At 38.0% G+C, this 72,089-nt stretch overlaps 4 protein-coding genes across 8 annotated transcripts; 3 read left to right on the forward strand and 1 right to left on the reverse strand.

Annotated features, from left to right (window-relative positions):
• Positions 1–974: 974 nt before the first annotated feature.
• On the forward strand, positions 975–6,336 carry LOC310935142 (uncharacterized protein; the record flags this gene model as incomplete). Its single annotated transcript, XM_083898985.1, is given in 8 exon segments — positions 975–1,133; positions 2,096–2,311; positions 4,224–4,343; positions 4,431–4,607; positions 4,610–4,799; positions 5,515–5,731; positions 5,821–6,016; positions 6,190–6,336. Coding segments are annotated over 8 exon segments (1,422 nt in total).
• Positions 6,337–8,151: 1,815 nt separating this feature from the next.
• On the reverse strand, positions 8,152–22,625 carry snx9b (sorting nexin 9b). 5 transcript variants are annotated; one of them, XM_083898935.1, is made up of 21 exons: positions 22,328–22,625; positions 21,032–21,118; positions 19,152–19,226; positions 18,355–18,486; positions 17,803–17,880; positions 16,432–16,594; positions 15,318–15,353; positions 13,161–13,299; positions 12,739–12,823; positions 12,416–12,541; positions 12,200–12,317; positions 11,977–12,107; positions 11,775–11,878; positions 11,559–11,662; positions 11,345–11,422; positions 11,053–11,129; positions 10,154–10,243; positions 9,779–9,893; positions 9,587–9,678; positions 9,351–9,422; positions 8,152–9,213 (listed from the first exon to the last, which is right to left on the reverse strand). In XM_083898935.1, the coding sequence occupies exons 1-20, from the start codon at positions 22,337–22,339 to the stop codon at positions 9,375–9,377; spliced, it is 1,890 nt and encodes a 629-aa protein (XP_083755061.1). In that variant the 5' UTR covers positions 22,340–22,625; the 3' UTR covers positions 8,152–9,213; positions 9,351–9,374. The 5 variants fall into 5 exon arrangements, with proteins under 5 accessions (XP_083755061.1, XP_083755060.1, XP_083755063.1 ...); XM_083898934.1 differs by having other exon boundaries at positions 8,152–9,422; XM_083898937.1 differs by lacking the exon at positions 17,803–17,880 and having other exon boundaries at positions 8,152–9,422.
• A 2,630-nt stretch (positions 22,626–25,255) lies between these two features.
• moxd1l (monooxygenase, DBH-like 1, like) lies at positions 25,256–29,482 on the forward strand (the record flags this gene model as incomplete). Its single annotated transcript, XM_083898554.1, has 11 exons — positions 25,256–25,525; positions 25,612–25,758; positions 26,329–26,481; positions 27,307–27,390; positions 27,485–27,640; positions 27,773–27,872; positions 28,334–28,506; positions 28,595–28,683; positions 28,970–29,066; positions 29,211–29,270; positions 29,360–29,482. The coding sequence occupies 11 exons, from the start codon at positions 25,256–25,258 to the stop codon at positions 29,480–29,482; spliced, it is 1,452 nt and encodes a 483-aa protein (XP_083754680.1).
• A 1,085-nt stretch (positions 29,483–30,567) lies between these two features.
• Positions 30,568–53,101, forward strand: rps6kc1 (ribosomal protein S6 kinase polypeptide 1). Its single transcript, XM_083898847.1, has 16 exons — positions 30,568–30,713; positions 31,694–31,729; positions 32,503–32,623; positions 32,879–32,994; positions 33,082–33,175; positions 33,283–33,336; positions 33,467–33,889; positions 34,615–34,739; positions 34,853–34,951; positions 36,816–36,863; positions 37,381–37,513; positions 38,524–40,137; positions 40,888–40,977; positions 47,310–47,392; positions 50,285–50,380; positions 51,783–53,101. The coding sequence occupies exons 1-16, from the start codon at positions 30,612–30,614 to the stop codon at positions 51,882–51,884; spliced, it is 3,336 nt and encodes a 1,111-aa protein (XP_083754973.1). The 5' UTR covers positions 30,568–30,611; the 3' UTR covers positions 51,885–53,101.
• Positions 53,102–72,089: the final 18,988 nt, after the last annotated feature.

Below are 72,089 nucleotides of genomic sequence, written 5' to 3' on the forward strand. Positions count from 1 at the left end.
GAAGAATATAATTACATCTTATTATGACAGGCAAAATAGAATGATGATTTAATAGTTTTAAACAAATCAGGAATTGTGCCATTAGATTAAAACCTTCTCACTTTTACAGGTGGGTTTATTTTTTTCTGTCTGCCTCTCTCCATCCGCCAGTCGCCGTGAATCCTCTTAGAGGTGGATTATAGGACTAAGATACCGAGACACAGAGAGAGAGAGAGAAGAGATGGACAGAAGATGAGCGTGAGGCACACAGAGTGAGAGAGACGCCGATTCAGGAGGAGAGAAGAAGAAAAGTGGGGGGAAATGAGGAAAACTCCTCGGCCTGAAACGGGCCGGGAAAGGAGTTGGAGATGTTGTGTGACTGGGGTGAGTGCCAAACCGTTTCTGTTTTCTAAAGTTAACCTCATTCAAGAAAGATTCTTTGTAAAGTCAGACAACCACGAACAACTATCTCCTGCACGCCATTTAATCTGAGCTGAAGTCAGAGCCTCAGTTTGGCTGCATGAGTCACTGACGTATATAATGGATAATTTCCTGATTTTCAAAAAATCATTCAAATTATTCTTTAAGAGGTTTGCAAAGATTTTCAACGGATCCTTGTTCAGGGCGATGGCGACTATTATGATGGTAAATTCCAAGTCATTCCGAGAAACTTTTTGTTTTTGAGACTAAAGTCAGCTCACTGACAAAGTGCATCAGGGGAAAATGGATAATTTCCTGAATTTCAAAAATTCATGAAAATGATTCCTTAAGAAGTGTGCAAATATGAAGTCACTCAGTATATGTGTGTCCACTGAGTGACTTCGGGACAGACTGCAGTAATGTGATCACCCGTCTTTAATCTCACTTTCCTGTTATAATAATAAATAGTAATTGAGTTGATTTCCATTCATTCTGTTGACTGTAGGAAGAGCCAGCAGAGCACTGGAGTCCCAGCCTCGCTCTCACACACAAAGCGTGGACAGACTAAGGGGACGATGCCTCTCCTGTCCTCTTGTCTCACACAGCCTGGCTGGAGCGTGTGCTCCGCTCTCTGCATCCTCATCGTGCTGCTGCCAGAGGCCAAAGCAGACGACGTCAACAACACCCACAACGGTGGTGGTGGTGGTTCTCAGTGTGGGGAGTACAATAACCAGGTAACCCTGGCTGGATCATCTCACTGTGCGCTCTCCTACTAACAAAACGTCTCAAAACTTACTTTCAACTCCTTTTAAGCTGTGGATAGGGAGATGCAGCTGACCAGACACCAGAGCAGGGTTGTTTTTGTCTATTCATTTATTCTTTTTTCTGAAATTCTGTCAGGAAACATACAGTTTTTAAGTTGTAACTCATGCAATGGAAGAGAGATCTAGTTGTCCTGTATTTCATATTAACAAAGTTGAATTTGTGGAAATTTGCTCACACATTCAGACTTAAAATGAATGACGTTCTTTGACATACGTGTATATTTAACTGCTGCCTGTTTGATTTCATTTAACAAAACCACAAAAAGTTCTTCCTCACAATGACTTCCACCCCGTCTCTGTACAAACACGACGCTGCGGCGTACATGCTGCAGCTCACGTACAGAAGACAAAGAAATCACATTTTCCATTTACTATAAGCGCACTGGAAACATCATCCACAGCAGTGATGATTTCCAATCAGGCGGCCGCAGCAGAAATCAATCACTGTATACTGTGAGAGACGAGTCAGTTCTAGCAGGAATCAAAATAACGTTTTTCATTTCCCCAGACTATTTTACAGAGTGAAAAGCAACTATAACAAAAAAAATCGTGCTCTGGCAGACAAATTGCGTTTAAGCGTCAAGTGGAGGAGGAAGCTCTCAGATCCTTTATTTAAGTAAAAAAGAATGGAAGATTCTGGAAGTAAAGAGATTTATCTTTTATAAACGATGAAGTTAGGTTCCTTTTAAAGGGTTCATGCAGCAAAAACAAACAAATCTTGTTGTGTTCTATATTTCTTTCTCTATAAATGGATCATTAAAAAGCTTGATTGGAGAGTTCTCTGGAGAGTTTTTATGCAGTTTGCCAGATTCATGTGGACCTTAATTGTATATTTTCCCCCTTAAATGCTGAATAAATAACGCATGAAACAGGTGATGGGGAATGGGATGTGTCGTCTGGTTGCCACGCTGCCTCAGCTGGACGAGCAGAGATGCCCGGATATGTTCCGCTGCACCGATGAAGTTTCCTACTGGCTGCACCAGAACGAGGAGAGGAAACAGCAGATGGTGGCGCTGAAGGAGATGATCTCTGTGCTGCAGGAGGAGCTGAGGAACCACCGTCATCGCATCAAGGTTCTTGAGCTGCAGGTGACATCTCCAATATTGACTTAGCAGGCCTTAGGTCAGCTATCACTATCAATCCTTTTAACTGCTTTAAAGTTCTTGAACTTGTCAACCCCGGGGAGTCTGCTTTTTGTTAAACCAACAACAGAACTCATTTAAAACTTCTTCAAACTAAAACAATAATTTCACAGCCAGACTTTTAAATATTGAACTCATGTTTTATTCCCTCTGCTCGGGAACTTTTCAGACTCGACACGTGTTTGATCAAACAATCCTTGAACGTGGGTTTCATTTGAACTTTAAATGAATTGTTTGCTATAAGGAGAGGAAACACATTTACACTCATTCTTCACTGTATCCTGGTGCCTGGCCGTCAAACTGGCTTTTCCCACCAACACGTCCTTGACCTTAGTCGCTAACGAGATTAGCCTCCTGCTCTTCCACGTGTTGCCTCGCGCGTCGGGCGGCACCGGCTGCAGATCGCTCATGTGAGGTTCATTAGAAAAGGGCAGAGGAGGAAGAGGCTCTGTGTGTGAGACCTGTGGTAATAGCAGTTAGTGTTTATCCTCCATGTCCACGCTAGGAATAGACTGACAAATACTGAGGTGACTTGTGGCCTATTTCGGCTCATAACAACAGGAAGCAACATTTTTAACTCACGAGGTGATGTTTGTGGGTCTCTTTAGTCCGTCTGTTCTGTTCTGTTTCTGAGCAACATGACTTTAACAGTAAATGGTGAATTCTGATGTCATTTTCTGGAGATGTAGGATATAGATACGGGATTTTAAAAAACAAAGAGAGATTGAGGAGGGTATTGACACTAGGGATGTGAATCTATGGGTGGCTCACGATTCGATTCCGATTCTTAGGTTCACGATTCGATTCAAAATCGATTCTCGATTCAAAATCGATTCTCGATTCAACGATTCTTGATTCAAAAATTGATACAATGCGTGTGTTAAGGCAAATGATGGCATCAAAACAATACAGTTTGTATAAGATAATGTGATAATGTGATCACACAGAGGCAAACTTAAGACAAAAGTTAACATTTATTCATTAAAAATTACCCAATTAATGACTTACTGTACAAAAAAATAACTTGCATAAATAAAAGCTTAGGCTAGCTGCCCTTTTTCTCCCAGAAGTTACAAAAATAAACTGTACACAAATAACACAAACTGCTGTTTTTCAAAATAGAAACAAAAAAAACAAAAAAAAACTTCTTCTTTTTTTTTAAAAAATCGACTTATGAAGTTTATGAATCGATTCACAATCGTGGATGATTAGAATCGCAATTCCTATGTTAACCTATTTTTTTTTCTACAAACCTAATTGACACTATGGGAAAAATTGAACTTCAGTTTAAAAGTCACGCTGTTATAGATTTATAGATCTGTGCTCTATAAGGACAACAACTTAAATAACGTAAATACTATTACATTAGACAAACAATAAAGTATTCGCCTTGGCTCAGGGGTGCTACACTCTTAGAAATTAGAGTTCCAAAAGTGTTCATCTACAAGGGCTGAGGTTCTACCTGGAATCATTCGTTTTTCAAGGGTTCTTGGTGACACTAATGGTTCCAGTAAGAACTAGGTTGATCCAGAGAACCCTTTAAAACCCCTTTCCTGATTAAAGGGTTTTAAAAGGGTTCCAGGTGGAAAGTTTATAAAAGATTCTACCTGGAACCAAAAAGGGTTTTATTTAATATATAAGAGTGTACATCACTTATTGTGTCGTCTTAAATAATGATTTTTGATTTGAAGAACCTGGTTTGTTACATGTTATATTACAGTTTCCTTCCTGTCAAGATGGTAGAAAAACACCTACAAGATAGAGGTTTCACATGTAAAAACTGCAGTGCATCACAAAGACCAATTGCATGTACATCGTCCTCAGTTATGTGTCTTTGTGTGGATTTATATGATGTCAGAGTGAGGAGAGGAACCATTTGAACATCTCCCTGGAGCAGCGTTTTCATGAGCTGGAGGTGCACTACGCCGAGTCCACCACCCTGCTGCACCTCCAGGGCACCCTGATCTTGGACCTACAGGTACACTCTTTATCTGGTCTTACTTCTCGAGTGTGTCATGAGTGGTTCTTGATAGTTGATGGACTGTTTGTTTGTCTCTCCACTTAGAACCAAGTCCACAATCTGACACTTTTGGCGAATAAGGTAAAAAGAAACCCGGGTTGTTCCATCAACATTGTTCGTCCCAACCCTCTCATGAGCGCTCAAGAAGCCCTGCACCCAGGTACGCCTGCAGAAAGCTCACATACTTTGATCGACCAGCAGATGGCGCCTAAATCCACTTGTTGATTCACTCATCCTCCTCCTTCTCTATTGCCCTGTGTCCCACTCTTCCTTCAGAGCATCAGCATGTGAGGAACTGTCCCATAGACTGTGCTTCTATCTACTACAATGGAGTGAGGAGGTCAGGCCTGTACACAGTGATGCCGTCACTGGCCGGCATGGCTGTCGAGGTTTACTGTGATATGGACACAGACGGTGAGTTCTACACACGTATTTAGATGGAAAACAACAAAGGCGTAAAAGTGGCTCATTTTTTACTCCACTTGTGAAACAGAGTAATGTGGAGTGGAGCTAAGTGGCTTATAAATAATGTTTAATTTTAGATTATATGAGATATAAAAATGAAAAGCTATTTCTCTGAGCTCATGAATAATTTGTTTTTAAGAGTTTTCACTTCTCACAGTGCAGCACTGTAATACACTAATACTAAAATAAGTAAGAGCTAAGTCTGTATTCTAGCTGTTTATGGTCTATATGACATAGTTAAAATAGGATTGTTATATTTAGTTTTAGATCAAAGTTGGTGTATTTCTTTCGCTTCTTAATAGTTGAAATTCTGCTGTAACACAAACTGCTGTTTATTGAGTTTCTTACTCAATTTTATGTCAATTTTAATGAATGTATTTGGGCTTTTTTTTATTTTTTAATCAGGACAGAAGAGCGTGAAAGGGGTAAAAACACAAGGCAAATGACCACGGGTGTAATAATAACTTCTTATTAACTATCTGCAGTGCAATGAGATAATATGTTGTGATTTGGGGTTATACAACTAAAATTGAATTGAATTGAAGTAAACCTAGATCACTGCAAATGAGCCCTTTCGCCAGATTCCATGTATTTAAATGAATATTTAAAAATCACAGAAACCACATCAGGGTATGACAATATCTTGGGTTTTTTTTTGCCACAGGTGGAGGCTGGACTGTGATCCAGCGGCGAGTCGATGGCTCCGTGAGCTTTGACCGCAGCTGGGCTGAATACAGGGACGGCTTCGGCGATCTGCACTCCGAGTTCTGGCTGGGCAATGACCACATCCATGACCTGAGCACACAGGGAGATTACACCCTCCGCATTAACCTGGAGGACTGGAGCAACAAGCACAAGCACGCCCTCTACAGGAGCTTCAGGTCAGGCCCCTGAGAGAGAGCAAGTCGATGAGAAACACATGTGGAATTTCTCTCCCATTCCTCTGTAAATGTGTTGTGTGTTTGTGTAGTGTGGAGGATGAGGAGCATCAGTACCGCCTCCATGTGGCAGGCTTCAGCGGCACAGCTCACGACTCCTTCAGCTGGTACCATGACAAACAGGACTTCAGTACGCCAGACAGTGGGAACATCTGTGCTGAGATCTCCCACGGCGGTTGGTGGTATAACCAGTGTTTCTACGCCAACCTCAACGGCGTCTACTACAGGGTAAGCACACAAAGACAGAGCCTCACTTTAAAGAGGCCCCTGTGGTTCTCAAACGGCTCTAACCCTAATAACCCAACCCCGTACCATTGGTGGCACACGTACCACAGGTTCGAGAACCATTGGCTTTAAACTGTTCCGCTCATGAAAGCTCTGACTTCTTCCCGATCCCACAGGGAGGCCATTATGCCCCGAAAAGCCGGGGGCCCCTGGGTCCTGACGGGATCGTTTGGCACTCCTGGAAAGACTCTGATTATTACTCTCTACGCAAAGTCACCATGATGATCCGACCAAACAGCTTCCGAACCCGACTGTCACCGTGAACTGCTGTTACCTTGGCAACGGTTCACATGCAGCAACAGACACTTTGGCAATGAAACTGCACACCGATGGACACCACACCAGTAATTGACAGCAATGGCAGCAGATTTGATTTTCTGCTGCATATTTTGCTGATTTTTTTGGGACATTTTTCATTGAAAGTGAGACGATTCTTATTTTGTATCTATTTTTTTTTTTACCTTAGTTTGATACAATACATACTGTATATACAGTTCATAACACAAAGGCAGATTTTGTATAATTTGTATGACAGTGTTATGATGTGTTAGCACTGAGGTGAATTGTGTACAGTTGTGCACACGTACGTGTTACATTATCTACATTATAATGTTGTATTTTCATTTTCAGCCAACTTTGAACTGAACGAAATGTACACACTTAATTTAAACAAGTGTTATTGCAGTTAATTGTATTCTATTAAACAAAACAGTATGTGGTGTACAATAAACAATATGAAAACACAACAAAGGACTTGAATTATGTGATTTTAAAGGTGCCATATGTAAGAATGTGGCCAAAAACAGTTACTACATTCAAATTAAAAATACCGAGGTCTTTTAGGTTTCGTTTTTTGACGCAACTGTCAAACTGACTGCAATGGTTGGTAGACGGCGGTAGGTGGCGCCACATGCCAAAACATGATTTGAAAACATAAACATTATTTACAGTCTGCAAGATTTTTTTTAATGCAAATATTTTGTCTGTACTGTTGTTGTTGGTGAGTTCAGTTTGTTAAATGAACATTATTCCTGAGTCTTTGTGACATATTAGGAGGATTTTATGGCCAGTTGATTTAGAATTCTTACATAATGCACCTTTAAAGATGCTACAAGTAGCATAACAAAGCATGTATACACAATACTATTTGTGGCATATGTGTTAATTGTTTCCAAATGACATCACACTGTGTGTCAATAGAGCAGGCATGTGTCAAGCAGAGGTCAAACCTGTAGGTCAACACAAAATTAAGCAGTTTGTTGTGAGTGGCTCAATTTTTTTAAAATCTATTTACCAATCAAAACGACCAGTTATCCAGTATTTTGAAGATTGGATATATATAGTAGTAATCGAGCTACTGTAATTTTAGATAAATGCAATATACATATATAATAGTCCCATGTTCATTCTTTGTTTATACTGTAAATAACACATATATATTATGGAAATTGTCTATAATGCACATTGTCATATTGTCAATATCTATATTTACTTTCTTGTAAATGCATGTTTAATATTTATCTTTATCTTTACTGTCTTTGCTTCTGTGACAATGTCAATTTCCTGACAGCAGGACTAATAAAGGACCATCTTATCTCATATAGTTATCATTTTAACAATTTATACAGCACTTATCTTGAAAATGCTGCCAAGTGCTAAAGAGTTAACATTTATTAAGGTAAATAAAAAGTGCTTCACAAGAAGTCGTAAGACAAATCCTTTAAAATCCTTAAAAGTAAAATAATAAGAGAATGCATATGCAGTCTGGTGTTCACTATCTCTTGCATAGAGACGTTTGTGTAACGCACACATGCAGCTGCACCTGATGGTGGTCAGAGCCCAGAGTGGGGTAAAAGGGCTCTTTCACTTCCTCCTCTGCAGAGCAGCACAAACACACTCTTTGACCCTCCGCACAGGCTGCCGACTCATTCTCATTCCTGTCCATCGCTGCGCAAGAATCTGCTGGTGCGAATAAGGACTTTACTGTGAGACACTCAGAGGATGTAGATGACGCTGAGAACAAGATGAGGTCTCTTTTCAAACACAAACACACACAGAACAACCGACCCGAGTCCAAATGAATACAAATCATTGTTTAATAAATCAAACACAATCTTTGCTCCTCTCTGAGTTGCACTGTATTGAAAACACTTCTATACATAAAATAGTATCTCAGTGACAAGAAGCACCGTATAGGTCCAGCAGAATATATTTACTATATATATATATTTATGTATTACGTGATAAGGAAACAATACGTGAATAAGATTAGTGACTGATTGAAAGCTGGGCTGTGAAACCAAAGAAAGAAATAAAGAACAACAAAAATGCATACTTGACACAGTCCATGTATAAAACACCACAATCTGGTCAAAAAGAAGACAAATACTCTTCAAACTGCGAGAAAAGGATCATGTCTGACGTGTGGCTTGAATGTATGTTGCTAAAAAAGAATGAACCCCACCTGAGCATCATGTGCCCCACGTTTTTGTTTTCCTGTTCTGAAATGTAAACTTCTGTATCGTCATGGAGATGTGGGGGGGTATATTCAAAAAACTTTTTTTGTGTCCGAGTCATTGGGGTCAAGTCACGTGGACAAGACAGGAAGGAGGTGGAGCTTCCTGTTAGCTTTTGGGGAAGTGCAGGAAGAGAATTTGTCACAACAAGCAGTCGACATACAGGAGACACTCTTGCCTTTGACGGCACCACCGAGTCAGTTGGATTTTTTTGATATTAACTCAACATTGTCTGACAAACATGCAGTAAAGCTCTGATATGCTGCCCAGCCTGCCTTTAAGCTTTGGTTTTTACTGTGGGTGCATAAGTACACAACAGATAACAATTCTTGTTACACGTGTAGATCAAATAAACATGAAACAAAGAGTGGAAAACTGCCGTTAGTTTAGCTTTAAAACAAAGCGAGAAGGAGAATAAAACAATTCCGAATGTGTAGCTTCCTGCATGTCAAAAACTGAGTGGACCTTACACAGAGGAAAGGATGTGTGTAAATATTGTGTCTCTCGCTGCTGATCCACACAAAAACACAACCGCCACAGCCTCTTCAGCTGCTGCGCGTGCGCTCATTAACGGTTTGGAAACGTCTGAGCACAGCGGACAAAATGTAACAACGCGAGCCGCATCTGTTGGCATGAGAAATAACGAAAGAGATGAGGGAAAGGCAACAGAACAGAGAGTGAATTGAAGTTTAAATTAAAGGGAGGGAATTTAATGCAGTAAAAGCATTGTGAGCGTTTTGGGCGACGAGCTGGTGTTTTACTCTTTTCTTGTAGTGCGAGACTTTTCACATTGTGGTGAACTGACTGTGTGCTTGTTTCAGTTTGGCAGCAATCTGAGGAGTCAAAAAGAGGAGAGAAGCAGCATGAATACACACACAGAGGGCGATCAGGAGGGTTTAGCATTGTGCAGCTGCACAGGTGTCAAGGCAACTAAGACGACACAGTGATATCGAATCTAATTCATGCTGATAAATAGTCAGTATAAAAAAGCCTTTACCGTCTCGTAAAACTTGACTTGCTCCTCCAGGTACAACTGCATGACCCTGTTGTAGTCATAGATACGGTTGCTATGGAAGTGGTTCATCTCAGCTGAGAGGGACAAACGGAAAAATGACAGCGATCAACAACAACACTTCACGGTGGACAGCAGCGGAGCAACTTCATTGTCTGTGTTCCGAGAGTCCGGTACCTTGCAAAGAGTAAGACATGGTGCTGACGCGCTTCGACATGGTGACTTTTTCCTGAGGGCTTATTTTACTGGCGGCCACCAACTTGTCGCCCTCCTTTACCTTTTCTATGGCCGCCTGCAAGGATTGAAAAGAAGCAAATGAGAAGGGAAGAAAGGAGACTTGTATCTAGAGCACCAGCACTTCATTATTTGTTTTTATTTTAATCATATGTAGATCAGATGCATCAACTGGCAAGTTAACAGTGTAAATATCCCTGAGTAGTAGTACTGTTTGTGCTGGAGAACCAACTATCTTATTAGGAAAACTAAAAGGAAAATGCACTTAAAAACAATTTTCCTAATCAAACTGTATTTGTATTTATTTCCCTGAAGTACCTTGTGGACTCCAATGGTGTCTGGGAAACATCCAAGAAGACCCTTGTATTCATTGTTGGTCTCCATGAGGAAATGCAGATCCTTCTTTGGCTGGAAAGAGAACAAACAAAAACGAAAACAGGCATTAAATTTAGATTAAAAAAATTATCATGAAGAACACGGGAAACATTAAGTCTCTCTAGTTTAAGTAGCTCCTGTGAAACTAGCACACAATCTACAAATTCAGCTAAAAACCAAGTGATATCCAACTACTTACACACAGGTAAAACTCAACATTCATCTCGCGTCTGTGGATAAAACAACAGCTAAGGAAAAGCAGCCTTTGGGCTCCTGAGATGAATAATGTGTTCAAATAAAGGCTTTCCTAAGATCCTCTAAACTGTATCACAGCCATTTCTAGTGCTAATGCTAAACTCTGCAGGAGCACTGACAAAGCAAAAGCTTACCGGATAAATTCCTTCCTCTCTTGCTGATGGGACATACAAAATAAAGCCCAGGGTTTACAAAATACCACACTGATCTGACTCGAAGAAAACTAGATTAAAACGTGGACGTTTAAGGAAATTCTACAGTCGTTATTCCTTCCTTTAGTGATATACATGTCATGAACAGGACGCCGAGGTAAAGGGGTCATGAAAAGGACGTCGCTGTGACGTAAACACCGACTAAAATAAGGACATGTTTACAGCGTGTGTGAATGGTTGTGAACATTGATAATAAACACAACAATGTGGTTGATAAAAAACTCCTGAAATAAGCTTCAGGATGTTCTCGTTTCAGAGAGGGGGAAACATCCCTATATATCAAACACGCATAATAGGGTGGACATTACAGTAATGGCTGTTTGGGTGAGATTATCACAGCAACACAAAAGGAAACACCAAAGAGTCAAAATGTACCTGCTCTGCAACCATCTGTGCTATGTCCTCGTACGTCTTCCCCGCTGCTGTCATGGCGTCAGTCAGGGTTGACTCACCTGACGGATTAACAAAAAAAGTGTCATCACTCTGTTTCTCAAGAGAACTTGTTTGTCAGTTGGATTAAAAGGAGATTTCTAAATCCTTGCCGAGTAAACTACACCCGCTGTTACACTGTGATTTTTAACAAGCGCCGATTACAGCAAAGACAGCAACAAATGCCTGTATTTTGGGAAAATGACGGAAGATTCTAAGATGATATTTGCATTATCACCTTGGTATCCACTGCTGGTGAAGACAGAGGAAAGGTTTTGGAAGGCTTTCCCGATTCTCTGGTACTCTTTTGGCAAAGCTGTGGACACAAAGACACAAAACACAGTGTAAATACAGTGTTTTAAGTTGACAAAATACTCAAACTAATGATTATTCCTTTAATGTAAACAGTAATTATGGCACAAAGTGCTTTTTTTTGTGCAGCGTATACATACGGCCTGTGCATCTCTTCCAGTGCTCGTGTCCCACAGTGAGGATTTCCTTCACGCCGTCGTCCATGGCTTTAGTGAACCTGCTGAACTGCTCGCACTTCTGTTCCCTGCAGAAGAAGAGCGCACACAGTACATGCATTACTATTTAACACATACAGAAGCCCACAGAGGTCAATTCAATGTGCATTTTGAGACATGGTTTGCAACGTTTAAACTCACACTTCCAAGAGCTCCAAGTCTGAAGCTTCCGGCTCTATTGTGGAGAAGATCATCACTCCCACCGTCTCGTCCTTCTCTGCTTTTCTCTTCCCCGTCTTCCAGTCCTGAATAAAATCAAATTTTTTTTTAATACACAGTAAAATAAAACAGCAACAATGTCAAAGAAAATATCTTTGATCCATAAAGAAAATCATTCTGATACCTTCTCATCCTTGTAGGTCAGGAAAAGCTGGAAAACATCACTGCAGGAGACAATGGGGTGCCTGCACATCCTGGTCATCCATCCCTGCAACCGCTCCATACGCATCTTAATAAACTCCTCCTCAAAACGCCCTGGGAATGCAGCGAGTCAGAGAGTCAACAGATTTGATTTACGGCGACGAACAAATATTATGCACCTTTTCTTTACAGTAACGCCTTCTTACCTGTCACCTGCTTGTCCGGTAAGGAGGGGATGGGGATGGCTGAGCCAAATTTGTCGAGGAGCCGCTCATACAGCCAATCGAAGTGTTTGTATCTGTGGTTGACTGGACGGTTTGTGGTCTGCAAATCAGTAAAAGGGAGTTTAAGTCATGCAAGACTCCAGAGGCAATTATTTCTCTCTGTGGAAAGAACAAGATACAGATTTTCTATATACTTACATTGGCCGTGACTTGATACTCAATGTAGCTCTTGAGGCCGTACAACTTTGTGCCTTTTTTGGGATCTGCCACCACACAATCTAACTGAGTCTCTGGGTAAAACCACACAGGACCGACTTCTCCCATCTAAACATGAAACAATAGGTTTAGAAAAGTGTTACTGACTATTTTGTAGCACCAAAACACAGATCAAATGATGTCGTAACACCATGGAATACAATGAAGGAAACTGAGCATCTTTCATTTCAATTATCCAATCCATTTTATATTACTGTGAGGTTATCCGATGATGCTTTTGGCACAAGTTTTTGGAGAGAACTTACATAAATCGTGAGCTTCTCTTTGCCCTTGACAAGCTGCTTGCTCAGGAGGTAGAGCTCTGGGCCAGATTTGGAGAACCCAGGGAACCTGAGGGAAAAGGTTGACGTTTTGAAAAGTGGAAGCAGTCTGAGGAGTGTTTATGTTGCTCAGGGAGGATGTATGTTCCATATTTATGTCAGACGTTCCTAATTACTACCACTGTTAATAGCAGACACTAGGGCTGAACGATTTTGAACAAATATCTACAATCACTTATATATCAAGTGTTCAGCCCATGCAGACACTTACATAATTTGGACCTTTGTCATTGTGGCCCCTATTTTCAAAGTGATTCAGACATTTATGGAGGCAGGGAACTCAGAAAGGCTCAGTACTTGAGAGTAATTGCTCATTCTGCACAGCCTCATGTTTTATTAAGTCTTACTTGTTGAGGGAGATTTTCATGGAGGGTGCATGAGCTCCACCTCTCTGCATCGCTCCACCGTCTCCAGCTTCTGAATCGGCGTAACCCCCCGTGGACTTCACGTCATCCCATTCATCATCCCACTCGTCATCCTCTGCTCCTGAGTTCACACACACACACACACACACGCACACAGAAGTCTTTTTGAAAATGCTGACACAGGAATGCAACTTCCTCTCGTGCTTTATAATACAACAATGCACTGTACTGTGGGGTAAAGAGCTTTGTCAACAAGCTGACTTTAACTCACTGTGTGATAATATATGAATTATTTATGTTTATCAAAAATGTTGTGTAAAAAATAGTAAAAAGAGGCAGCACGAGCCTGATAACAACATTAAATGAAAGCCTATTTTTACCAACAAACAAACATTTGTAATGAAATCCTTTTAGTTGCAGACTTTGCCCTAGTTTGGATGTTTAATGAGTTCAAGATTTAATTTCTACAGTTCCATTTTGTGATGAAAAACAGATACCATGCACGCTTTGTGTTAAAGTCATGCTTGCACAGCGAAGACACTCATCAGAGAAACAACAGCCAAACGATTAAAATGATTCTCACATGGAACTACTTTTAATTTCCCTGGTAAAACAGAATACAAATACATAGAAAACATCTGCCTGAAAGACAGTCAAAATTATTACTTTTTGAAACATAGCATCATAGAAATAAAAGTGTAAAAATATAAGTGTATAATTCACCTGCTGCACAATCTGACACAAACTCCCCATTAAACACTACCAAATATGATTTAACTGAGAGATTTACATAAATCTCCAGTGCATGCATCATGCATGCACACACTGTAATCCTGTCTCACATCACAATGACGTTAATATTATGTTAATGCCATGATACTCGCGCATTCAAGTATGCGAGGCATGCATTTATGAATGAATCCCAGGGGGGTGTCACGATCTCCATTGCAAATTGAATATGATTAAAATGACGTCACGATCCACCGTCACGTCAAAGGTGGAATCGACGATCTGCGTGATTGTTTGACTCGGTCATTGAACTGAAACACAGCTCAACGGGTTCCGATTCAGTTCAGTATTTCTGGTTTTCGTCAGCGTTGTCGCCAAGTACACCAAACCCCTCTGATAAAATAAGAGATTTTAGAAATGTCCTTGCTAATGTTGGAGTTTAACACACATTTTCGAGAATTGTACGTCCTTTGAGCTGAGCTACAGTTCGGCATTGTTCTTGGGTTTTGCTTTTTCTGACAGTCTAAGCCGCTCAATCAAAAGTTCAGTGCACGGGTACGCTGATAAATCCACTGTAGACTCCGTGAACGAATCACTTTAACAAATACCGTTTCCTCACAGTGTCGTTCGTCTCCGCAGTTTCAGAATGAACCACTAAATGATTCAATCTTGCATTAAATAATCACAGAAACGTTTGCCTTTGTGCATGTGTTTGTATCGCTGCGGTGGAAAAGCAGTTAATGCTATGTTTGCAGCCACTGTAGCACGACTACACGTTAGCTTCCGCTAACTTGAAGCTGCTGCCAAACAACACAAACCGCCGGGCGACACGTCGAGCGAACTAGAACCCTTACCGGTTATTTCTGTGTTGTCATAAGATAACTCCGTTAACACAGAGTTGACGGCTCTTCTGTCCTCGTTTGGAACAAAACCTCCTCGAAATTAAATTAGCGCTAAAGCGACAACTAGAACTATGTGTTTGTTAGCATCAGACATGTGAGGTTATTCAGTGGTGGAAAACTCTGGATTCATGACTTCTCTTCTTTTTACACTTAGTTTCCAGATGACTGGTTATTGTTACTAAATTATTTCAATTGGACAATAAGGTCTTAGTGTGGTACACTGCAAACAAATGGAGTACATTATATCAGCCACAACACCATGTAGACAATGGAAATGGGATGATTTTAGACTAAACTAGACACTAAAAGAGAGAGAAAAAAGCGAGAATCGACTTGTGACCTTAAAAACTGATCGAATCAAGGATTTGGAGAATCGTGACACCCCTAATGCATCCTAAAATCATTTGCAAGAAACCATCATTCTTCATGAGTACCTACTATCAATTCACACACACATAAACACACGCATATTAGGAGAAAACCTTTCACCACACCGAGCACAGGATACCTGTGTAATCGATAAGGTAAGGATATGGGTAGATATCTTTGGTGAGAGAAAGAGAGGGAAAGTCTGTCAATTCTGCTTTTCTTTCCTTCTTTTTTATCCAAAAACAGCAGGAGAATGTAAAAAAAACAGGTCAAGTCGTTTATCCGTCTGAGTCATGAGTGAGACCAATGTTTCCAGTGCCTGGCAAAAACAGAATCAGGACTTGATGGTCCTCCAACACACTGGAGCAACTCTGGAGAGCGACTTATTGCAGACTGTGAAACAAGATTTGCAAATAATGACTCCATGCTTTTTAGTTCCAGATTAGCGTGTTTACTTTATATCCTTCAGGTATCTCCGTATCGAGGTAAAATGAAGGTCATTATTGTCAGTGTTCCTGGTTTAAATTACTCAATACGTGCTCTACTTGACCTACTCTATATTTCAGTCTGTGAAAGATAAGTCGTATAATCTTGCTGCTGAACACATAGATCGTCTTATAACTAGGACACTTTTGCCTCAAAGTGTATTTCGTTCTTTCTTGAATCCAAACAGAGACATTTGATCAAGCCTAGAGCACTTTGTAAACAGGATGTATTCTCAAACAGTGAATATTGTCTGATGTAGCAACATCTGCTACAACCAAAACAAGCAGCTCAACAAGAAGAGGATATCCGACTGGGCATTCGTAAACACCACAAGCAGCATGATCTTGTTGCACTGCAGTGTAGTGTCACATGTATATCTTATTCACAGTATTTAATGAACTGCATTGAGTTTGCAGAGGACATGGCCATAAGTCTTTGGTTTTCCAGAAAACTGCAGCCAACATACTCTGTCCCCAAAATGTACATATTTACAGAAAATAATACTAATTTATCCAGTGTAGACTTTATTTCCCAATTGCAATGAATAACAGCACTAAATGGTAGAAGTGCAATCCTGGAAAAAATGTTGGTATCTACAGTCTTAAAACAGTAAACACACTGCCACCAATGACTTTGACCAGTGCGAGACCTATAACAATACATAATATCATAGTGACTCTCTTTAAAAATGACAATAAACATGTAAAAATGTCTATGAACACATTATTTTCACATCAAGGTTTTTCACTGAGAAGATGTGTCGTTACCTGGGCCCTGGTAAGCCTGAGGGTGGCCGTGTGACGCGGAGCTCCATGCCTCAGGAGCAGTCGTCCCAGTCTGGGTGCCCTCTGGATTAGACGCCCAGTTGTTGTTGGAACCCCCTGACGGGTCCGTGTTCCACACTGACCAGGGATCATTACCGTTACTTGCCTACAAGAAAGGGAGGGATGAAGGTGAATGTGAGAGGTGAAGGAGGAAAAGAAGAGAGAGAGAAGGCAGAGTGGAGTCTGTCTCATGAGAAGCTGACGTTAGTTTTAAAATAACATGCTTTTCCAAACGCACACAAAGCCGAGCTGGCCTATAACAAGGAGTCTGTTAATGTAATCATTCACCTTCATGATGATTTGATGTTTCATAACGCATCATGATGCTGTTGCGAACAGATATAAAAACAATCCAAAACTGGGCTTTAAAAATACATTCTATACATTGTTAATGTGGTAAACGACTATTCTAGCTGCAAACGTCTGGTTTTTAATGGAATATGTACATAGGTGTATAGAGGCCCATTTCCAGCAACCATCTCTCCAGTGTTCTAATGCTACATTGTGTTTGCTAATCTTGTTAGAAGGCTATTGGATGATTGGATGAAAACTGAAAACAGTTTTGCTGGTTCTTTGACAAAAGCAAAGTTTGAAAGGGAAAATGATTATTTTGAATAAAAATCATTATTTCTAATCTTGTCAATGTCGTGACTATATTTTCTATTCATTTTGCAACTCTTTTGATGAATAAAAGTGTGACTTTTAATGGAAAACACAAAAAAATGTAAAGGTGACCTCAAACTTTTGACCGGTAGTGTACAGTAGTCGTCTATAAATACTTGATGGCCATTGAGCTGAGTTTGTGTGTGCTGTATGTTGGCTCGATGCAAACAAAACACTCCCATAATGCAGGGGCATTAACATCATCACATGAAAACACATTAGTAAGGAGCAACACTCCAACATCATTGAATACATTAGGAGACATTTTATTCAAATGCAAGTCAAGCTGACCAACAACAACAAAAAAAGACGATTATCAATATGAGAATCTGATCATCATCTATAAAGTAATGGCAGCAATTTGGCTGAATGGATCACCAGTGTGATTGGTCAATCATTTACGTGAGATATAAGACTCTGAATTTTTGACTTTTTCACTTTTAGATGAAAGATGTGCAAATGATTGGTGACTTGACTGTGACTCCATTCTGTTTGTGAGGATGTGAGCTCATGCTTTCTTCAGCTTGTATTGTAAGGGAGGAGGGGAGGATTTGTCAAAGCAGACCAATCAGAGTGGAGATGACTGGGTGAGTGTGGGAGGCACTGCATTCGTGCCCCTGACCACACCCACCACCCCTATGTAGCGGTTACCTCATCGGGGGACGAAAGATAGGGGGAAACTGGGGTGTCAGGGGTGTCAGGTTGAGGACTCAAGCCCCCAGCATCCACCTTGAGGGGAAAAAAATAGTGACATCATCACAACGCGCCAGCCAGTGATGGTTAGCAGGGATTGGTTAAGGTGATGAGAGACAGCGCGAGGGTTAACAGCTGACACATTTCCTGCCGTGACTCAACCTCTTACTGTGCAGATTTCTACTGATCCAGCAGTACGCTCACTTTTGTGGAACTTCCCGTCTGCTGACGGAGGGAAAATAAATCTCTACAGCCTCTTTTACTCCTCGTTCTATCTTTGTGAAGCTTGTGGGTTCAGACAAACCGCAATGGCTTCAGAACCCATAACACGTGCGTTTGAGAGTGAGAGAGAACAAAAACACAGCAGATGTTCTGTGTGTGTGGTGTTACTATATCCATTTCACTTTTACTTCCACCTTCTGCTCAACTTGAAGGAAATAGTGACAACTAATTTTATACTAAAAAGGGGATTTTTCATGATACTTCCTGAAATATGAGTGAGCGCACTACCTGGTTTGGCGCAGGTGCCGATGCGGGAGCGTAGGAGTCAAAGAAGGAAAGGTCTTGAGATGCGACATTTCCAGCACTCGGATGAGGTGCTGTGGTTGCTGCTCCTGGGAACGATGGAGTCTGCTGACCAAACTATAAATGAAAGAATAAAAGACAAAAAAAAAATCAGATATTCCACAGTGATCTGATGACTTTTAAAGACACATTCTTCTGTGGTTATGTGATTGCTTCCCTGTGTGAACCGGCTTTCTCACTTTCTCAGCCAGAGTGTAACATTCTCAAATTTTGGTTTTATACAGATCCATTTTTTTAATTACTGGAAGGGCCACGTCGTGGCGTTTTTCATTGGATACTTACATAAGCCACTCATAATTAGTCATTAGTGCTTTTCTGCCATTTGGGTGCAGAATCAAAACAATCTGGGGGCAGCTGGAGAGGTAACGTGAGGTCAAACAAACACATCCATGTGAACGGTTGAGCAGAGTTTAAGCAGTTGGATAATATCAGTCTCTCTCTCATAAACACACACACACAAATTGTTAAATGTTGTAGTAAGTGAGGACAAAGTGTTAAACAGACTTCACGGTCTCTTTTAATCACGCTCCTTCTCCGTCTGTTTCAGAATGTCTCATGAGTGAATCATAGCCCCGTGAGGAAATAAGAGCTTTTGGACAAAACTTGACACAAACGCCCTAATCAGCAAAAACACTGCAGGCAGCACATCCTGTTGTGTTTGTACTTTATGCTGTGCCCGATATTACAGACCATCGTACACACACAGGGACTGTCGAACTAACCTCAATATAGTCTTCTGGCACCAGTCCAATCTCCCCTCTGGAGTTCTGTGCTTCAATCCAGCCTCCTCCAATATTCTGAAATAGACACATTGGCGTGAATAACTGTAATCGATTACGATGTCTGCACGGCATGCACTCAAGCACACAAGACCGGGTTAATGGGGAACATCGCATTAGAGATGAGTCAGGGAATGGATTGATTTCCATTGCCATCTCTGCATCCTTCTACAGCACATGTGTCAAACTCAAGGCCCGGGGGCCAGATGTGGAGCCGCCATTTCATTTTATGTGGCCAGCGAGTGATTAATTGGTCTTACAAATCTGTGTTAAAATAGGTCTATGCTGCTTTAAGGCGTGCATTGACCATAAACTACATTTCCCACAGTGCATGGCGATTGTGTTACCCGCAAAGTGACGGCATCCCGCCACTTGATCGTAGTGTATCATTGCATATGCGACGAGTGAAATTGAGATTGAGACTGTGATCGCAGCAGAATGTGTTCACAAAAGCCACAAACAAAAACGATGCAGCAGTAAAAGCTAGCTTTATTGTGGCTGAAGAAATCACCCCCGTGCTTCAAAGTCTTTTTGTGAGGGTGCATTTCTGAAGCAGAGCATGCTGAAGGTGTGTGAGCAGGTCTGCTCCGACCAGATACAGAGTTTTAAAACTGTTCGTTTGTCAAGAAACACCATCGCGGACCGGGTTATATCTATAATGCATACTATTTGTAACTTGAATAAGTAATAAATACAGAAAGTTATTTAGCAATATGTTACGGAGTAGTTACCTTTAATTTACATTATATTTGGTTACATTTATTCTGTATGACTATACCTGGCCCTTTGAGAGTAACCATTAAGCTGATGTGGCCCACAGTTAAAATGAGTTTGACACCCCTGTTCTACAGGATTAAAAAAAAAAAAAATGCTCTCAAAAATACTTTTTGGGGGGGTATATAGATGCTCTGATCGCAAGAGCACATGCTTTGCAATTAGAAAGTACTTCAAATTATGCTCCTGTCAATATGAATCCCTCAAATTATAAATGTGTTTCTTCAAATGCAGGTTTTCCATGTACAGGTTATAAAGGCAAAAATCTGACAATAAACAGCATTTCCAAGTATTCATAAACAAACGGAAAACTGGAAGGAAAATGTATTCTTTCTTCTTTTGTTTGTTAAACACAGTAGGTCCTGACTGGATTAATAATACAGACTGTGATTAGAAAACAGAGCGACCTTTAAACTGTTGGCAGCTCTCTGTCATGACTTCATGGTCACTCCCTCTTTTTTTTCCCCTTGTTTATTTTTTCTTTTGACACTCACTGTTTAGTGAGATCATGTGACATGGACCTTCACAGGACTGACCACATTGAATAAATAGCTCAGGGGGAGCTTCACAAATATTTAACTACAGGCTACAGAACACAGCAGTTCCATTTGACTTACTAACATTTGAGGAAGAAAAGAAAAAAGAAAACAAATCGAAATTATAATTCTGATACTTAAATTGGAGTTTTGTTCTTCTCACCTTTTTCACAGTGTATCTGGACGGAATATGTAAGTTTCCTGTGTTATACAACATTCTATGGTGTACACAAGCTGGTACCAACAATTTTTAAGGCATAATAAAATAATGAAAACATGTCTCAAACTGCCAAAAATTAACCTCTCATAGCACAAATGCAATTTTGATCACACACACAAAACATTACAATGATTAAAAAGCTCCAACTCAGTTGATATTGAAAATTGTTGTGATAGATATGTGTTGTGTCTTTGCACAGTGTTACTACACAATTTTACTATGACACATACTGTTACTGAATTATTACTACACATATTCGTATTATGATAAATAGAGGTCCAGTATTGTGTTACCTTATTAGTGACCGTGACTGTCTCGCCTTCTTTTACCGTCAGTTCGTTGTTTCCAACCTCAGCAGTGAAGTCGTATAAAACCTGTGCCTGAACACAATCAAGAAGAAAACATGCACAAAAAAACTTACTGTATGTTTGTTTGTTTTTTTGGCCAGCCTATGAACTCATAGTTGCACATGTATGATGAACCAACACCAATACACACAATTACCTCCTCATAAGTAGTGAAACTGGACCAACTAGTTCTTTTAGGAACGGTCATGCTGACTCTTAAGTGAACACCAGTATCAACCATAAACAAAGCCAAAACACATTGAGATTAGTTGCTTCAGTTTATGACAGAAGCCATAATAATGACCCACGGGTCCCAGAGAACACACACACTTGTGCAAGGCTAAAGCAGTAAAACTGCAGTGCATCTTCTCTTTTTCTTGACTGGTTTCCAGCCCTAGCAGCTCGTTTATTATCATACATTTGACTAAACAAATCTATTTGAACAGCCGCCTCTGGTTCCAAATTACAGAGTCACTCAAGTGTTATTGACACAAGTGACAACTTTGTTCCTTAACCATCGCAAAGGAATGCATTTTGTTTTCCTTGAACAGAGACCAAGTTCTTTAAACAGGAACAACATGAGGATGAAAAGCTACTGCTTCAGCTCTGCAGACTCAGTCAAGAGAACCACTTTTACTTTGAGGACCAGAAATAAGGATCAAAACATCATAAAATTGCTATCAAAGTTAGCTTCAGACTCACTCAATAACATTCTGTTATTATAATAGAAATACTCGTAGGTTGCTAGTAGTAAACATGCTAAAACTATGTCTAACTCTTCCAATAATGATGGTAAACAATAATCCCTCTCCCTCATTGTGTGCACAGTCCTGTACAAAGTGCTAAATGACAACAGCCCCAGGACTACACTTCCCAAGATGCCCCGGGGGAAGAAATGACCCGCACAGGAAAGGTAGTAAAATGTCACAAGACACTTTCTTTATGAGGCATATTTTCCATTTACAACAAAAAACAATAATTTCACTCGTATCACGTCTTTTCCGATTATAGCCTACGATGTTGTGAACGTCTGTAACACACTACTATCAGAGGAGCAGCTTCCGGAAATGTGTTTTAGAACTCTTCGTGTTTGTTTCCCCCACAGCAACAGGCTGCTTCAGTACAACTTGAGCAGTTCCTGACAGAAACATGAACCCAGAAATATGTCATGAGAACATGGAGGACGGCGAACATTTGAAGGAGGGGGACGTTAAAACCGAGCGTGGAAGTTGTCAGGCTTACCTTTAGCGCCATTGTCGGAGCACTGACCAATCATTACAAAAACAGGCCCTGTGGTTTTCAGGCTCTCCAGTCCTCAGCTGGACATTTCCCCCCGTTGCTTTTCCACTGAAGGCGAAGAAAACACGGCGGTTCCTCCCGGTGTAAGAGCCTCCGCGACCACGTAACGGTAACACACTCTTACTTTAAAAAAAACAACAACACACGGTTGTAGTTTTCCCTTTAAAAACAAAACAAAAGCTGATAAGAAGAATATCGGACGAGTGCGACAGTAAGTTTGAGGCGCGCAGACGTAGAAAGAGAGAGAGAGTGTGACAGCACGGAGGAGGGAGTGACCTGCACCGAGGAGGGAAACCGGAAAGGTATCGTCGCTCTGATATGACCCTCGAAGACATGACTGGTCCACGTAAAAATACATGGAACTAGAAATTAAAGTTCTTCACAACAACATAACAAAAAAAATATAATAGTAGTACTTTAATGAACCACGTGTTTTAAAACCATAGAATCAAGTGGCCTACATAAAAATTCCATACACTGAGTGGAAGAATATAGTGACATCCAATGGTGAGACTACAGAAGCAGCATTTCAGGGAAATACCTTGGCCTATGAATACTGGAGAGGATTTCCCCCTTTCTTTGTTTGTGTACAAAATGTCTGCATATCACTGTGAAATGCATGGTTTGTCCCATGCATGTATAGTAAGAATAAGACCAGTCCTTTTATGAAGTACCTAAAAGGGATACTTGAGTAAAAGTACAAGTATCTCACCAGATAATGACTTTGGTAGACGTTGAAGTAACTTTTTATAATATTCTATGATATCTTAGAAGCAAAATTACAGAGCCATGGTGGCTCAGTGGTAGGACGAGTTGTCATTCAACTGCAAGACTGTGGATTCAATTCCTGCCTCTGCTAGTCTATCTGTGTCCTTGAGCAAGACATTTAACCCCATGTTGAAGCGTGTGAATGGGTATGAAAGATGTGAGAATGGCAAACCTGTAGTGTAAAGCAGCTCATCAAGATCTATATAAATACAGACCATCACCAACTCATCTTTTTCTGATTTTATTCGGTAGTAACGAGTAACAAAGATAGTTAGAGGAAATGTAGTGGAGTAAAAGTACACAATGTATTTAAGAAATGTAGTAGAGTAAAAGTAAAAGTGGCTAGAAATACAAATAACAAAATATAAAATGTAATTTGTACTCAAGTACAAAGTATCTGTACTACATTACATTACATTACAACACTGAATAACTTATATATGTAAAAACTAGGGATGGGTATCAGTATAGGTCCGACACTGGTCAAAATCACTGGCATATGTGTATATACTGTATGTATATATATATATATATATATATATATATATATAGTGCATGCTTCACTATGCACAGACTGTAAAAATAAGCAAAAAGCATTTTAGCTGAGTCTCTTCTTTTTGAGAGAACAATATTTGTCACACAAAGTTGGAGAATTATGACTCAGCACAAATGTTTTGTTAACAGCTTTATAGTTTGCAGATGGTCTCTAAAATTACAGTAGGAGATTTATATCGGTATCAGTAAATACTAAAGACACAAAACACAACAAAGTGGTATGTCCCGTCATAGTAAAAAAAAAAAATTATTATTATTATTATTAGCAGTCCATTTGTACTGCGGTAGATACAAGGTGATACAAGGTACAAGACAGAAGTTGGCCCTTTTTTTTAAACTTTAAAGTAATTATACTTTTGCATAAACATACTTATAGTCACAGTAGTACATTTATTTTACCAGTGAAACTAGACCTTTAAGAATGCTGTGGCCCAATTAAAATTCTGAAAATAGTGACTGCAAGACGTGGTCTACGTGTAGTAATTTAATAATATTTCAAATATTTAATTTGATATTCATTAATTTTCTACTAATAATATTATGAGGCTACTTCACAAGTTGTTATTTTATTTTCTCTTTTGTCATAAAGTTGTGGTGTAATAAATGCCATTGTCCTCCAGGCAGCTACTGTTGGGTGTTTACAATGGGTGAAAAAAAGGGAGTAACCCTCAACTAATCTCTAATGCTAAAGTCGACCCCTGCTGGCTTGAGGCTGCTACTACAACAATTCCATTTTAAAGCAACAGTATGCATTTTTTTCAATACCTTAAAACAACACTTGTTTCTTTCATTCCCACCCTAGACCGTCAGCATCAGTCCTTGCACGTTACAGTGACATGAACGCCACATAACGTCTTAAGAATTGACATAATCACGGCATAATAACAGGATGGACTGTGTGCATGAAGTTTGAATAATTGTCAGAATTTGTAAGTATAATCGAAACATAACATCACATTTTATTCATTTTAATATATACAACACATTTAAACCAATAGATGTGAACATCACTAACACTGAGATGGTTTGGTCATGTGCAGAGGATGTATAGTGATTGTATTGGACAAAGATGGAGCTGCTGGGGCAGGAGGAAAAGCAGAAGACCACAGAGAAGATTCATGGAGGACAGTTGGTGTAACAGAAGAGGACACTAGGGAGAGGACAATATGGAGGCAAACAATCTGCTGTGGCAACCCCTAAAGAGAGAAGCTGAAAGAAGAAGAAGAACATCACTAACTTCTTATTTATGTTAAAGGAACGAAGGGGGTTGATAAAACTGGGGGCGGAGTTTAAAGAGAAAAGTTTACTACTGTAAGTTGTTTTACTGTTTTGACATCAGTGTCATTGGGAAAAAACAGAGAATATACAGAATCCATTGTCCAGCAGTGAGATGACTGTGCACTTTTCAGCCTGTATCACCTGAGTTCATCTTGGAGTGCAGGTGCATCTGTGTGTGTGTGTGTGGGAGGTGGAGATGGGTGGGAGGGCAGTTGGCAAATCCACAGTCAGATTGCTCAGTGTGAAGTTTTCCAGCTTCACAGACACATCATGCGCTCTCTGCTTCCCCTCCTCTGCCTGTCCCTGGTAGGGACAAAAGGAGCAGCGGCGTCTGACGATACTTTGCCCTTCATGGTTTACCTGGACCAGGACCATGATGTTTGCCTTAAATGGGGCTTTGATAGCCTGAAAGGAGAAATTGAATTCAAATTGGATGTCAACACCACAGGCTGGATAGGCTTTGGCTTAAGTCCGAACGGTGATATGGTTGGAGCAGACATCGTCATTGGGGGAGTTGATTCTGATGGAAGCTACTTCACAGTAAGACATTTCCCAGTTCAATGTAGAAGTTTGTTTATGTTTCCTCCAAGCCACTATTCTGTATTTTTTTATTTTTTCCCCAATAGGATCGCCATGGCATCGGGAAGTTTGAGCCTGTGATTGATGATCTGCAGAGCTACACTCTTCTCTCTTTGACTGAAATAGACGGTCGCACCAGCATGAGGATCCGGAGGACCATACGATCGTGTGATAACCAAGACTTCGATATCACTGTGAGGCAATTTGTGTTTTTTCTCCCAACTATGTTGGTTACTGCATACATACAAAACCAACAATATTACAAGAAAAACAGATTTGTAAAGAAAAACGATCCAAGAATAACATTACTTCCTGTTTCTCTTGTTTAGGTTATGGGGCCATTTACACCTTTTGTTGCGCTATGATCTTGCTGTTTTGGCTCATGTATCACCTTTTGTAATGTTGGGCTACATTTCTTTGACATAAAGCTTAGATTTCCTGACTGAAACCATGTACCATGTAATGTGACTCTTTTTGTTTGGTTCACCATTTACCCACCACCACGTTAACTGGGTGGTTTCACATATGAATACAATGGCCACAATGACAAACACCAGGGGCACATTACACTTTGTTTTGTACCTGAAATATTATAGTTTTTGTAACAAAAACCTGTTAGAGTTGGCGCTCTATAAAGTCTGAATTGTCTCTGTTCTTTACATGGTTCTTCAAAACAACTAGATTTTGATCAGTTTTGGGAACTGGTCATGTTATCACATCTATTGTAATAATTGTTATTGACTTAAGTTACCATCTTTTAACAGGATGAGCCCATTAAGCTGATCTATGGACTTGGATACACAGATAAGATCGAGTACCATGGAGCTCGCAGAGGCACCAAAGAGGTCAACCTGCTGAGCTATATGCCCAAGACTGTCCTTTCTCACACCAGCTTTCTAAGTGCAACAGTGGACAATGTAAGGACAATGGAGTGTTTTGTCATGCTGCACTTTCACTGATTTATCACGCTACACCAGGCAGGCAGCGGCTCATCAGCAGCAGCTGCGCTGTCTGGAGCGGGGAGATGGGAGTGAAGAGGCTGTCCTCACGGTGGGTGAGACATTTTCACACGGTTCACCGCAGAACATGGTGTTATACTGAAACGACGAGGTGTCCATTCACTAATACACGAGCCAATTATTTTGCTGGGGTCGTACCTATGTTCCCCCGGGTCCTATGTTCCCCGTTTTTCCCAAAAAAGGTCCAATTTGTATGTGACAGGGGAACAAAGGACCCTTTTTTTGAAAAAGGGTAGGGTTAGAGAAAGGGTCCTATGTTACCCGGTCACATGCAAAGCGGGGAACATAGGACCCGGGGAACATAGGACCCGGGGAACATAGGACCCGGGGAACATAGGTACGGTCCCATTTCGCTTTAGCATGCTACTACTTTGCAGCTAACTTGGCGAACCTGTTTCCAAAGATAAGCTAGCGAGGCTACGATTAGCATTAGCGTAGGGCTAACATAATACAAACACTGTGCAATCTCATTAGGCACCAAATGTTTTCATTTTCAATTAGCATTAGCGTAGCTAGCTGTTGTGACTGTCAGTCACACCCTTTAAGTTCCTTATCATGCATTACCATAACTGAAAATCTTCTTCTGCTCCTACTATAGCGATTCATACTTCCTACGGGCACTGCACTAGTTATTATAGAACTGGAATACTGTTACATACATTACATATAAAAAATCATCATAAAGTATTTGTGTGTTTGTTTTTCTGAACCCTTCTTTTGCAGATCACTATTCCCTCTGATCATACCTACTACCACTGCAAGGTCATGAAGTTTTCAAACATAAATACGAAACATCATATATACCGGGTACTTATCCTTTCTTTATGTTATTATTACCAATCTAACCAAATACATACAATATCATATACATCCTGCTTTCATCTCTCCCACTTTGCTTCAGATTGAACCAAAGATTGAGAACCATGACATTGTTCATCACATGCTTCTGTACAGCTGCCCATCCAATGTGAGGGTGACGTATGACAAGAAGTGCTTCATGGGCGACGTAGGCGACACTTGCTACGGCGTGGTGGCTGCATGGGCAGTGGGAGGAGGGGTGAGGGAGAGTCAAGTGTTTGTGATTCAATTTTACAACACTTTTGAAATTCTTAGATTAATAATTATATTGTAATTTGATGAAGTGGTGTGCTTATGCAAGCTGAGCCTGAATTTATCACCGATACTGCAGGCGGTTGAGCTTCCAGAGAATGCAGGTATCCCTGTTGGAGGTGATGGAGATGTTTACTACCGGCTGGAAATCCATTACAATAACGTAAACGGCGATGCAGGTAGATACACAGCACTTCTTATAATAAACTCAGTTATGCTTCTGATTCTTCAACTGAACAGATATGCAGTATATACAATAAATTATTATTGATTCTTTAAAGGATTATTGGAATTTCTTGTAAAACTAAAGTGATCACTAATGAAAAGCCAACTGTTGTGTAATTATTCTATTCTAGAATCAACAAAATAGGCAGTCAATGGACCAATAATGGATAAAATCATTAATTACAACCCTAATGGAATTCCCAAAGCATTGATACTTCCTTGGGATGTTCTAGGGCAGCACCCGTTCATTTACATTCCCTCTGCTTCTCACCCCATTGACAACACCATCTGGGGTTATTTTCAAACACTTGTCATAGTGTGCATATTAACTTTTTCTGTATGTGCTCTTGTTTTTTTCTCATTTTCGTACAATCAAGGTGTAACAGTTTAAAAATGTCTGTATCTCTCTGTTTAGGACGGACAGACAGTTCAGGACTAAAACTGTACCATACAGCCCAACTCAGGCAGCATGATGTAGGCATCCTGACCGTAGGTGTGCTGCCTTTGACTAGCATGCCGTACATCATCCCTCCTAAAGCCTCTGAGTTCCACACCTACGGTGTGTGTAATACCTCTATCATTACTCAGGTATGCAGTGGTATGGTACTGGTATGGATTTCAAATGACAGGAGTGGAAAAATATTTTCTTGTGAAATGTGTTATCTTTCTGCCCTAGATGAATGATCCAATTCCCGATCTCCAAATGTTCGCTGTCCTGTTGCACACTCACCTGGCTGGGAGGGAAATCAGAGTTGCCCACTACAGGTCAGAAAGTTATAATCTCATTTAAATAAATGATTGTGTTAACTTATTTATTAGATTCATACTGTATATACCAACAGTCAAGGCTAATATATATTTGTTAGTCTTTATTTAACCCTGTTACTAGTCTCATTGACATGGAAAGAAGAGTTGGTCACTATAAACCTTTGAGGAATAGTCACAGTATTTGTCATAGTATTTGAGTTTGTACAGAGGTTGATTATGTGCTGTTACATTGTTCTCATATAAACCTTGTATTAATCTTACTTCATGCTGTTGGTGTCTGTAGAGACGGAAAGCAGACTGGCTTCATAGCTGGGGATAAACATTACAACTTTGAGCTGCAACAGGTTACCAGTTTTGGAGAAATCAAGACCGTCAAGCAGGTAATGTTTTTGCCTCCTTACATGTATCGTATGTCAACATGATAAAAGTCAGTTTTTTTTGTTAGAGTTATAAGTTCTTTAGGCTGTTAAAACTATATAATAATACAGTTTTTTTTTATAACACTTTATTTGTGTTCATTACAGGATGATGAGATTGCAGTGGAGTGCACCTATAACACAATTGATCGCACTAATGTGACCAAGGTATTTTCTAATGCAGGAATTCCTTTCAAGAAAATAAACACAAGTAGCATGTAGTGAATTATTATTTTATTTTATTTTTCCTCATATAGATGGGCATAGCAACCACTGATGAGATGTGCCTGGCCTTCTTATTCTACTACCCAGCAATGGATATCACATCATGTGTCAGCCACCCGATTACAGTGTACCATTCAGATACGATGAACCAGTAAGTCTCGATGCCTCACACATGCAATTTAATAGACAGTAATATCTTGATTTGCTCTGGTTAAGTCGCCTGTTTCTAATGTTTGTCAGAACATCAGTTGAGACTTGGGACGATGATGCAATTACTCAACAGGAGAATTGGCTAAAAACACTGCCACAACTTCAGATTATCTCTAATAATGAGGTTAGTGACAGTGACTCTCTACTTCTAATCTAACAAAAAAAGTACACACATTCATACGCTCATTTTATTTTCATGAATGCCACTTAGCACAAATTAGTTTTTCTGGTGTTCGATGATTATTTTATGCAGTACCATTAAAAGAGGGTTAATGTTATAGTATTTGTTTTCCTTTTCCACAGTACAACATTACATATTACGAAAATGGCATCATCAGAGAGATGACGGAGACTCCGATACCTCAGCCTTGTTATCAATCCAGTGCATCAAATAGACTCTACACTTCCTGGCTTATGAACACAGCAGGAATCATGCTTTTGCTCTTCTGGATTGCATTAATGTAAAGTAGTTATAGGAGCAAAAAAATTAAATGTATTGCAACAGTGATAAATGCAATTAGAATTTTTGAAAATATTTTTATTGTATATCATTTTACAATTGTATTGTAAATCATTTTGATTTTGTATTTTTCTATCTTTACATTACATGTAACTTCTCTTTGGTATTACCAATTATTTGTTGATTGGGGTCAGCAACAGTCACACTGAGATTTATATTGCTATCTTAGTTCAAACTCTGTGTGTAACAGTGATATACCCACTACTTTATGGGCACATTTTACATATACTAACTTTGTTTAAAATGTATATGATAGTGTTTTTATTAACAGGGTCCTTGTAAGCCATAAGTGAGCAAACTTTATTTCATATATGTCTTCATTAGTCATTGCCATTAACGTGTATACTGTTTGTTGACCAATACAAACAAATTAATAAATAAATATGTTAACTGGTGTCATCTGTGTGTTGATGCGTGTCACATTCAAGCAGGTAGTTTCACAGGCTCGCCACAGGGGGAGCCCGGGCTTGTATGTGTGCATGTCACTGAGCTGTCAGAGAATGAATGTATACGGCTAGCCGGCTAGTAGCTTTGGCAATGTTGTCGCTCTCAGAATGATATCGCAGCGGGACACAGGAGAACTTGCTCGGTTTTATACTGTCACGGAGCCTAAAAAACACAAGAGAGGTTATACTGTGTACAAAGTCACCGCAAGGGTAAGTACAAAGAGTATGTTTACGCCGACGCTAGGCTAATGCTAGGTGTTGTTAGCTTACTCTGTAGCTAGCACTGGATATTATGATGCGAAAACAATTGTATTAGCTGACTGTACTAACAGCCTGTATGGGGACACCGTGGATAAAGCAGACATGTATATTTAGACTTTATTGCGAGGTTGTTTTTTTTTTTTTTTTTCTGGTTGTCTTGTTACTAACGTACATTAGCAACATCAACAATAGTGACTGACTGAGACCCAAACAACCCTGTGTTAAGCAGTGTCGATCGCTGGACAGATTAGCTGCATGTAGCTAATCGGTAAGTCATTGTTATTATGGACGCCAGGCTGGTTCGTATTATTATGACATTTTGGGGCAAGTATCCCAATAAAACCCCAGTTACTGTCATTTTATTTGTGTCATTAAGATTGAGAAAGGCCCAAACCTGGTTAGTTGTAGTAAAGTGAACCACGATAATATTACAAATTACAAACAAACACATAAAAAGACAATACCAACGGTGTTTGTAAGCGTGGTCACGTTGCTATTGATTTATGCAGTAACTCACAGATCAGGTGCAGACAAAGGAAAGAATGGCCTCTGATGATGAAATAAAGAGAAATCTCCCGTGTTTTTGTCCACACTTCTGTCTGACCTTGATTTATTTTAGCAATACAGACACATTTCTAGTTTAAATAACAAACGAGAAGGACAGGCTGACTTGTCTCTTCCTGCTCAAGACCCTGTCTGCTATGAATGTTGGTGATATCTCGCTCTAACTCTCAAGACTTCCGTCACATGCTCCATAAAGCACTCATTGTCACAGTCAGAGCTGAGTCCTGGCTCATACTTGATATGTCCCTTCACTTTGTCATAAGCCTGCAGCAAAACCAGCTCTGAGATGTTAGTTATTTTGCATAAGAAGCACACACACACAGAGGATCTAAAGTATTGGCTGCTCTTCCTCCACTCTCACACAGATCATCTCCAGGAAGAACCCAGAGGATGTTCAAGAGGTAAACAAAAGCTGACTTTAATACATTTTGTGTGAGGTCGATTTGTATTTAGCTCTGCATTACTTTTCTCCTTCTTTACTTTTAAGACAATCATGACGTTAACATGATCATTTTAAATTGTAAATTAAGAAACTGTGTAATGTCATCACATGTTTGAATCATTTTGTGATTTGTATTCCACATATGAATTACTTGTGCTTCTTCTTTTACATTGTACTATCACATTCTCAAAATTCCAATTACTCAGATTAGAGATTACTTGTCACCATTACCCTTTAAATAAATTAACTCTTGATGTCTATCGCAGCTTTTGAACAAGCATTTGCCCTTCTCCCAAACCAACATCGATATGCAGTAACAACAACAACAACAACTCTTCTTCTTCTGAAACATTCATAGGAATGCAGATGGTCCTGGAGCCAGCGCTAATGCACCCAGCATGATATCAATTACTGCATGTGTGTCTAAGAGGCCTGAAAATACACTTACCACTGTTATTTAGTGCTGCTGAAGTTTGGGAGTGGTGCTTAGGCCAGTTTATCTTACACGAGCCATCCAGCCTTTACCAAACTGGACCTTTATCTCATCTTAAGGCCAAATATTGTTAACTGCTGCTTAATCCACTTTAGTCTGTTGATTGTTTTCTATATTTCTGCTTTAATCAAGCTAATTTGTTGAGGATTATAGCTATAATCCATTTGACTCCTTAACTCCTCCACTAAGTCAATTTCTCTTCTATCTTTTTTCCACCCCCCACCCCCCATTTTTTGTAGATAACAGTGTGGAAGAGATATAGTGATTTCCGGAAACTTCATCAGAATCTCTGGCAGCTGCACAAGAATGAATGTAGCCAGTCAGAGCTGTTTCCTCCTTTTGCCAAGGCTAAAGTATTTGGTAAGAAATTGGCCCCAGTTGACTTCTTTATGCCACACATAATGTCATGATGTTTGCATTTGAGCCAGACTTGGTGTGTTGAGGAAGAAATTTGGATTTTGGTTTGGATAAAAGAAAAGGAAGGGGGGGCTTTGGATTAGGAAAAAATAGCAGTGATAACTCTGCCCTCTTGAGCCAACTTAGTGTTATTACTCAGTCAGCAAGGACCTCTCCCTCCAGATATGATCACACATGTCTTTGTCTATGTATTTGCAGGTCGTTTTGATGACTCAGTAATTGAAGAAAGAAGGCAGTGCTCTGAGGATCTGCTACAATTTTCTGCGAACATACCGGCTCTCTACGGTAGTCCTCACATCCAAGATTTCTTTAAGGTACAGCTACATGCATGCCCACACACACACCTATACAGCATTTATAGAGAGAGTGTGTTGAATGCAATGATTTCACTGTTTTTCCAGGGAGGTGAAGTCCATGACGGCTCAGATCTTATTGGACCAGCTGAGCCCTTTTCAGATTTCCTGACAGATAGTTTATCAGACTGCAGCTCTGATGGTATGTTAATGGATACTAACTCTTACTTTAGAAATCAATGTTTCCTCATGCTTAATTGTTGGTGGAAATTCAAACTTGTTCAGAAATATGTGGCCATGTTTCTACAGTTCAAAGAGACATCAGTGGGGCAGATGATTTGACTATCACTTCTGAGTATGGAGGTAAAGTTTGTTTATTAAGAGCCACATTTGATTTCTTTAAATGTTGCTGTAGTGTGTATATACTGTACTTAATTTTTAGGATGTATATGTGTATCTGACAACACTGACTCAAGCATTATCTCCTCCTCAGGCCCGTCTAGTGACAGTGACCTGACCTCTCTGGCTGTGGATGCAGACTCCTTGGCTGAGCTGGATGATGGCATGGCCTCAGGTCGCACCTCCCCTAACCAACCACAAGGGGGAGCATCCAACATTAACTGCAGCTGTAGCCCTCACTTGCCATCCCTGCATGAACGCCGCACTCCATCTCCTGCCCCAATTCCTGCCCTCTCTGCCCCTACCCCACAGGTCAGCCGGCCAGGCCGAACAACTCTCTTTTCTGGCACATTGAAGAAAACCAGTGGTGGAACATCGAAGGACACAAAGTCAGACTATTTAGAAAAAGCCAGCAGTCTGATCTGTGTGGCTGTACAGAAGGAAAAAGAGCAGGACTACCAGGCAGCTTTTTCTTGCTATCGTAGCGGAGTGGACCTGCTGCTGCAAGGAGTGCAAGGTCAGTTTTTGGGATTTTTGGAGAACCAAAAAGTACTTTCTACAGCCCACAACAAAGCCTTAGAGTATCATGTTATGTTATTACTATTCATCCTAAAAAACTACAACACTATCCCAGCCCTTTAAAAATCTGCTTTGTAAATAAAAATTAGGTAACGCTTTCTTTTACAGTCCCCTAATTACCTGGTATTTAGCTGGTAAATTCATGGTAACACTAAAGTGTTGCTAGGTAATTACCAAGGGTAATAAGATAAGTAAATACAGTGAAACCGTTGCCAAAATACTGGGTAATGCACGGTAATGTACTTGGTAAGTAAAGTAAAACTGTACTGTAAAAGAAAGCCAAGCTTGTTTCCATGTAATTACACACATTTTTAGGGTTAGGTTTGTTAGATTACCCCTTGGGTAAATAGCTAGTAATTAGGGGACTGTAGGTACCTGCTTATTACCAGTTTATAACCCAATAATACACTTACATTTACCATAGTTTTGCCATAGTTTAGCTGTACATACCTTCTTATTAACAGCAGTAATAACACGCTATAATTAACTATATAGTTACCAGGTAAATGCCCAGTATTTTGGCAACAGTTTCACTGTATTTACTTTCTTATTACCATTGGTAATTACCTAGTAACACTTTGGTGTTACCATGAATTTACCAGGTAAATACCTGGTAATTAGGGGACTGTAAAAGAAAGCGTTACCAAAAATTATTTCTTTCAGGTGAGCCCAGTCCGACACGGCGAGAGGCAGTGAAGAAAAAGACTGCAGAGTATTTATTGCGTGCAGAACAGATTTCCAGTCAACACCTAAAAAGCAACATGGGTCAAGGCTCAACACAGACCGTAGTGAGTGGGATTAAGTCACCGACCTTTATTCTGTCTAACCAGTAACAACAATGTTTTACAGTTGTTCAACATTTCATACCCTTTAACCTATAAACGTTCCTTTTTTTCCCCAGGCTTTCGGAGCACAGTGCTGCCCTTCCACCAGCAGAATAGACGAGCAGAATCTATTTGAGGAGCTAAGAGTTTACAGAGTGTTGGGGGTCATAGATAAGGTTAGTTCATTATACACAAGTCTGCAACATGCCACCTAATGTTTTGATTCAATTTCAAAACTAATTTTAATTTTATTAGTTCATTTTTTTTGGAATAAACAAATACAATTTTGAGAAAATATTAATAAATATTAACACATACTGTATATCTGACAGACATCCCTTAATTAAACCATTTGCACAAGCCCAGATAATGTGGATGTATCCATCTCCATATTTCTCCTCCTTGTGTCCTTTCCTTCTTCGATCATCTCTTTTATCTGAAGCTATAAAACCTAATAGATTTACTGGATGGTATAGTAAAGGCTGAGTGTGTGTATGTTTAGCGTCAGTTATGACTATCACAAGGTCAGTTTGGGTTGCTGGTCCTCTCAACCAGCTGCCGGGGATGCAACTTCACCGCTCAGCCATGAAATGACTTGGCAAGCAGCTCAGAGAGTAGCACACAACATTGAATCAATGATGCTCATCTTACATGCGCACACACACACACACGCACACACCACAAACCCCAAAAACCCCAAGGAAAATGTTGACATAACACCAACATGTGTTCCTGTACAGACATGCACTCAAAATCCATAATGTTTCTGAAACAAACTAGATGGTGCAAAAAGTGAAAACTTAGCTGTCTAGTAATGGCCTTTCTCCTCCCCCTCCTTCTTCCTCCTTTCACTTTTAATGGGGACAGCGGGGACAGATGGAGAGAGCTCCTCACCCCAGTGCCCCCTCCCCTCCACCTCCCCCTTCCCTGATGTTTGTGTCTTAATTATATTAGCGCCCTGGCTAGCAGTGCCACTCTGTTTACTCACAGCTCCATTCATATCCATTTAGCCTGCACCTGTTTGGTCCCAGCCAGGGTCACATGGAGAGAACACACTCACAAAACATGCGCACGCCCTGCACTACACTGCGTGCGCACACACGGCAGGTCGCACACACACATATGCTCAAGCTTTCCCCTGAGACGGTGAGTGAGCAGGAGAGCAATGAAGATGTCACGGCAAAAAAGAGCAGGGTCTGATGAAATGAAGACATCAGGAAGAAAAGAGGAGGTGGAGAAAAATGAAAGAGAAGTTACATGAGAGATAAGAGGAGCTTATTTTTTGGTGGATGTAGGGCTTTAGAAGTGACTGCTACCAATTACAGTGTCTACTATGATGTACTGCATGTCCCTGGGATGAAATATATGTGACATGTACAATTAAGATATGGGGCATAGTAATGAAAAACATGCATATCCCAAATATAATGGAACATAAATGGTAATGACCTGTAGTTTGGGTTGTAGATATATTTTGCTTTCTACCTTTTGAAACTTTATTATTTAACATTAACATATTAGTCTACGTAATGTCCTACACTTTTCCACAGACCTAGTGTCATCTTAGTTCAAACTGCTGTTCAGAAGCCAAAAGTACTTCAGTTTCAATATATTAAATACAATGGGGAAAGAAATAATAAAATAAAATGTCTAAATGCATGACATTTTATTACTCCGAAAGATTGTCAGAAATTCATACCATTTCATTTTCTCTCAATCAAGTAAGTAAATACCAACTGATTAAGGTGTAGTTTGTATTTAAAATATGTGTAATTTTGCAATGTTTCATGTACTAAATGCCCTTTCTTCCTCTTTTTGTTCTCAAAATGATGGTTTGGTAAAAAATAGTAGGATCTGACATGTTAATACCAGTTCTCTGATAATCCAGGGACCTACTTTTATCTTTGAGTGACCCTTAAGTTTGCCCTGAGCCAGTCACTGAAACACTTCTGCTGGAGGCTCGGGGACATAATTACTACACAATCTTAAACTGTGTATGTCTGTTCGTGCATGGCAATTAATGTCCCTCTTCCATCACAGGTTCTTTTGGTCATGGACAAGCGAACAGAAGAGACTGTCATCCTGAAAGTAAGTGTAGTGTGTGTATGTGTGTGTCTCTGTGTGTGATCCTGGTCTTTTAGACTGTAAGTGTAACTGTGAAGTGTGCCAGAAGCCCCTGTGTGTGACCGCTGTAATTGATTCTAATGGGCCCGTCTCTGTCAGCTCCTCTGCTCTCAGGTGTGAGACGTGTGCCAGATGCCAACGCACATTGCAAGCACAGATGACTACACACACGTGCGCGCACACACACATACTTACACACTTGTAGATTTGTGTGGCTCTTTTAAAGTCACGCGCTGTATGTGGCTTGATGAATCCAGTGACTTTGGGTTGCTATGGGGCATAGCTCTAGCACTTTGTTAATGGGAGCTTTCTCCTTTGCCATACTCTCTATCTAAAAGTAACATGCACCCCCCCCCCCTTCTCCTGCCTATTCTCCCCTCATTTTGGTCAATTACCTTGCTCCTCTTGTCCGTTAATGCAAAACAATGTATTTTTTGGCACCCACTGTGACTTTAATAACTCTCCTCCTTTCTTATTGTAGGGTCTGAGGAAGAGCAGTGATTGTGGGCGTGCTAAAAAGACCATTATACCGCACTCTGTGCCTCACATGGTACAGCTGAGGAAGTTCATTGTCACTGAGGATGCAGTTTTCCTTCTGCTGCAGTATGCTGAAGGTACGATGCACGCACCACCTTACTACTCATCCGTCTCATTGTCCCTCTTCTTTCGTTTATATGTCTAACTGTTCCCCCCCCCCTTCACCTAATCTCATCTCCCACCCCTCTCCCTGCCCTTGTTCCAGACAGATGTTTGATAGAGATGGGTGTGTGTCACAGGTCATTATGCTGAATACCAGGTGGCACTACGCTTCATTAGCTATGCCAACACCTGGGCCTCCTTACATCCCACTCACTCTGTGATGTGTGTAGATTGTATGCATGTGGGTGAGAGCATACAGTGAAATGTAGCCATATTTCTTAATGCCCTGTAACCTTTGCAATCTGGTGTGTTCCATAACCACCCTGCTCTAATATTATGGACTGTATTGGATATAATATGAGGCTGTTAAACATAATATAATAATGCTAATCAACTGCCACAAAAGGTGTAGTTTCACCACTGTTACATCCCAGTTCTGTTATGAAGAAATTCATAGGGCTGCTTCTTATGCTTCCATAGTAAGGTGTTAGCAGCTGACGGGTTGAATGAGGATAGACAGGCAGACAAAACCAAGGCAGTGACCTGAGTGACATTGGACAAAACAACATATGGATGGTTTTACTTTCTAAGCCATCGGGCTGGCCTGCTATAATTATCATCACTGTGAACTCCCTATCAATTCTCATCACACATAACAGATGCTGGCTTCCAATTGCTCACGCTACAGCTGTGTGTATCTCTATGTCTGCATGTGGGTGTGTAAGACAGACTCAACTCATAACACCTGACATTACATTGGGAACTTGAAACACACACCTGTCCATTTAATCAAATTGATTTAAACTGTAACATTTCTTATTTACCTTTGTTTACTTTTTAATTTTATTTTGTAGAAGTAGCTCAGCTCTATCTTTGATTCCTTATTCCTCCTCATAAGTACATTTGCTTACCTGTATACCTATAGAGAGGCACACAGTTTTTTGTTTTTTTGTTTTTTTAAATACTCTGTTCCTTTGACTTTCAGGTGGAAAACTGTGGTCTCACATTGGAAAGTACCTACGTGATTCAAGCCCAGAGGGAAGCTTTGACATTCCTTTCATCCAGAAGAGCCACACCGTGGCTGTGCACTCTCCTCACCATGCTGTACCACAGCTGGATGTAGACTCCGCCAGGTCTGGTTCAGGACCTCTTGGTGGTTCTGACTCTGTCTCAGAGCTGCACAAAGAGGGACACAACCTCACCTCATCTCTTCTTAAAAGTGCTCTTCCTGCCCAGCTTAATGAACAAATTGGGGCTCTGTCAGTCTCTGGAGCCACTTCTGACGAGGAGTGCACCAACAGTTACTTAACACTTTGCAATGAGTATGAGCAAGATAAAGTTGAACCAGATGTTTTAGAGGAGGATGAAAGGAAGATTGGTCAGGAAGTATTGTCGGTGGAATTGACCAGGACCACCACTTCCTCACGCAGTCGCTCACTGGTGAGCAACGACAGCCTCTCTTCACCTCTCAGCTCTCAGGAACTTGGCTTCTTTACTGAGTCATCTGACAAAAGCGGTCACACTCATGACAATGAGCAAGACCATGGTGAAGGACTGGACCACAGTGAAGTTTTTAGTCCTTTACCCTCTCCTGCTGTGCCTCTGTCTCTTGATCAATCCAAGCACACGCCAATGGAGTTCTTCCGTATTGACAGCAAAGACAGTGCTAGCGAGGTGACCTGCCTCGACTTTGGAGAGCAGCACCTCCCTAATAAGCCGGTCCCAGTTTTTTCCACATCTGATTTGGGCTCGGACATCACAGAGGATCTTCCAGAGCTGGCTCAGGAGGTCAGGGGCCACAGCTCAGAGCTCTGGTGTTTAGATTACACTGATAAAGGCTCCAATGTGTCAGTGCCAGTCATCTCATTTAAAGATGCAGTAGTGGAGGATGAGGGTCACCCACCTGATCTTTTGGTCAACCTTCCTGTAATGAGTGGGGCAGTAGACTCATTACAGGAGGCACTGGAGACATCAGGAGTGTGTCTGGGCCTCGAGGTCACAGCCTCTCCTCAAAAGTTAATCCAGCCTGATGTCTTACAGCTTCACAGCCAATCTGAGGACGGGGAGGAGCAGGAGCTTTCGTTTTTGCAGACAGCTTCTGTACCAGGTGACACCAGTGTTTCATCCACCTCTCCACTCAAGTCAATGTGGGATGATTCTGGCCTGTCATTTGGAGAAGAAGCTACTGACAAAAAAGATGTTGATGGAAAATGCCAAAGCAAAGACCTCCCCATTGATGCACAAGTTCTAGATACTGACTCCTATTGTGAGAAACTAGAGGCTGGTACTAAGGTTAACACAGATTCCATCCCAGCCACGAATGGGATTGAGGCCTGTGTGGTGGTTGAGAGTGTATTAGACCTTGGTGGTGAATTATCAGCAGTTGTTAGTAATAAGAATGTCACAGACTTCGATAAAGAAGTATCACGGCTGTTCGCAGAGCTGGAGGAACAGTCGTTGGCTGCTTCTCAAGCTCGTATCCCGGAGGAGTTTGTTCGATGCTGGGCTGTAGAAATGGTGACAGCTCTGGATTCGCTGCACCAAGAAGGTATCATCTGTCGAGACCTAAATCCCAACAACATCCTACTTGACAACCAAGGTGAGATTTGTACCTTATTTGTGTTTGTTCTGTATAATTATGAACAGAGGTAAAACCTTAAAGCCTGTTAGTTTCCCTTTTAACAATTTGTATCATGCGCTCATCTTTCTCTTAGTATCAAATTAAATCCCTCCAAAGGTGCTAGATTATGTAGACAGCTGATTTCTTTAGTAGTATCTCAAGAAGTAGCTGTCGTTTTGTAGCCGGTTTTGACTGAGAGACTGTCAGTCAAAGATGATCTATTTACCCAGCACTCTTGCTGAGGGAAAGTGTTGTTTTACCAGGAGGTCACAGATTCCCCCTCAACTTCTTTTGTCGTCCGACAATCATCTTTCTCCACCTCGTTATCAACAAGCGTCTAATTAGCTGAGTGGCTGTTTTCGTCTCCCTGGTGGTAATTATTGTTCTAAAGGGCCCATCAACGGCATAGTGTGGTGCATCAGTCTGGCTAGCCCAGGCTAATGGCCACGGCTACCTAATGACACCATTAGTTCTAATGATAGCGTTAACGGGTAGCAGCTAAACAGGAGTAATCGCCGTGGCTGTGTGCTTGAAAAGCTCATAGAGATTTAGAGAGGCAGAAAGGAATGGTTGAAGGAAACCTCTAAAGGTGAATAAACAGTTGTTGTTTTTAAAAGTATAGTAGTATGTGACTTGACTGTGTGAGGTTGACAAGAAGCTGAGCATTTGATAAATGTTTCATGGTTAGACTCTGATTTTAACATGGCCTTTCTTTTCCTTCCTGTTCAGGTCATGTTCAGATTACCTACTTTTGTAGCTGGAGTGACGTTGAGGAGTCCTGTGACAAAGAAGCCATTGCGAATATGTACTGTGCACCAGGTAAGATATACAGTCACATTTCTTTATTTCCTCTTTGCTGATTCTGTATTTGCTTTTATAGAGCTTCATTTTGTATTTCCTGGAGTTTTCTTGTTGTGGGTTAATTCTATGCAGGCATGCAGGGCCATAAGTAGGCCACGTTCCCATGGTCACAAAACACTCATTCATAGCCAGCCATGAGTATACTATCCAAGTGTACACAAACCACTCAAAGTGGAGGAAAGAAAGAAATGAATGCTGTGATTTAGGGTTGCCTCTTAGATTTAAGAATATCTATATGCAAAGATGCTCTGTGTTAAAGGCACAATAATAGAAACACAAGGTTTACACTCATACATTTTTTTTTTTTTTTTTTTTTCTTTAATAAATGCTAAGATTGCTTAATGCTCAAAAAACAACTTGGATTATATGTTCTTTTACTCTGGCAGTCACAGTGACAGAAGTTTGGATTGCCTTGTAGTACTGCCATTATCCTGTAGAGTGTGCTGTTGTGCAACAGTGAGCCAGTGGTGAATTTACCCCAAGTGTTGTCCCCAGCAAGCCCGAGGCAGCCCTGGCATGCTGTTTAAAAGCTGCTTAAAACAAACTGCTGCTCGACTACAGCACCATGTCCCTACTTAGCACTTCTGTGTGTGACGGGTGTCTCTGTTTGTGTTTGTTTGTGTTCCATGCACATGCATTTGACATCTATGGGTGGATAACTTTCCAATATGCTGCTGCTTTAAGCATATGGCTTCACACTTGGGCTGTTGGATAGATAATATGCAATGTGTTTAATTACAGCTTTCTTAAATATGCACGATGAGTAACTGTTTGCTGAAAAACACTGGATGCACTCAGAGGTGTGCACAATGACCCTCACACTCATTCACTCTCCCACGCATTTATATTAAGCTATTCATCCTCTCTCTCAAGCCAGGAAGGTCACTTCAGATTTAAATCCTCCTTCTGTCTCGAAAGTACAGTATGGGACTGTTGTAATAAATGTGAAAGCAACAAATGCTTTATCTAATATTTAAAGTGTGCATTTTTTTTTATTATTCCTTTGGCAATAGCCTGTTTAAAAGCCTACTAATGGAAATAGAAGCAGGAAGAGGCATACGTTCCAATGGTCAGCTGTAGATGACCTAAACACAGAGGAGTAAAGCTCAGCACAAGGATCTGCACTGTATGAATAATATAGTTTCCACATTTAGTGTGAAAAATATATAGTTTTCCACTTAAGTAATCGTTTTTAATCGATGTATTAGTTGTTGCTATAAACAGTGAGATGTATGGGGTTTGTAAATTTGTCTGCTAACCTCGAAATTACCATACCATTACTAAAACTATTGCAGTATTAAAACTATACAAATATACAAATGCATTTTACAATTAAGTTTGTCCAGTTAATCATGATATCCTATTTAGATTAGAGTTGGAGGATATGGCTAATGAGGTTATCACAGAAAATTATTTTCAAACCAGTTGATACCAATAATTATTGTGAAAAATGTCAGATATTTCTTAAGATTAATTTTTGCTCCTGGAGAAACTAGTTAATTATGTACTTAAATATCTTTATACGCAGAAAAGGACACATTTCACAAATCTGAGGTAAACACAAATGTATAATACCTCAAGGCACAATTCATAAATATTATTTTTGATTGAAATGTTATTATATTACTAGTAAAGATTTGTTGTCATGACAGTTTTTTTGGCCAGTAAATTATTATAAATTATTCTTACAAAAAACTTATCTTTCTTTATGTTCCTTATTTTGTTTGACCAAAGGCATTTAATAAACCAAAGAAAACACAATCTTCAGTTGTTTTCACTCTGTACCAAACTAACAAACCATGAAATTCATTCATACTTCAAATGATTGGCACATTGGTTTAGGTCTGCAATGTTATTTAATGGTATTTTATTGATCTATTTTAAACTATTTTTATGATAGTTTATAATATAATTGTTTTAGTGTTTTTGTTTTTTTGTAATAATCATCAGATTGGAAAAGACAGAACAGAATTGGTCAACATTTTCTTCGTCTTATTGATTAATTGAGAAACGAATCGACAGATTAATCAATTATAAAAATCATAAAATTAGTGGTTAAATGATAATCTTTCGTTGCAGCCCTACATTGGTTAACTGACTAAAATGACTATACAGTTTAGTTGCAGTTCATGGACATGGCATCTGTGGAGTGAGTGACAAGAGGAACTTCAGTGTAGTGATGCAGTACAAATGTTTTGGTGATTGTTGCCTTCAGCTCACACAAGTCAGAATACAAATAGATTCATAGATAGATTTTTAATTGAAGAGTCAGTGAAAATAAAGTTATCTGCAATCTAACAGTCTGCTCTTTTGTGAATCCACATCTATTCTAATGCGACAGTTAATCTCATGTGGTTCTAAGGATGTAATGCATCATGGCGGCCAGCAGGGGGTGTTTTATGCTGTTGTTGAATGAAAAGACCTCTGAAAGATCTCTGATCCTACTACACAAACACAGGCAACTTTGTCTCTTATTTTCCTCCCTCGTCATGTGAAATTTTTTTGAGTTCTTGCTGTCGCCACGCAACTTACAAAGTAATGACTGCCTTTTATTTTACTGACCGACACTTGTGCCAACCTTGCAAACTCTACATCAGATACGTTCACTAGTCGACGTATGTATAGTATGTGCTTGTGAACACACAAACGCACACTAATGCAGAGGTTAGTGTGTGTGTGTGTGTGTGTGTGTGTGCCTGCCTCTCTGCTGCCCTTGTTATGTATTGTCTGTTTATCCAGACAGGGTCAGCTCTAGCGATGGCTTCATTCCTGATGACAGATTTATGACTGTTTGCCAGAAAGCTAGCAGGGGGCCTGCTGTGACCGTATGTGTGTGTGTGTGTTTGTGTGGATCAGTGTGGGTGAATATAAGGAGGAGGGAAACATGTTTTAAAACGCACACATTCACACCCAAAAAAACACAGGAGTGGACTCGGAAAACACAGCAGCAGGGTGTTAATCTGTTTATTCTGCACTTCTGCTTATTTACTTTGTCGCCATTTCGTCACGACTGATCAACATCAGATGGCTACTTTTTTGTTCACCAGTGAAGGGTGGGGCTGTGTGACGCAACCTGATTTGAGCAGAAATCGGAATTGTTAATTGTTCTGTGAAGAGGGAAGCGGCGAAGCCAAACCAATTGTCTTCAGTGTTTAAGAAAAGGGAAATTCAATATTCTTCCCCTCTGAGGTATAACGTCTGTTACGGGTGAGAAAATAACATACTTGCTGTCTGTTATCTGTGAAGCATTTTTTCCTCTTACCTGCTTTACCACAACATGATCTAATGAAAGATAACGTTCAGTTCCCCTTTTGACACTGAGTTGTCATCTCATTGTTTTGCAAATTATACCTTGAAAGTACTTCTGCTTTGTCCTTTTAAATATTTTAATATTTCCTCGCAGTGCAGATAAGATATATTCACCTTTGGTATTGTTTTGGTTCTATCAACATTTTCAGCAAAGCCTTGTCAGCTCATAAGACACTCACTCGGTCTTGGAACATCACAAACTGATCCCACCTTACTTCCTACCTGTGTATGCTGTACTTCCTCTTTCAACAGTGACTGTCAGTTAAGCTTTTAGGGAAGTCGGTTTAAGAGGAGAAGAGTGAAAGTTCCTTATGTACGTGAAGGGAAGACGAGACGTGTTGGTGTGATTAAGATACAAAGCAGGAGAAAGAGGCTGTGATGTGAACATGTGGTGTTGCTGTCCTCATTATCCTTTTGGTTTCCTTTGATCATGATTCAAATTAAAGTATTTAATCAGCAGTGCTGCGAGTGAAATTTCAAGTTAGTGGAGGTAAAGTCGCATTTTAAAAAAGTAACATATACAGTGCATTGAAACAGTGGTCTTTGAATGACCCATGGCCTGTGGATGCAGTTAATTCTCCTTTCCCATCCTCTTTCTCTCTGTCTCCCTTTCTCCCTGCCTCGCTCTGACAGAGCGGTAAGTGTAGCCAGCTCCACTGTACTCTCCCTACAGCTCCTTAGACATTAATCCATTGTGATGACATCGACCTTGCTCTGAGACGTGTGTTTGTGTGTGTGTGTGTCCAGTATCTCCCCTCCAGCTCATAACTACCCAGGTATCACTAGTCCATTCAATGACGATCTTCTCTCCTTGGCTGTCAAAACAGTAGTCGTGGGGAGCCCTGAAGACTGGTTGCTCAGTTAGCTGTGTTTAAGCGTGTGTTTGTGTGTCTACAAAATGGGCAAGTCGTATTATAACCCTTTCTAACCTTGGCTGCAAGAGAGCCACGCAGGCCTCTGGAGTTTCCCCAGCAGCCTCCAGGAGATAAGGGTCTTTCTCTTTCATGCTGCCCCAGCTGAGGAGCCTGGTCTCTGGGCACACATGGTCATGACCCTGGTTCCTGGGCCCTCTGGGTAAACAGGCACCCTCCCTCTGGAGAGAGCAGAGCGAAGTGGCACAGGAGGCCATCTGGTGCCCATTGGAGCTCTCTGTCTCACACACACACAGATGCACATATTATACATATAAACAAATGACTGTTGGGTTCTACAAGGCTTATTAAGTCTATTGGCTCCACACAAGTCTCTCTGTTTTGCGGCATAGCGGTGTTTAGATCTCGTGTCACCCGGGGACATTGCCCCGTTGCACACAGGAAGTGATTTGTTTTATGTCAAGACAGATGGAGGCAACAGTAGCATTGAGCTAACACAAAGATTCTCCCTGAGCTGCCGCTGTATACACAAATGCTCCCTCAGTCAGTCAGGTCTGATAGTATCACTTGACAGAGCATGTTTCCAGATGCAGCATACAGTTTATTAGGGATGTGAATCTTTGGGTGTCTCACGATTTCGATTCAAAATCGATTCTCGATTCAAAAATCGGTACAATGCATAGTGTTGAGGCAAATGATGGCATCAAAACAGTTTGTATATGAACTGATTCCAATGATGTAATCACACAAAGGCAAACTTGAGACAAAAGTTAACATTTATTAATTCAAAACAAATAAAAACTGTAAACTTGATATACAAAAAAAAATTGCATAAATAAAATATTTTACTCCCAGAAGTTACAAAAATAAACTGTACACAAATACAAATTTTCAAAAAAAAAGTTTATGAATCGTTGTATTGTTTTGTGTTCATTAAGACCAAACAGAAGCAAAATAATAATATCAACAATCGCCAAGACTTACGCAGTGAAGCTTTAATCAGACGGGTGTCACCCTTAGGTTTTTGATATTGTTTTTTCTTGAAATACACACTATGAATTCCAACAGTTTGTCATTGTGCTAGCTGTAAAGTGAAAGTTTTTTTAATCCTGTGTCACTGAGTTAATCTATTATTTATCTACATTTGCTTGATGACTCATCGTCCACTCGGGGACCTTTTGTTAATTGCATCCAACATTACTGCTTTTTCAAATTTGTAACTTTCTCGTTGACTTCTGCCGGTTGTTGACGACTTCTTCTGTGTGCAGGTGCATGTGAATGTTGAGAGAAGTCCTTTACAGCAAGATGTTTTTTTGGGAATGTGTGAATATGTAGAAACAAATAGTCATTTGGTGTCACTTTCCCGCGGTCTTAAATGATAACCGCTTTTTAAATAGGACAATTTGCTGCCTCACTTTTGTTATCATCAACTGAATCTGGGGTTTGCACTCTACAAAGGGCGAAACAAAACAGTTGATATAATGACAAGGCTTCAGTAAATTGCGATATCCTGACAATTTACAGACCCAACTCAAATTGTTTAATTGAGACTATGATCAGCAGATGGTTCAATAAAGGAAATCAACGATAGCCGATGGACACTTGCAGCCACAGCCCTGGTACAGGTTATTTTCGGGAAATGAAAATAAAAAATAATAATAAAATTATAAAGAAACTGTGAAGAAAATATTCTAGTAATTGTTTTCGGATTCCTGCTTTCATTTGTGCGTGTGTGTGTGCGCGCGTGTGTGTGTGAGGTCAGGTCATGCAGATGGTGTGAAGTTGCAGCACAGACGGTTTCCTCAATTTAACTGCTTTTTTATTATGCAAATAACCCTTTTATGAGACACACACTAGTGAGTGAGTGTGCGAGAGAGAGAGAGAGAGAGAGTGTCCATGTCTTTGTGCTCATTTTGAATCGATTCAGTGCGTTCAATGAAGTAATCCAAGATGTCATTCTGAAATGGTGTTTAATGTTGAAGGTTCCTGAAACAGCTTGTAAGGTCATTTTGGTCATCTATCCCCACATCTTCCCCCTAACTCATGAGGATGATTTTTTTGTGCTTGTTAATATATTGATCACTTCTGTCTTATCTGCTCTCGATTCAGAGGTGGGCGGCATTGGTGAGGAAACCGCAGCGTGTGATTGGTGGAGTTTGGGCGCCATCCTGTTTGAGCTCCTGACAGGCACGGTGAGTCAAAAAGTATTCAAAAAAAAATACATATATCTATGTTACTAAGGTGCTGTGGGATGTCTGTAGGTGTCTTGGCTTTCAACTCTCTCACACTCTTTATGGTCGTGCCAAGTTGTGTGCGAGTGTGTGCGCGCGTGTCTGTATGTGTTTTGAGTCGGTGGTGTTTGTTGTTTCCGTGTGTTTGTATTATGTGTGCGAGGTGCGCCTTGGCTGCCGTCTCCTATTCTGGTTCTCGGGGAGTGCCAGCGGTGTCGGTGTGACTTTCTCCCCCAGCCTGAGCTCCATCTGCTGGGCCAGGGGGTCAGCTCTCCCCGGGCCTCTTTGCTGGCTCCTGGAGCAGCGTCGGGCTTGGAGTTTGATGACCTCACATTGGAGTGAATGGTGAAGACTGGGGCAGCTCTCAAAGGGCTGCACTCTGCAAGTCCAGGAGCGGAACAGTCTGAGGCACCTTCTTCCAAGACCTGTTTGGGAGGAGGGGGAGAATCAGGAGATGCGTACTTGGCTGTTAAACATGTACATGAATGCTAATTATAAGTTGCTGTTCCCTGGAAGGACATTGACGTACACACAGACACCCAGTGCAGGTGCAGAGCATCCCTCCCAATTTTTCATTAAACTGAAAATTAAATTTGGATAATTGTAACTGATTGCCAGTGGGCATATTTTCATATCAGCCATCAGTGTTTCCTTGAATGATCCAAACATGAGTTTGGGGTGTTAGGTTAGTGTTATTATGTTTAACAATACACACCCACTCTTACCTGTGGAAAAAAAATAGCACTCAGTCACACAGATGTCTCTTTTGATGATTATGTCTGGGTACAGTCCTGGCAAGGATACACACACACACACATGCAGGCACACACTGTGCCTCTTGATCCTTGCAGGATAAGATCTTGCCTGGGGCAGTCTTGACTGCAGCTCGGAACCCTGCCAGAACTCCTGCAGCACTCATCATGAGAGCGAGGGAGAGAGAGGGAGGCAGAGTGAAAGGAAAACGGCCTAACTGATGGAGGAAAACACTCCGAGTCCACCAACACAAACGCACTGTTTACTGTTTTCTTCCATCACACACGTTTGGCTCAAGGATATTAAATTCAAAGGTGTAGATGCACTCTGAGATATACTCTTGTATTGTACAGTGATTACAGTTATTAGCATCAATTATATCAACCAAAGGTATCATTAACAAGATTATATTCTGTGGTTAGCTTGATAGTCCATAAATGTTCCAAGAACAGTTTGAAGTTCTATGATTAAACCACACCCAACTAGCTGCAGGATAAACCCCAGGGTTTGATTCACTCTGGCTGAGCCTGCTTTTCCCACGTGAGGGCGACTGAGACATCAGTGTTCACTGCTCAAGATGTGTCCTAAAATTTAGGTAATTAATAACTCATTTTTATTTTTAATTTTTTTTATTAATTGCTACCACTACTAAGTTGATTCTTAAATTAGACAAATAATTCAATTAATTATCAAGTGTGCAAATAACTGAGTAAATTGATAAATAATATTTCAGTTGACTAATTTGATATTTATTACAAAATGAGTTAAGGAATATTCTGGCTTATTCGGATTATTGTCTAAATCAAACCTGAAGTAACAGGCCAGGCTGTAAACTTAAATGTAAATGTTTTTATTTATCTCCTGATAATGACCTGATCGTGTGTGGAGAACCTTGAAAGAAGTGCTACCACTGTAGTTCAGATCACCACAGTATGGTTTCGAACAGTCAACCCTGACCTGTCTTACATCTCCATCCAGGAGTAAAGGCCAGGTAGCCAAAATGTGAAAATGTCTCACCCACCATGAGGACAGCCTCTTCACTCTCACCTCCCTGCTCCAGACAGCACAGCTGCTGCTGATGAGCCACTGCCTGCCTGGTGTAGCGTGATAAATCGGTGAAAGTGCCGCACGACAATATAGCGAAAATTAAAATTCCTCCAAAAAATGAAAATCGAGGATGCACATCATGGGGCCATGCTCAACCCGTATACAAAGTCTTAGGGCGATCTGACTAATGATCAGCGAGTTAGGCCCGTCACAGACAGACAGACAGACGCCACTTGCTTTATAGAGAGATATTTAAAAATGACAACATTTCTGTTTTCCCCCCATTCCAGTTAACGCCTGGAACCAGAACGTAAGGGTGCCAAGAACTGGGGCTGTACCATCCGTTATTTTCTTAACACGTTTGGCAATGGAAATGCAAATAACTGAATTGTACTGTTTGGTGGAAACAGGGCTTTACTGTCTTGTCCTATATATACTGCACACGATTGGCTTCAGGCTATTGAATTTCAATGTGTAGATGCATGTGCCGTTTGTCGCTGTGTACAACTGATGACTGCTATTATTGTCAATTACTTTAACCATAGGTTTATATTCCGTGTTTAGAAAAGCACTTACGGGTCCAGTGCTCCCTCTTCGTCACATCTGAAGTTGTGTTTTCTTATAAACTGAACTGATAGTTTGACCTGGTCTGGCTTTCCTGTGAAAAAACAAATCAATAAGTTTAACATTTACTGCTCATTGACCGTAAGCCCTTCCAGTAAGCTACCTGTGTACTAACGTGGAATAGTCTAACAAAAAACAATATGTTTTTCCATTGCCTTCCTCCTGTGACTGTCTCTGTCTGATGCACGCAGCCGTTCCAGTAGTGAAATCATGCCCTCGTTGTAGTTCTGTGCGATCATTGTTGTTTCAGGTGCTCTGGCCCTTTGGTCTCCTCCTATTTGTCCAGTCTCAGTGTTCTCACATTGACCTAGGCTCTGCGGGTGCCATTATATATTTGTCCCCTCAGCTCCCACTGTGTCAGGTTTTCTTTGTTTTAAATTGATGGTTATCTGCCTCTCTTCTGTCCTCCCCCCCGTTCGCTCTACACAGTCCCTGCTCCAGTGCCATCCAGCAGGAATCAGTCGCCACACGGCTCTCAACATCCCCGAGTCTGTTTCAGAGGAGGCCAGATCTCTGCTCGAGCAGGTGAGAGACAAGTGCACTGTTCTTACAGTTTGCATAAAAATGTTTTGGTAACACTTTAGATCAGGGAACACATATTCACCATTAACTAGGTGCTTACTTAACATGCATATAAGTGGCATACTAGCCTTTTTTTAAAAGTAAATATTAAGCACATATTAACACCTTAAGTAGGAAAAAAATCTTAATTCATGTCATAATAGAGGTAGAATAAGGTTATGCAGAATAAGGTAATACATGCTTAATGATTACTAATAAAAGGCGAGTTTGCTTATATGCATGTTAATAAGCACCTAGTTAATGGTGAATATGTTTCCTAATCTAAAGTGTTACCAATGATTTTTTTAAGAAATGGTGACAAAAAAACAAGCATAGGGAGTAACTAACCTTCTCTCATAGTATTGTACATAAGTACATATGTTTTTTTCTAGTATTTAACCTGGATATACACTATTTCAAAAGTTTGGGGTCACCTATACAATTGTGGTTGTGTTTTCCATTAAATGGCACACATTTATTCATCAAAAGAGTTGCAAAATTAATAGACAAGACATTGACAATATTAGAAATAATGATTATTATTCAAAATAATAATTTTGCCCTTCAAACTTTGCTTTCGTCAAAGATCCAGCAAAACTGTTTTCAGCTGTGCTAACATCATTGCACAAGGGTTTCCAAGGGTTTTCTAATCATCCAATAGCCTTATGACGCGAATTAGCAAACACAATGTACCATTAGAACACTGGAGAGATGGTTGCTGGAAATGGGCCTCTATACACCTATGTACATATTCCATTAAAAACCAGACGTTTGCAGCTAGAATAGTCGTTTACCACATTAACAATGTATAGAGTGTATTTCTGATTCATTTAATGTTATATTCATTCAAAAAATGTGATTTTCCTTCAAAAAATAAGGACATTTCTAAGTGACCCCAAACTTTTGAACAGTAGTGTAGACATTATCAACCAGGCTCCTATTGGATATTACTAGCTGTCAATCACACTGGTGTCCACTCATTATTTGCTTTACCTATCTATTCCCTATCTGTCTATCCCTTTAAATGATCACATTATATTGAAGAAGAGCTGAAACTAGCAATTGAGACCATTAACTTCTCAGGAAAATGTTTACTTGTGCACTAAATCAGGTTAAAAGTAGGCTAATTTTCTTATAATATATAATGTATTAATCCGAAAGGCTTTGTCCAACATAAGAAAACTTCATCAACAGATAGTCCAAGTATTTATGCTGTTAAGGACTGAACATGAAGACAGCACAAGCATCTCTTGTTACGCCCAGTATTTATAACTAAGTCTTGTTTTTGTTTTTGATATTAAATTGTCAAAAGCTGGAAAAAAGTTGAATTAATGCTGTGTCTCTGTCTGTTCTGGTTTCTGTGCAGTTGCTGCAGTTCAACCCAATGGAGAGACTCGGGGCAGGAGCTGGAGGTGTGGATGATATTAAATCCCACCCTTTCTTTGCCAAGGTTAAATGGCCCAAGTAGACGCTGTGCATTGTTGGACTGCGGAAAGAAGAAGAAGAAATGCATTCTGGGGAAACTGGCGGTCCCAAGTGAACTCCTTTTGGACACTAGATATTCACTAAATCCAGATTAAGCATCTCTGTACATGTCATATTGTGTTGCACTTGTGAGATTTATTTTTCTTGACTTTATTTTAGAGCAGCAGCATTACCTGTCTTTATCGCCCTTACAGTTAGTGCCACTACTGTTTTTTTTAATCCACTACAGCACTGTTGCCATTATACTCCCATGCAGTCGCTGTAAGCCAAAATAACATTTTTGTCCTCATGCTTTCACGTAGTACTGTACGTTATTCATTCAGAAGTGACGCGCGGACTTAAGTCATCTTTCCTAAACACCCATGTGCAATAACCTCCATTTATTGCCTCCAATAACACTCAAGCCATTCCTCATGAAGCCCTCTGAGATTAAAGTGGGACAGGTTCGGCTTTTCCTTCAATGCTGGGGTTTGTGTTGTTGCTCTGACATAGAAAAAAAAAACGTGAGATATATCTAATTTTTTACTGCTTTTTTTAAACTAACCCTTTTCACTGACAACCAACCCATGTACAGTGACAAATAGACACTATGCAAGATGAACAATATCGTCTGAGAGAGGAGATGATTCTGACTGTCTTAATTATTTATAATACGTCTGAGCTATTTAAAAAGATCAGAGTACAAAAATGGGCCAGTTAATCAAAGTGAGCATCTCCCAGTGCGTGTGGTCAGTGAGCTTTTCATTCAGAAGAATCTTTGAGTCTTTTTACAGATTACTTTATCATGGATATTGAAAAGGAAGAGCTCCACCACATGGGAACGTGATTTATGTAATATATTTAATTCTTTAAGAACTTTCGAACAAAAAGAATTGCTGGTTTTGTATATATACGTTTTTAAAGGATGTGCTGGGTTGATGCCACACACAGGTGTCAATCACATACTGCCTCATCAATCAAAACCTTTTTGTTTGTTTGTTTGCTCAGTGTTTTGTGTTTGAGATACACCACCAGTAACTCGCCACATACGGCAGATGATCCTGATTTTCTAAGATCAATAATGATTGAACACTTTCATGGTAACACCGTCTCTTGTAATCTCTCCTAGAAGCTCTACTGTTTGCACTGCAGTGTAATAATAATAATAATAATAATAATAATACATGTTACTGTTACACATTACCGGAAATGAACCTTTTCTGTGGGCCGTAAAACTTCACAGTGAACGTGGATCTTTTTCTATTGAATGCTCACTCGTGTGTGTGTGTGTGTGTGTGTGTGTGTGTGTGTACGTCTGTACTGGTCTGTGAGTGCATTCTGGTCAACAATAAACACACCTGTACCTGGAGGACGTGTATGGTGCTTTTCCTTGTAGTTTCCTGTGTGACTTTGCTCTGAGGCTACAGCTAGACTGTTGATACTCCTAGAAAGCTGCTGTTACATCGCATGGTAAATAAACTTTGCTCTTGTTGATGCACACTTTCGGCCCTGTTCTGGCAGTTTTCATTGTTCTGCATAGTTGTCAGAGTGGGAACAGCTGTATAAATCCACTAACCAGCACCTTTAAAGCTCACTAGATCACTTAAGATTCAGGAAATTGGCAGCTACTACAACAACAAGTGAAGTGATACAGGCAATAATCTGTGAGCTGAATATTGACTCGTTAAAGGGCATCTCGAATAAGAAATAAATCAAATTTCCTTACTTGATCAACTTACAAAACAAATGCACAGTATGTAATTCCACATGGCCTAGTGGGAAGGGAACATGGCCTGTAACCGGGGGGTTGCTGGCTCTAATCCCAACAGGTCAAGGGCTGGGGTACCTCTGAGCAAGGTACCCAATCCCCATTGCTCCCCAGTGATTTTTGTTAGTTGGACACACTAAATTTGCCCCAGCCATGGGGATGGGGAGAGCGGGGGCTCTCTCAGTGCCGATCCAAGCCCAGATAAATGAGAGGGTTGCGTCAGGAAGGACATCTGGTTTAAAAAGAATATAAATAAATAAATAAAATAAAAAAATCTCTGCCAAATCAAATGTGGCGACCCCCAGAGAGGGAGAAGCTGAAAGAAAAAAGGATAACACTTTACAATAAGGGTCCCATAATTAACATTAGCAAGTACATTATTCAGCATTAATTAACTGTTTAATATTATATAAACATTCATTATTATGTATTACTTAGTATTCATTACCATATTAGTTAATGCAGATGCTGGTCACAGCTCCACAGACCACACCGTGTGATGCACTGAGACCTGCGGTCACTTCAGCACTGATTCCCGGGGAAGCTGCTTGTCGTGTCGTCACTGTCTGTTCATAAAGTTACTCATAATTGTGATGAACACATGAATTTGAGTTGAAGATAAACATGTTGAATGAAATAATCTGGAGTTATAAAAATATGAAGTTATGGCAATTACTTTTAACAACAACGTCATACTGTACTATGACGTCCCAAAATCGGACAATTTTTTTTTAATTATTATTTTGGTTCAAAATTTGACCAAAACATCATACTATATACTGCATAGTCCATTTTGGGCTATACATTTTAGCCCAAAATGTTACCAAAACGTCATGCTATACTATGTCGTGGACCTCAATGTCGTACTACACTATTTCATCAAAAATCAGACAATTTTTTTGAAAAAATAAAGTATGGTTAAAAATTTGACAAAAACGACATACTACACTATTTCGTCCAAAATCTGACCATTTTTTTGAAAAATAAGGTTTTGGTTCAAAATTTGAAAAAAATGTCATACGATAAACTATGTCGTCCAAAATCGGACAATTTTTTTGAAAAAATATTTTTAGCCAAAAATGTTGGTCCAAAACTTGACAAAAACGTCATACTATACTATGTCGTCCATAATGTGACCACTTTTTGAAAAAAAAAATTGGTCCAAAATTTGACAAAAATGACATACTATACTATGTCGTCCAAAATGTGATAAAAAAAATTTGAAAACGTTTTTTGGTCCAAAACTTGACAAAAAACGTCATACTATACTATGTAGTACATCCTACTATACTATGTCGTCCATAATGTGACCATTTTTTGAAAAAAATAATTGGTCCAAAATTTGACAAAAACGACATACTATACTATGAAGTACATCCTACTATACTATGTCTTCCATAATGTGACCATTTTTTGAAGAAAAAAATTGGTCCAAAATTTGACAAAAACGACATACTATACTATGTCGTCCAAAATCTGACCATTTTTTTGAAAATGTTTTTTGGTCCAAAACTTGACAAAAACGTCATACTATACTATGTAGTACATCCTACTATACCATGTCGTCCATAATGTGACAATTTTTTGGAAAAAAAAATTGGTCCAAAATGTGACAAAAACGACATACTATACTATGTCGTCCAAAATCTGACCAATTTTTTGAAAACGTTTTTTTGGTCCAAAACTTGACAAAAACGTCATACTATACTATGTAGTACGTCATACTATACTATGTCGTCCATAATGTGACCATTTTTTGAAAAAGAATAATTGGTCCAAAATGTGACAAAAACGACATACTATACTATGTCGTCCAAAATCTGACAATTTTTTGAAAAACGTTTTTTGGTCCACAACTTGACATAAACGTCATACTATACTATTTAGTACGTCCTACTATACTATGTCGTCCATAATGTGACCATTTTTTGGAAAAAAAATTGGTCCAAAATTTGACAAAAACGACATAATATACTATGTCGTCCAAAATCTGACAATTTTTTTGAAAAACGTTTTTTGGTCCAAACTTGACAAAAACGTCATACTATACTATGTTGTACGTCCTACTATACTATGTCATACCATAATGTGACCATTTTTTGGAAAAAAAAAAAATTGGTCCAAAATTTGACAAAAACGACATACTATACTATGTCGTCCAAAATCTGGCCATTTTTTTGAAAAACGTTTTTTGGTCCAAAACTTGACAAATACATCATACTTTACTATGTAGTACGTCATACTATACTATGTCGTCCATAATGTGACCATTTTTTGAAGAAAAAAATTAGTCCAAAATTTGACAAAAACGACATACTATACTATGTCTTCCAAATCTGACTCATTTTTTGAAAAACTTTTTTTGGTCCAAAACTTGACAAAAACGTCATACTATACTATGTAGTACGTCCTACTATACTATGTCTTCCATAATGTGACCATTTTTTGAAGAAAAAAATTGGTCCAAAATTTGACAAAAACGACATACTATACTATGTCGTCCAAAATCTGACCTTTTTTTGAAAAAGTTTTTTGGTCCAAAACTTGACAAAAACGTCATACTATACAATGTAGTACGTCCTACTATACCATGTCGTCCATAATGTGACAATTTTTTGGAAAAAAAAATTGGTCCAAAATTTGACAAAAACGACATACTATACTATGTCTTCCAAAATCTGACCAATTTTTTGAAAACGTTTTTTTGGTCCAAAACTTGACAAAAACGTCATACTATACTATGTAGTACGTCATACTATACTATGTCGTCCATAATGTGACCATTTTTTGAAAAACTTTTTTTGGTCCAAAACTTGACAAAAACGTCATACTTTACTATGTAGTACGTCATACTATACTATGTCTTCCATAATGTGACCATTTTTTGAAGAAAAAAATTTGTCCAAAATTTGACAAAAACGACATACTATACTATGTCGTCCAAAATCTGACCATTTTTTTGAAAAAGTTTTTTGGTCCAAAACTTGACAAAAACGTCATACTATACTATGTAGTACGTCCTACTATACCATGTCGTCCATAATGTGACAATTTTTTGGAAAAAAAAATTGGTCCAAAATTTGACAAAAACGACATACTATACTGTCTTCCAAAATCTGACAATTTTTTTGAAAAACGTTTTTTGGTCCAAAACTTGACATAAACGTCATACTATACTATGTAGTACGTCCTACTTTACTATGTCGTCCATAATGTGACCATTTTTTGGAAAAAAAATTGGTCCAAAATTTGACAAAAACGACATACTATACTATGTCGTCCAAAATCTGAACATTTTTTTGAAAAACGTTTTTTGGTCCAAACCCTGACAAAAACGTCATACTATACTATGTTGTACGTCCTACTATACTATGTCATACCATAATGTGACCATTTTTTGGAAAAAAAAAATTGGTCCAAAATTTGACAAAAATGACATACTATACTATGTCGTCCAAAATCTGGCCATTTTTTTGGAAAACGTTTTTTGGTCCAAAACTTGACAAAACATCACACTATACTATGTGTCGTCCATAATATGACCATTTTTTGAAGAAAAAAATTGGTCCAAAATTTGACAAAAACGACATACTATACTATGTCGTTCAAAATCTGGCCATTTTTTTGAAAAACGTTTTTGGTCCAAAACTTGACAAATACATCATACTTTACTATGTAGTACGTCCTACTATACTATGTCGTCCATAATGTGACCATTTTTTGAAGAAAAAAACTTGGTCCAAAATTTGACAAAAACGACATACTATACTATGTCTTCCAAATCTGACTCATTTTTTGAAAAACTTTTTTTGGTCCAAAACTTGACAAAAACGTCATACTATACTATGTAGTACGTCCTACTATACTATGTCTTCCATAATGTGACCATTTTTTGAAGAAAAAAATTGGTCCAAAATTTGACAAAAACGACATACTATACTATGTCGTCCAAAATCTGACCATTTTTTTGAAAAAGTTTTTTGGTCCAAAACTTGACAAAAACGTCATACTATAATATGTAGTACGTCCTACTATACCATGTCGTCCATAATGTGACACTTTTTTGGAAAAAAAAATTGGTCCAAAATGTGACAAAAACGACATACTATACTATGTCGTCCAAAATCTGACCAATTTTTTGAAAACCTTTTTTTGGTCCAAAACTTGACAAAAACGTCATACTATACTATGTAGTACGTCATACTATACTATGTCGTCCATAATGTGACAATTTTTTGAAAAAAAAAATTGGTCCAAACTTTGACAAAAACGACATACTATACTATGTCTTCCAAAATCTGACCATTTTTTTGAAAAACGTTTTTTGGTCCAAAACTTGACATAAACGTCATACTATACTATGTAGTACGTCCTACTATACTATGTCGTCCATAATGTGACCATTTTTTGGAAAAAAAATTGGTCCAAAATTTGACAAAAACGACATACTATACTATGTTGTCCAAAATCTGACCATTTTTTTGAAAAACGTTTTTTGGTCCAAAACTTGACAAAAACGTCATACTATAGTATGTTGTACGTCCTACTATACTATGTCATACCATAATGTGACCATTTTTTGGAAAAAAAAAATTGGTCCAAAATTTGACAAAAACGACATACTATACTATGTCGTCCAAAATCTGGCCATTTTTTTGAAAAACTTTTTTTGGTCCAAAACTTGACAAAAACGTCATACTATACTATGTAGTATGTCCTACTATACTATGTCGTGCATAATGTGACCATTTTTTGAAAAAAAGAATTGGTCCAAAATTTGACAAAAACGACATACTATACTATGTCGTCCAAAATCTGGCCATTTTTTTGAAAAACGTTTTTATGGTCCAAAACTTGACAAAACATCACACTAAACTAGGTGTCGTCCATAATATGACCATTTTTTGAAGAAAAAAAGTTGGTCCAAAATTTGACAAAAACGACATACTATATTATGTCGTCCAAAATCTGGCCATTTTTTTGAAAAACGTTTTTTGGTCCAAAACTTGACAAATACATCATTCTTTACTATGTAGTACGTCCTACTATACTATGTCGTCCATAATGTGACCATTTTTTGAAGAAAAAAACTTGGTCCAAAATTTGACAAAAACGACATACTATATTATGTCGTCCAAAATCTGGCCATTTTTTTGAAAAACGTTTTTTGGTCCAAAACTTGACAAATACATCATTCTTTACTATGTAGTACGTCCTACTATACTATGTCGTCCATAATGTGACCATTTTTTGAAGAAAAAAACTTGGTCCAAAATTTGACAAAAACGACATACTATACTGTCTTCCAAATCTGACTCATTTTTGAAAAACTTTTTTTGGTCCAAAACTTGACAAAAACGTCATACTATACTATGTAGTACGTCCTACTATACTATGTCTTCCATAATGTGACCATTTTTTGAAGAAAAAAATTGGTCCAAAATTTGACAAAAACGACATACTATACTATGTTGTCCAAAATCTGACCATTTTTATGAAAAAGTTTTTTGGTCCAAAACTTGACAAAAACGTCATACTATATTATGTAGTACGTCCTACTATACCATGTCGTCCATAATGTGACAATTTTTTGGAAAAAAAAATTGGTCCAAAATGTGACAAAAACGACATACTATACTATGTCGTCCAAAATCTGACCAATTTTTTGAAAACCTTTTTTTGGTCCAAAACTTGACAAAAACGTCATACTATACTATGTAGTACGTCATACTATACTATGTCGTCCATAATGTGACCATTTTTTGAAAAAAAAAATTGGTCCAAAATTTGACAAAAACGACATACTATACTATGTCTTCCAAAATCTGACCATTTTTTTGAAAAACGTTTTTTGGTCCAAAACTTGACATAAACGTCATACTATACTATGTAGTACGTCCTACTATACTATGTCGTCCATAATGTGACCATTTTTTGGAAAAAAAATTGGTCCAAAATTTGACAAAAACGACATACTATACTATGTTGTCCAAAATCTGACCATTTTTTTGAAAAACGTTTTTTGGTCCAAAACTTGACAAAAACGTCATACTATAGTATGTTGTACGTCCTACTATACTATGTCATACCATAATGTGACCATTTTTTGGAAAAAAAAAATTGGTCCAAAATTTGACAAAAACGACATACTATACTATGTCGTCCAAAATCTGAACATTTTTTTGAAAAACGTTTTTTGGTCCAAAACTTGACAAAAACGTCATACTATACTATGTTGTACGTCCTACTATACTATGTCGTCCATAATGTGACCATTTTTTGGAAAAAAAATTGGTCCAAAATTGGACAAAAACGACATACTATACTATGTCGTCCAAAATCTGACCATTTTTTTGAAAAACGTTTTTTGGTCCAAAACTTGACATAAACGTCATACTATACTATGTAGTACGTCCTACTTTACTATGTCGTCCATAATGTGACCATTTTTTGGAAAAAAAAGTTGGTCCAAAATTTTACAAAAACGACATACTATACTATGTCGTCCAAAATCTGAACAGTTTTTTTGAAAAACGTTTTTTGGTCCAAAACTTGACAAAAACGTCATACTATACTATGTTGTACGTCCATAATATGACCATTTTTTGAAGAAAAAAAGTTGGTCCAAAATTTGACAAAAACGACATACTATACTATGTCGTCCAAAATCTGACCATTTTTTTGAAAAACGTTTTTTGGTCCAAAACTTGACAAAAACGTCATACTATACTATGTTGTACGTCCTACTATACTATGTCATACCATAATGTGACCATTTTTTGGAGAAAAAAAAATTGGTCCAAAATTTGACAAAAACGACATACTATACTATGTCGTCCAAAATCTGGCCATTTTTTTGAAAAACGTTTTTTGGTCCAAAACTTGACAAAAACATCACACTATACTATGTAGTACGTCCTACTATACTATGTCGTCCATAATATGACCACTTTTTGAAAAAAAGAAATTGGTCCAAAATTTGACAAAAACGACATACTATAGTATGTCGTCCAAAATCTGACCATTTTTTTGAAAAACGTTTTTTGGTCCAAAACTTGACAAAAACGTCATACTATACTATGTAGTACGTCCTACTATACTATGTCGTCCATAATGTGACCATTTTTTGAAAAAAAGAATTGGTCCAAAATTTGACAAAAACGACATACTATACTATGTCGTCCAAAATCTGACCATTTTTTTGGAAAACGTTTTTTGGCCCAAAACTTGACAAAAACGTCATACTATACTATGTAGTACGTCCTACTATACTATGTCGTCCATAATGTGACCATTTTTTGAAAAAAAAATTGGTTCAAAATTTGACAAAAACGACATACTATACTATGTCGTCGAAAATCTGACCATTTTTTTGAAAAACGTTTTTTGGCCAAAAACTTGACAAAAACGTCATACTATACTATGTAGTACGTCCTACTATACTATGTCGTCTATAATGTGACCATTTTTTGAAAAAAAAAATTGGTCCAAAATTTGACAAAAACGACATACTATACTATGTCTTCCAAAATCTGACCATTTTTTTGAAAAACGTTTTTTGGTCCAAAACTTGACAAAAACATCACACTATACTATGTAGTACGTCCTACTATACTATGTCGTCCATAATATGACCACTTTTTGAAAAAAAGAAATTGGTCCAAAATTTGACAAAAACGACATACTATATTATGTCGTCCAAAATCTGACAATTTTTTTGAAAAACGTTTTTTGGTCCAAAACTTGACAAAAACGTCATACTATACTATGTAGTACGTCCTACTATACTATGTCGTCCATAATGTGACCATTTTTTGAAAAAAAGAATTGGTCCAAAATTTGACAAAAACGACATACTATACTATGTCGTCGAAAATCTGACCATTTTTTTGAAAAACGTTTTTTGGCCAAAAACTTGACAAGAACGTCATACTATACTATGTAGTACGTCCTACTATACTATGTCGTCTATAATGTGACCATTTTTTGAAAAAAAGAATTGGTCCAAAATTTGACAAAAACGACATACTATACTATGTCTTCCAAAATCTGACCATTTTTTTGAAAAACGTTTTTTGGTCCAAAACTTGACATAAACGTCATACTATACTATGTAGTACGTCCTACTATACTATGTCGTCCATAATGTGACCATTTTTTGAAAAAAAAATTGGTCCAAAATTTGACAAAAACGACATACTATACTATGTTGTCCAAAATCTGACCAATTTTTTTGAAAAACGTTTTTTGGTCAAAAACTTGACAAAAACGTCATACTATAGTATGCTGTACGTCCTACTATACTATGTCGTCCATAATATGACCACTTTTTGAAAAAAAGAAATTGGTCCAAAATTTGACAAAAACGACATACTATACTATGTCGTCCAAAATCTGACCATTTTTTTGGAAAACGTTTTTTGGTCCAAAACTTGACAAAAATCTCATACTATACTATGTAGTACGTCCTACTATACTATGTCGTCCATAATGTGACCATTTTTTGAAAAAAAAAATTGGTCCAAAATTTGACAAAAACGACATACTATACTATGTCTTCCAAAATCTGACCATTTTTTTGAAAAACGTTTTTTGGCCAAAAACTTGACAAAAACGTCATACTATACTATGTAGTACATCCTACTATACCATGTCGTCCATAATGTGACCATTTTTTGAAAAAAAAAATTGGTCCAAAATTTGACAAAAACGAGATACTATACTATGTCTTCCAAAATCTGACCATTTTTTTGAAAAACGTTTTTTGGTCCAAAACTTGACATAAACGTCATACTATACTATGTTGTACGTCCAACTATACTATGTCATACCATAATGTGACCATTTTTTGAAAAAAAAAATTGGTCCAAAATTTGACAAAAACGACATACTATACTATGTCTTCCAAAATCTGACCATTTTTTTGAAAAACGTTTTTTGGTCCAAAACTTGACATAAACGTCATACTATACTATGTTGTACGTCCAACTATACTATGTCATACCATAATGTGACCATTTTTTGAAGAAAAAAATTGGTCCAAAATTGGACAAAAACGACATACTATACTATGTCGTCCAAAATCTGACCAATATTTTGAAAAACGTTTTTTTGGTCCAAAACTTGACAAAAACGTCATACTATACTATGTAGTACGTCATACTATACTATGTTGGCCAAAAAGTGACAATTTATTGGAAAAAAAATTTTGTCCAAAATTTCACAAAAACGACATACTATACTATGTCGTCGAAAATTGAGCAATACATTTTTTGGGCGTTTTTGACTTTTTAATGGATAGTATAGTCGAGAGAGACAGGAGGCAGAGAGGTGTAGATTTACATGCAGTAAAGAATGCCTGGGGTGGGATTCGAAACAGGGTCACCTGTAGTGAGGACTACAGCCTCAAAATCAAAGGAAAGGGTGCTCTACCATCTGAGCTAAACACCAAATCAGACTGTGTTGTCGACCTCAATTTTATACTACACTACATACAGAATGTGACCACTTTTTGGAAAAAAAAATGTTGCTCCAAAATTTGACAAAAACGACATACTATACTATGGCGTCCAAAATCTGACTAATTTTTTGAAAAACGTTTTTTTGGTCCAAAACTTGACAAAAAGGTCATACTATACATTGTAGTACGTCCTACTATACTATGTCGTCCATAATGTGACCATTTTTTGAAAAAAAAGAAAATTGGTCCAAAATTTGACAAAAACGACATACTATGCTATGTAGTACGTCCTACTATACTATGTCGTCCATAATGTGACCATTTTTTGAAGAAAAAAATTGGTCCAAAATTGGACAAAAACGACATACTATACTATGTCGTCCAAAATCTGACAAATTTTTTGAAAAACGTTTTTTTGGTCCAAAACTTGACAAAAAGGTCATACTATACATTGTAGTACGTCCTACTATACTATGTCGTCCATAATGTGACCATTTTTTGAAAAAAAAAAAATTGGTCCAAAATTTGACAAAAACGACATACTATACTATGTAGTACGTCCTACTATACTATGTCGTCCATAATGTGACAATTTTTTGAAGAAAAAAATTGGTCCAAAATTGGACAAAAACGACATACTATACTATGTCGTCCAAAATCTGACAAATTTTTTTAAAACGTTTATTTGGTCCAAAACTTGGAAAAAACGTCATACTATACTATGTAGTAAGTCCTACTATACTATGTCATCCATAATGTGACCATTTTTTGAAAAAAAAAAAATGGTCCAAAATTTGACAAAAACGACATACTATACTATGTCGTCCAAAATCTGACCAATATTTTGAAAAACGTTTTTTTGGTCCATAACTTGACAAAAACGTCATACTATACTATGTAGTACATCCTACTATAATATGTAGTTCATAATGTGACCATTTTTTGAAAAAAAAAATTGTTCTAAAATTTGACAAAAACGACATACTATACTATGTCGTCCAAAATCTGACCAATATTTTGAAAAACGTTTTTTTGGTCCAAAACTTGACAAAAACGTCATACTATACTATGTAGTACGTCATACTATACTATGTTGGCCAAAAAGTGACAATTTATTGGAAAAAAAATTTTGTCCAAAATTTCACAAAAACGACATACTATACTTTGTCGTCGAAAATTGAGCAATACATTTTTTGGGCGTTTTTGACTTTTTAATGGATAGTATAGTCGAGAGAGACAGGAGGCAGAGAGGTGGAGATTTACATGCAGTAAAGAATGCCTGGGGTGGGATTCGAAACAGGGTCACCTGTAGTGAGGACTACAGCCTCAAAATCAAAGGAAAGGGTGCTCTACCATCTGAGCTAAACACCAAATCAGACTGTGTTGTCGACCTCAATTTTATACTACACTACATACAGAATGTGACCACTTTTTGGAAAAAAAAATGTTGCTCCAAAATTTGACAAAAACGACATACTAAACGATGGCGTCCAAAATCTGACTAATTTTTTGAAAAACGTTTTTTTGGTCCAAAACTTGACAAAAAGGTCATACTATACATTGTAGTACGTCCTACTATACTATGTCGTCCATAATGTGACCATTTTTTGAAAAAAAAAAAATTGGTCCAAAATTTGACAAAAACGACATACTATACTATGTTGTCCAAAATCTGAATAATTTTTTGAAAGACTTTTTTTTGTCCAAAACTTGACAAAAACGTCATACTATACTATGTAGTAAGTCCTACTATACTATGTCGTCCATAATGTGACCATTTTTGGAAAAAAGAAAATTGGTCCAAAATTTGACAAAAACGACATACTATACTATGTCGTCCAAAATCTGACAAATTTTTTGAAAACGTTTTTTTGTTCCAAAACTTGACAAAAACGTCATACTATACTATGTAGTACGTCCTACTATACTATGTTGTCCATAATGTGACCATTCTTTGGAAAAAAAAATTGGTCCAAAATTGGACAAAAACGACATACTATACTATGTCGTCCAAAATCTGACAAATTTTTTGAAAAACGTTTTTTTGGTCCAAAATTTGACAAAAACGACATACTATACTATGTAGTACGTCCTACTATACTATGTCGTCCATAATGTGACCATTTTTTGAAAAAAAGAATTGGTCCAAAATTTGACAAAAACGACATACTATACTATGTCGTCCAAAATCTGACCATTTTTTTGAAAAACGTTTTTTGGCCCAAAACTTGACAAGAACGTCATACTATACTATGTAGTACGTCCTACTATACTATGTCGTCCATAATGTGACCATTATTTGAAAAAAAAAATTGGTCCAAAATTTGACAAAAACGACATACTATACTATGTCTTCCAAAATCTGACCATTTTTTTGAAAAACGTTTTTTGGTCCAAAACTTGACAAAAACGTCATACTATACTATGTAGTACGTCATACTATACTATGTCGTCCATAATGTGACCATTTTTTGAAAAAAAAAATTGGTCCAAAATTTGACAAAAAACGACATACTATACTATGTCTTCCAAAATCTGACCATTTTTTTGAAAAACGTTTTTTGGTCCAAAACTTGACAAAAACGTCATACTATAGTATGTTGTACGTCATACTATACTATGTCATACCATAATGTGACCATTTTTTGGAAAAAAAAAATTGGTCCAAAATTTGACAAAAACGACATACTATACTATGTCGTCCAAAATCTGACCATTTTTTTGAAAAACGTTTTTTGGTCCAAAACTTGACAAAAACATCACACTATACTATGTAGTACGTCCTACTATACTATGTCGTCCATAATATGACCACTTTTTGAAAAAAAGAATTGGTCCAAAACTTGACAAAAAGGTCATACTATACATTGTAGTACGTCCTACTATACTATGTCGTCCATAATGTGACCATTTTTTGAAAAAAAAAAAATTGGTCCAAAATTTGACAAAAACGACATACTATACTATGTTGTCCAAAATCTGAATAATTTTTTGAAAGACTTTTTTTTGTCCAAAACTTGACAAAAACGTCATACTATACTATGTAGTAAGTCCTACTATACTATGTCGTCCATAATGTGACCATTTTTGGAAAAAAGAAAATTGGTCCAAAATTTGACAAAAACGACATACTATACTATGTCGTCCAAAATCTGACAAATTTTTTGAAAACGTTTTTTTGTTCCAAAACTTGACAAAAACGTCATACTATACTATGTAGTACGTCCTTCTATACTATGTTGTCCATAATGTGACCATTCTTTGGAAAAAAAAATTGGTCCAAAATTGGACAAAAACGACATACTATACTATGTCGTCCAAAATCTGACAAATTTTTTGAAAAACGTTTTTTTGGTCCAAAATTTGACAAAAACGACATACTATACTATGTAGTACGTCCTACTATACTATGTCGTCCATAATGTGACCATTTTTTGAAAAAAAGAATTGGTCCAAAATTTGACAAAAACGACATACTATACTATGTCGTCGAAAATCTGACCATTTTTTTGAAAAACGTTTTTTGGCCCAAAACTTGACAAGAACGTCATACTATACTATGTAGTACGTCCTACTATACTATGTCGTCCATAATGTGACCATTATTTGAAAAAAAAAATTGGTCCAAAATTTGACAAAAACGACATACTATACTATGTCTTCCAAAATCTGACCATTTTTTTGAAAAACGTTTTTTGGTCCAAAACTTGACAAAAACGTCATACTATACTATGTAGTACGTCATACTATACTATGTCGTCCATAATGTGACCATTTTTTGAAAAAAAGAATTGGTCCAAAATTTGACAAAAAACGACATACTATACTATGTCTTCCAAAATCTGACCATTTTTTTGAAAAACGTTTTTTGGTCCAAAACTTGACAAAAACGTCATACTATAGTATGTTGTACGTCATACTATACTATGTCATACCATAATGTGACCATTTTTTGGAAAAAAAAAATTGGTCCAAAATTTGACAAAAACGACATACTATACTATGTCGTCCAAAATCTGACCATTTTTTTGAAAAACGTTTTTTGGTCCAAAACTTGACAAAAACATCACACTATACTATGTAGTACGTCCTACTATACTATGTCGTCCATAATATGACCACTTTTTGAAAAAAAGAATTGGTCCAAAATTTGACAAAAACGACATACTATACTATGTCGTCGAAAATCTGACCATTTTTTTGAAAAACGTTTTTTGGCCAAAAACTTGACAAAAACGTCATACTATACTATGTAGTACATCCTACTATACTATGTCGTCCATAATGTGACCATTTTTTGAAAAAAAGAATTGGTCCAAAATTTGACAAAAACGACATACTATACTATGTCGTCGAAAATCTGACCATTTTTTTGAAAAACGTTTTTTGGCCCAAAACTTGACAAAAACGTCATACTATACTATGTCTTCCAAAATCTGACCATTTTTTTGAAAAACGTTTTTTGGTCCAAAACTTGACAAAAACGTCATACTATACTATGTAGTACGTCATACTATACTATGTCGTCCATAATGTGACCATTTTTTGAAAAAAAAAATTGGTCCAAAATTTGACAAAAACGACATACTATACTATGTCTTCCAAAATCTGACAAATTTTTTGAAAAACGTTTTTTGGTCCAAAACTTGACAAAAACGTCATACTATACTATGTAGTACGTCCTACTATACTATGTCGTCCATAATATGACCACTTTTTGAAAAATGAAATTGGTCCAAAATTTGACAAAAACGACATACTATACTATGTCGTCCAAAATCTGACCATTTTTTTGAAAAACGTTTTTTGGCCAAAAACTTGACAAAAACGTCATACTATACTATGTAGTACATCCTACTATACTATGTCGTCCATAATGTGACCATTTTTTGAAAAAAAAAATTGGTCCAAAATTGGACAAAAACGACATACTATACTATGTCGTCCAAAATCTGACAAATTTTTTGAAAAACTTTTTTGGTCCAAAACTTGACAAAAACGTCATACTATACTATGTAGTACGTCCTACTATACTATGTCGTCCATAATGTGACCATTTTTTGGAAAAAAAGGATTGGTCCAAAATTGGACAAAAACGACATACTATACTATGTCGTCCAAAATCTGACCATTTTTTTGGAAAACGTTTTTTGGTCCAAAACTTGACAAAAACGTCATACTATACTATGTAGTACGTCCTACTATACTATGTCGTCCATAATGTGACCATTTTTTGAAAAAAAGAATTGGTCCAAAATTTGACAAAAACGACATACTATACTATGTCGTCGAAAATCTGACCATTTTTTTGAAAAACGTTTTTTGGCCCAAAACTTGACAAAAACGTCATACTATACTATGTCTTCCAAAATCTGACCATTTTTTTGAAAAACGTTTTTTGGTCCAAAACTTGACAAAAACGTCATACTATACTATGTAGTACGTCATACTATACTATGTCGTCCATAATGTGACCATTTTTTGAAAAAAAAAATTGGTCCAAAATTTGACAAAAACGACATACTATACTATGTCTTCCAAAATCTGACAAATTTTTTGAAAAACGTTTTTTGGTCCAAAACTTGACAAAAACGTCATACTATACTATGTAGTATGTCCTACTATACTATGTCGTCCATAATATGACCACTTTTTGAAAAATGAAATTGGTCCAAAATTTGACAAAAACGACATACTATACTATGTCGTCCAAAATCTGACCATTTTTTTGAAAAACGTTTTTTGGCCAAAAACTTGACAAAAACGTCATACTATACTATGTAGTACATCCTACTATACTATGTCGTCCATAATGTGACCATTTTTTGAAAAAAAAAATTGGTCCAAAATTTGACAAAAACGACATACTATACTATGTCGTCCAAAATCTGACAAATTTTTTGAAAAACTTTTTTGGTCCAAAACTTGACAAAAACGTCATACTATACTATGTAGTACGTCCTACTATACTATGTCGTCCATAATGTGACCATTTTTTGGAAAAAAAGGATTGGTCCAAAATTGGACAAAAACGACATACTATACTATGTCGTCCAAAATCTGACCATTTTTTTGGAAAACGTTTTTTGGTCCAAAACTTGACAAAAACGTCATACTATACTATGTAGTACGTCCTACTATACTATGTCGTCCATAATGTGACCATTTTTTGAAAAAAAGAATTGGTCCAAAATTTGACAAAAACGACATACTATACTATGTCGTCCAAAATCTGACCATTTTTTTGAAAAACGTTTTTTGGCCCAAAACTTGACAAAAACGTCATACTATACTATTTAGTACGTCCTACTATACTATGTCGTCCATAATGTGACCATTTTTTGAAAAAAAGAATTGGTCCAAAATTTGACAAAAACGAAATACTATACTATGTCGTCGAAAATCTGACCATTTTTTTGAAAAACGTTTTTTGGCCCAAAACTTGACAAAAACGTCATACTATACTATGTCTTCCAAAATCTGACCATTTTTTTGAAAAACGTTTTTTGGTCCAAAACTTGACAAAAACGTCATACTATACTATGTAGTACGTCATACTATACTATGTCGTCCATAATGTGACCATTTTTTGAAAAAAAAAATTGGTCCAAAATTTGACAAAAACGACATACTATACTATGTCTTCCAAAATCTGACCATTTTTTTGAAAAACATTTTTTGGTCCAAAACTTGACATAAACGTCATACTATACTATGTAGTACGTCCTACTATACTATGTCGTCCATAATGTGACCATTTTTTGGAAAAAAAATTGTTCCAAAATTTGACAAAAACGACATACTATACTATGTTGTCCAAAATCTGACCAATTTTTTTGAAAAACGTTTTTTGGTCCAAAACTTGACAAAAACGTCATACTATAGTATGTTGTACGTCCTACTATACTATGTCATACCATAATGTGACCATTTTTTGGAAAAAAAAAATTGGTCCAAAATTTGACAAAAACGACATACTATACTATGTCGTCCAAAATCTGACCATTTTTTTGAAAAACGTTTTTTGGTCCAAAACTTGACAAAAGCATCACACTATACTATGTAGTACGTCCTACTATACTATGTCGTCCATAATATGACCACTTTTTGAAAAAAAGAAATTGGTCCAAAATTTGACAAAAACGACATACTATACTATGTCGTCCAAAATCTGACCACTTTTTTTGGAAAACGTTTTTTGGTCCAAAACTTGACAAAAACGTCATACTATACTATGTAGTACGTCCTACTATACTATGTCGTCCATAATGTGACCATTTTTTGAAAAAAGAATTGGTCGAAAATTTGACAAAAACGACATACTATACTATGTCCTCGAAAATCTGACCATTTTTTTGAAAAACGTTTTTTGGCCCAAAACTTGACAAAAACGTCATACTATACTATGTAGTACGTCCTACTATACTATGTCGTCCATAATGTGACCATTATTTGAAAAAAAGAAATTGGTCCAAAATTTGACAAAAACGACATACTATACTATGTCTTCCAAAATCTGACCATTTTTTTGAAAAACGTTTTTTGGTCCAAAACTTGACAAAAACGTCATACTATACTATGTAGTACGTCATACTATACTATGTCGTCCATAATGTGACCATTTTTTGAAAAAAAAATTTGGTCCAAAATTTGACAAAAACGACATACTATACTATGTCGTCGAAAATCTGACCATTTTTTTGAAAAACGTTTTTTGGCCAAAAACTTGACAAAAACGTCATACTATACTATGTTGTACATCCTACTATACTATGTCGTCATTAATGTGACCATTTTTTGAAAAAAAAAAATTGGTCCAAAATTTGACAAAAACGACATACTATACTATGTCTTCCAAAATCTGACCATTTTTTTGAAAAACGTTTTTTGGTCCAAAACTTGACATAAACTTCATACTATACTATGTAGTACGTCCTACTTTACTATGTCGTCCATAATGTGACCATTTTTTGGAAAAAAAATTGGTCCAAAATTTGACAAAAACGACATACTATACTATGTCGTCCAAAATCTGACCATTTTTTTGAAAAACGTTTTTTGGTCCAAAACTTGACAAAAATGTCATACTATACTATGTTGTACGTCCTACTATACTATGTCATACCATAATGTGACCATTTTTTGGAAAAAAAAAATTGGTCCAAAATTTGACAAAAACGACATACTATACTATGTCGTCCAAAATCTGGCCATTTTTTTGAAAAACGTTTTTTGGTCCAAAACTTGACAAAACATCACACTATACTATGTGTCGTCCATAATATGACCATTTTTTGAAGAAAAAAATTGGTCCAAAATTTGACAAAAACGACATACTATACTATGTCGTCCAAAATCTGACCAATTTTTTGAAAACGTTTTTTGGTCCAAAACTTGACAAAAACGTCATACTATACTATGTAGTACGTCCTACTATACTATGTCGTCCATAATGTGACCATTCTTTGGAAAAAGAAATTGGTCCAAAATTGGACAAAAACGACATACTATACTATGTCGTCCAAAATCTGACAAATTTTTTGAAAAACGTTTTTTTGGTCCAAAACTTGACAAAAACGTCATACTATACTATGTTGTACGCCCTACTATACTATGTCATACCATAATGTGACCATTTTTTGGAAAAAAAAAATTGGTACAAAATTTGACAAAAACGACATACTATACTATGTCGTCCAAAATCTGGCCATTTTTTGAGAAAAAAAATTGGTCCAAATTTGACAAAAACGACATACTATATACTATGTTGTCCAAAATCTGACCATTTTTTTGGAAAACGTTTTTTGGTCCAAAACTTGACAAAAACGTCATACTATACTATGTAGTACGTCCTACTATACTGTCGTCCATAATGTGACTATTTTTTGAAAAAATAAAATTGGTCCAAAATTTGACAAAAACGACATACTATATACTATGATATACTATGTCGTCCAAAATCTGACAAATTTTTTGAAAAA

The sequence above is a fragment of the Microchirus variegatus genome (genome assembly GCF_963457635.1).
Source record: "Microchirus variegatus genome assembly, chromosome: 12".
NCBI lineage: Eukaryota > Metazoa > Chordata > Actinopteri > Pleuronectiformes > Soleidae > Microchirus > Microchirus variegatus.

Excerpts from the sequence above, each read along its gene's own strand:
- snx9b (XM_083898935.1), bottom strand. Across the intron at positions 12,824-13,160 it reads ATGAAAATCTCCCTCAACAA|GTTCCCTGGGTTCTCCAAAT; the intron begins GTAAGACTTAAT and ends CTTTTCCCTCAG. Across the intron at positions 11,663-11,774 it reads GACTTGGAGCTCTTGGAAGT|GGAACAGAAGTGCGAGCAGT; the intron begins GTGAGTTTAAAC and ends CTTCTTCTGCAG.
- rps6kc1 (XM_083898847.1), top strand. The coding sequence starts at position 30,612 with ATGATATCGCAGCGGGACACAGGAGAACTTGCTCGGTTTTATACTGTC. Across the intron at positions 34,952-36,815 it reads TGTTGGGGGTCATAGATAAG|GTTCTTTTGGTCATGGACAA; the intron begins GTTAGTTCATTA and ends CTTCCATCACAG. Across the intron at positions 40,978-47,309 it reads GAATATGTACTGTGCACCAG|AGGTGGGCGGCATTGGTGAG; the intron begins GTAAGATATACA and ends CTCTCGATTCAG.